The 69,775-nt window shown below is 42.7% G+C and overlaps 10 protein-coding genes across 11 annotated transcripts in view; 4 read left to right on the forward strand and 6 right to left on the reverse strand.

The window, feature by feature from the left end:
• LOC8082828 overlaps window positions 1-895 on the forward strand; it is a 2,654-nt gene extending 1,759 nt beyond the window's left edge. The window contains exons 5-6 of the mRNA XM_002454959.2: window positions 48-207; window positions 557-895. Of these exons, the coding sequence (XP_002455004.1) occupies window positions 48-207; window positions 557-566 (170 nt within the window). The 3' untranslated portion in view covers window positions 567-895. The remainder of the gene's footprint in view (window positions 1-47; window positions 208-556) is intronic.
• LOC110433581 (putative pentatricopeptide repeat-containing protein At1g17630) lies at window positions 1,053-3,259 on the forward strand. The gene has a single exon (XM_021455998.1). It carries the CDS (start codon window positions 1,267-1,269, stop codon window positions 3,184-3,186), a length of 1,920 nt encoding a protein of 639 aa, XP_021311673.1. The 5' UTR covers window positions 1,053-1,266; the 3' UTR covers window positions 3,187-3,259.
• LOC8082829 (phosphopantothenoylcysteine decarboxylase) lies at window positions 3,139-4,319 on the reverse strand. Its single transcript, XM_002457134.2, has 2 exons — window positions 3,605-4,319; window positions 3,139-3,523 (listed from the first exon to the last, which is right to left on the reverse strand). The coding sequence occupies exons 1-2, from the start codon at window positions 3,932-3,934 to the stop codon at window positions 3,251-3,253; spliced, it is 603 nt and encodes a 200-aa protein (XP_002457179.1). The 5' UTR covers window positions 3,935-4,319; the 3' UTR covers window positions 3,139-3,250.
• Window positions 5,262-10,399, reverse strand: LOC8084337. Its single transcript, XM_021456000.1, has 5 exons — window positions 9,666-10,399; window positions 6,308-6,360; window positions 6,116-6,209; window positions 5,897-5,995; window positions 5,262-5,813 (listed from the first exon to the last, which is right to left on the reverse strand). Exons 1-5 carry the CDS (start codon window positions 10,122-10,124, stop codon window positions 5,685-5,687), a joined length of 834 nt encoding a protein of 277 aa, XP_021311675.1. The 5' UTR covers window positions 10,125-10,399; the 3' UTR covers window positions 5,262-5,684.
• LOC110433582 (mini-ribonuclease 3-like) lies at window positions 10,647-13,654 on the reverse strand. Of its 2 annotated transcripts, none has more exons than XM_021456002.1 (7): window positions 13,377-13,654; window positions 12,501-12,628; window positions 12,308-12,397; window positions 11,945-11,997; window positions 11,561-11,663; window positions 11,351-11,466; window positions 10,647-11,268 (listed from the first exon to the last, which is right to left on the reverse strand). In XM_021456002.1, the coding sequence occupies exons 1-7, from the start codon at window positions 13,600-13,602 to the stop codon at window positions 11,220-11,222; spliced, it is 765 nt and encodes a 254-aa protein (XP_021311677.1). In that variant the 5' UTR covers window positions 13,603-13,654; the 3' UTR covers window positions 10,647-11,219. The 2 variants fall into 2 exon arrangements, with proteins under 2 accessions (XP_021311677.1, XP_021311676.1); XM_021456001.1 differs by having other exon boundaries at window positions 12,501-12,637; window positions 13,377-13,651.
• On the forward strand, window positions 13,769-18,443 carry LOC8084338 (DEAD-box ATP-dependent RNA helicase 20). Its single transcript, XM_021455999.1, has 10 exons — window positions 13,769-14,076; window positions 14,180-14,421; window positions 15,670-15,849; window positions 15,954-16,115; window positions 16,366-16,520; window positions 17,017-17,109; window positions 17,196-17,281; window positions 17,376-17,602; window positions 17,689-17,922; window positions 18,033-18,443. The coding sequence occupies exons 1-10, from the start codon at window positions 14,021-14,023 to the stop codon at window positions 18,074-18,076; spliced, it is 1,479 nt and encodes a 492-aa protein (XP_021311674.1). The 5' UTR covers window positions 13,769-14,020; the 3' UTR covers window positions 18,077-18,443.
• LOC8082830 (cytochrome P450 90D2) lies at window positions 21,758-30,052 on the reverse strand. The gene is made up of 8 exons (XM_002457136.2): window positions 29,523-30,052; window positions 29,064-29,403; window positions 27,820-27,969; window positions 27,447-27,710; window positions 26,390-26,479; window positions 26,060-26,245; window positions 25,363-25,484; window positions 21,758-22,498 (listed from the first exon to the last, which is right to left on the reverse strand). The coding sequence occupies exons 1-8, from the start codon at window positions 29,810-29,812 to the stop codon at window positions 22,411-22,413; spliced, it is 1,530 nt and encodes a 509-aa protein (XP_002457181.1). The 5' UTR covers window positions 29,813-30,052; the 3' UTR covers window positions 21,758-22,410.
• Window positions 41,477-43,267, reverse strand: LOC8084339 (ectonucleotide pyrophosphatase/phosphodiesterase family member 1). Its single transcript, XM_002457137.2, has one exon. It carries the CDS (start codon window positions 43,179-43,181, stop codon window positions 41,769-41,771), a length of 1,413 nt encoding a protein of 470 aa, XP_002457182.1. The 5' UTR covers window positions 43,182-43,267; the 3' UTR covers window positions 41,477-41,768.
• Window positions 44,060-47,422, forward strand: LOC8084340 (PRA1 family protein F3). Its single transcript, XM_002454961.2, has 2 exons — window positions 44,060-44,843; window positions 47,001-47,422. The coding sequence occupies exon 1, from the start codon at window positions 44,265-44,267 to the stop codon at window positions 44,841-44,843; it is 579 nt and encodes a 192-aa protein (XP_002455006.1). The 5' UTR covers window positions 44,060-44,264; the 3' UTR covers window positions 47,001-47,422.
• LOC8082831 (RAP domain-containing protein, chloroplastic) lies at window positions 47,899-51,361 on the reverse strand. Its single transcript, XM_002457138.2, has 3 exons — window positions 49,383-51,361; window positions 49,187-49,269; window positions 47,899-48,357 (listed from the first exon to the last, which is right to left on the reverse strand). Exons 1-3 carry the CDS (start codon window positions 51,148-51,150, stop codon window positions 48,286-48,288), a joined length of 1,923 nt encoding a protein of 640 aa, XP_002457183.1. The 5' UTR covers window positions 51,151-51,361; the 3' UTR covers window positions 47,899-48,285.

Below are 69,775 nucleotides of genomic sequence, written 5' to 3' on the forward strand. Positions count from 1 at the left end.
TGTTAGCCCTTAGCTAAAAATTTTATTTGATTCACATTTATGTGCAGGCTTTTACCTTCTGGCAAGATTTGAAGGCCTTGCTGACAGGAAAGTTTACAGTGTGAACCGGTACTTCATTAGCGGCCATTCCCTGGAGCACCTTTGCTTTGCCCTGGTGACGTTTATACTAACTGTGATGCTGACCTTCAGAAATATTAAGATTGCCAGGTAACCACTTAATTAAATGTTATGGTACTTGAACTCTTTGAATAAATGTTATGAACACATGATTGTCTAGGTAGGGTGGATGTCACCCAGGCAACCATGGTTCGGTTGTCATCTTCTATCTATTAGAAATGCTAGGATGGACGTCTCCCCCCTAGACGAGTTTTTCTTATGAACACATGATTATTCTGCTTGGTTTACTTGAGATAGCATATTTGAGCATTGTGCGAGCAGTTTCATGTGCTTTTACACTTCCACGTTTAAAAATTGCTCTTAAAACTTCCATACCAGTTCCCTGAAGTGCAAGCAATATCACTTTTCTTTTAATGATTATTCTGCATCTTCTCCACAGGGACTCCTGACCTGTTGCTGATTGTAACATGGGTGCAGAAATTCTGTGAAAAAATTGCAAGTTTGGAAGACAGTCCCGGAGGACAAAGAGATCCGGCTAGATTCCTAGTAGATAATCTACCTTAACATTGTTCCTGTTGCCGGGGTTGATTCACCCTTCCCCGTGTTGTTTCAGACTTGGTGGCATAGGTGAGGTCATATAGAGGGCGCAATTTATTGGTCGGTCCAATTCATACTGTGAAAAATTATCTGTGTCCGTAGTTTTGTAGACATGGAAAAACTGGACGGCGAGATTGCATTGTATACAGACATCCAACTGTGAAATGACTTGTTCCGTTCTTGTGCAATGCGTGCTCTAGTTATAATTAGCTGGGTCTGAGACTCAAATCGCTGCTCTTGCTGTGTTCTTTCTTGTCTACGGTATATCTGTAGTTTTATGATAATCGATTAATTATTGAAAAAATACATTGACATTTTGATTATGTTGACACTTGTGTGGATGACACCTGGGTGCATCTGTCTATGAATGTGGGTCTAGTGTCAAATCTGCAAACAACCCATGTTTCGAGTGAGTCCCATGTTTGCATGTGAAATTTTACAAAAATGTTTTCAAGTATGATGTGCATATAAGATTTCAGTTTAGCAAATTGCTGATGGGGTTAGGCCATTGAAGGAGAATTTAGCTGACCTCATGGTAGCTGATTGATCTCTATGCCTCTCCTTCGCGCGTCATCCACTGCTCTCCGCCGCAGCCACCGCCTGATTTCCGCCTTCGCCGTCGACCAGCCAATCCGTTACCATCCGCCGATTGACAACGCCGTGCCATGGAACAAGCTCCTCCGCGACCACATCGCCGGCTCCCGCCCGGGTCTCGCCCTCGCGCTCTACCGCCTCATGCGCGCGCTCTCCCCCGTGCTGCCCAACTCCTACACGCTGCCGCTCGCCCTCCGCGCTGCGCCTTCCTGGCGCCTCGCCTCCGCCGTGCACGCCCACGCGCTCCACCTCGGCCTCCAAGCCCACCCGGACGTCGCCGGCCAGGTGCTCGCCGCCTACGCCAGGCTCGGCCGCGCGGCCGAGGCCCGCCGCGTGTTCGACGCATTGCCGGTGAGGAGGAGCACCCTCTCCTGGAACACGCTCATCTCCGCGTGCTCCGTCGGATGCGACCCCGACGCGGCGTGGGCCGCGTTCGCGCGCATGGTGGTGGCCGGGACGCGCCCGGACGCCGTGACGTGGACCACGCTGCTCTCGGCGCACGCGAGGTGCGGGAGGCACCCGGAGGCTCTTCGGCTGTTCGGGGACATGCACCGCAGTGGGTGCGAGGGCAATGCCGAGGCCGTCGCTGTGGCGCTCTCGGCGTGCCCGTACGCCGGCGGCCCTGCACTGGCGAAAGGGAGGTCGATACATGCCTACGCCTTTGTGAAGGGCGTCGTCCATGCCTACCTGTTCGTCACCAACTCACTGGTGTGCATGTACGGCAAGCTTGGAGAGATGGAGGCGGCTGAGAAGGTTTTCTTGGATGCTGGGCCGAAGAAGAACGCTGTGACATGGAACGCTCTCATCACTAGTTATGCAGCTGCTGGGTTGTGCGGTGAGGCGCTCGGTGTGCTTGCCCAGATGGAACAATGTGGTGGCATGGTCGCACCCAATGTCGTGAGCTGGAGCGCTGTCATTGGCGGGTTTGCGTCATCAGGGGACATGGAGCAGGCACTGCAGCTGTTCCGGCAAATGCAGAAACAATGGCTTTTGCCGAACGTGGTGACATTAGCGACAGTTCTTTCAGCTTGCACAGAATTGCTGGCGTTGCGGTTGGGTCAAGAGATCCATGGTCACACGATCAAAGCAGCTCTAGACTGGCACTCGCTGGTCCAGAACGGTCTGGTCAACATGTACGGAAAGTGTGGGAGGGTGGCTGCTGCGCGCAAGGTGTTCGATCGGATGAAGAGCAGGGACTTGATTTCATGGAACTCGATGATTGGGAGCTATGGCACACATGGTTTGTGTGACGAAGCCCTTGCAATGTTCGAAGACCTGACCAGGGCTACGGTTGAGCCTGACGGCGTTACATTCGTCGCCGTGCTGTCTGCGTGTAGCCACACAGGGCGCGTCGCAGAGGGTCGCTGCTTGTTCAACCAGATGGTGCGGGAGCACAAGATCTCCCCAACCATGGAGCACTACACCTGCATGGTCGACCTCCTGGGGCGTGCTGGCCTTCTGAAGGACGTGTTTGATCTTATCGAGACTATGCCAATGAGGCCCGACCTGTGTGTGTGGGGAGCGCTGCTCAACTCTTGCAGGATTCACGGGGATGCCGCGGTGGCTGAAGCTGCCATAGCCAAAGTTCTGCAGGTTGATACGGAGACCACCGGCAATCACACGCTGATCACAAACCTGTACGCCGCGTGCGGGATGTGGGACGATTCCAAGAGGGTGAGGGTGATGACTAGGGAGGCAGGGTTGAGGAAGAATCCGGGCCAGAGCTGGATTGAAGTGAGGAACAAGGTGTTCGCCTTCACTGCTGGGAGCGCGCCGCCGTCTGAAGCTGAGGAGGTTTTCAGGGTGCTTGACGATCTATATGGGGAAATGGAAGACGAGAAGCGTGCCATGTACGATGCCATTGCAAACATTGTTTAGGTCAAGCAAGTCAGATCAGACATCTCATACAGAAAGCGAACAGAACTGAAGAGCTTGGCTAGTGCTAAAGATGTTGTGGACCGAAGAAGAGCACCAGGGTCTTGCAGATCTCCGACGGCTCCGCCATCGCGCCATTGCCGTAGTCCCCACAGGCCAGACGCTTGGTGACCGGCTGGACGATGGACATGCCGAGGTCGCGCAGGACGGCGAGGTGGCGCGCCGTGAAGGGGTTGTCCCACATGAAGGTGTTCATGGCCGGCGCGACGTAGACGGGCTTGCTGTAGTCCCAGGCACGCACCACGCAGGTGAGGAGGTTGTCGCACAGCCCGCCGGCGACCTGGTAGCAGGCAGACTCGTTGTCATCGGGGGCGGGCGGCGAGCGTCGCGCTGACAAGCGGCAGCTGGCGTGCGTGCGTACCTTGGCGAGGGTGTTGGCCGAGAGCGGCGCGATGACGAGGGCGTCGGCCCACCGGCGCAGCTCGATGTGCAGGACCTCGTCGCCGACCCGCCTCCAGCGGGACCACTCGTCGTCGTCGGTGTAGAGCGGGACGCCGTCGGGGAAGGAGGCCTCGTCGATGAAGTGCAGCGCGGACGCGGTCGCCACCGCGCGGACGTCCGCCCACTCGGCGACGCTGCGGCAGAGGGCCTCGAACTTGATGGCGGCCACGCTGCCGGAGGCGGCCAGGAGGACGCGAGGGCGCCGTCGAGGCCCGGCCCCCGAGGACGCCGGCGCCTGGTGGGCGGCCATCGCAGTAGCAAGGTGGAAGGGGAGAAGACGCGCAAGGCAAGACTGAATACGAGATCGAGAATGGCTCCTAGAAGAGTATACTCGAAGGAAGCAGGCAAATCCAATTCAATTCAAGCTGGATAGGCGGGAGCCGGAACGAGAAATTTCAATATTTAGGATCCAATTCATCTGCCTTGCAACATTTGAATTGATATCCGATTCGTCTGCCTTTCAAAATATGACATTGGGGACGTAAATTATTTCAATATATAAGAGATTTTAGACACTTTCTCTTGTTTATCCTTTTCCTATAATCTTTTGACCTATCCTTCCTCCAACCTAAAAGGTCCAAACTACCCTTATAGGAAACTGAAACATGATTCCATTGTGAGCTCACCGTTCCGCCCCCTTCAGTCGCAACGTAGGGCCAGTACGGACGAGTGCCTAAGAGCAACTCCAAGATTCCATTGTGAGCTCACCATTCCGCCCCCTTCAGTCGCGACGTAGGGCCAGTACAGACGAGTGGCTAAGAGCAACTCTAAGAGTATGGCTAAAATTAGTAGCCAAATTCTAATGTTTAGCAATTTTGTAAAATAGACAACTTCTTAAAAAAGAAGAGGTCCACAAAAGCCTTGCTATCAGATAGATAGCTAGTGTTAGTGGTTGGCTATATATAGCCAACAAAAATCAAGAGATACCAAACTTTTTATTTTATAAAACCAAATAGCACATCTGTTGGAGCCTATCTTTTTACTATACAAGTTCTAAAAAGTCTCCACAATAAGAATAACAAAGCTGTTGGAGTTGCTCTAATGATCTTGCTAAATTTTAGCTAGCTAAATTTTAGTTATTTTAGTAGCTAATGTTACAAACACATTGATTAAACCAAACATGCCCTATGTATCCGCGCCCCTCTTCAGCTCTTCGGCACGCTGCCACTGGCGAGCCCACTCTGCCGCCCTTCCCCCTCTGCTTCTCGACGACCCCCTCATCCTGTGCCCCTCAAGCTGCAACAGGCAGGCACAGCTATCTGACAGCTAGGGGTTTCAGCTGGACCCAAGAAGAGGCAGAGGGTTTCGGCCGCCTTGTTCGTTTGAGTTTATCAGCCGAACCTGCTAGCCATTTAGCAGTGTTTTTCTCTAACAATAAATCAACCAACAGTATATTCTGCCATGACTTATCAGCCGTTATATTGAAACAATTCGTATCCTAGTGTCATATTTTGAAAGGCACACAAATTAGATGTCAAATGTTTCGAGGCAGACGAGCTGGATCCCAAATATTGAAATTTCTTGATGATGCACCCGATCACCGCAATTTACGCCTTGTTATACAGGACAAATTCAGATTAGATCCTGAATGCTGAAGCCACGTATCCAGAATTCCAAACACGCACACGTCTCTTGTTCAGTCGAATGGTCAGTTCACCGCACGTCACAGCCAAGCTGAGCACAAGGCCACAGCAGCAGTGAGCCGTCAACTGCAGAACTCGCCGGGCACCAGAAGCCCTAGTGAGGAATAGTGTGATACCAGGGAGGCAGGGACGACTATCACGACACAGCTCTTTTATTAATCTGCCCAGAATCATGCCAGGAGACTCCTGAGTGACAGGGGCCCAACATCTTGTCAGACGAGCGCAGCGTTACACCAAACGGTATGCAGGCATACCGCATACAGCAGCTGCTCTCAAGGAGCAGGCTAGGATTTCATGTTTAGACTACCGATGTTGAGATCTGCCATCGTCAGTGAGCCCAGGTAGGGACATTGTGTCCTACTTGGATGAGAATGATCTCATCTTCCCGTTGCGCTGCCAGAAGGCGGTGTCCTCCTTCTCCTTAGCCAGCAGCTCCTCGAATGATATCTCTTGGGCCTCCATCTCCATAGTACCGAGCTCCATGATCTGCCAAGGCAAACAGTTCAGAGTCTGTCACAACCAGGACGCCGAGGTGGTTATGACTTACAAGGAGAAGACAATCAATATACCATTTTGTATGCTGCTGACTTCTGAAGACGCTCTTGAATGTAGTTGTAGATGGCGGCATCTTTCTTTAGGTTATCACGCTCGGTTTCCAATCTGCGTACCTATGAAAATACGCACGGGACACAGGAGTAATAAACTGAAGTTAGCACAGACAGTATGCAGCCGTACACATAAAGTTTGCTTAGTTGCCTTGGCAATTTTATCCCCTTTAAATGACTAACCTGTTCAAAGAGCCGTTCATATGAAGACCTATAGTTTCGATGGTTGGATAGCATTGCCTTCTTTATTTTGAAGCTTCTTTCTACATTCTCATACCTGGTAAGATCATAGGAATAAGACATTGCTGCAGGTTTGCAAAACATCTGGAGTGATGGATGTCAGAAGGTAAAGTTTCATGCAAATAGCAATGTTACCTCTGCAGCAGCTCGTTTCTAGCATCTATGAGACTGTTAACAAACTCATTAACCTGAAAAAAAAGGCAGAGAGCATATAACTTTGTAAGTACATTGGTGACTTGTAGAGCCCAATGAGGGGGAAAAAACATATCATTGATCGCAAAACTACTTGTGACCCTAAAAATAAAATGTGCAAACCTATGGTTATAGACTTATAGTGGACATTTTTGTTTATTAAGTTACTTTTTTCATCGATCTGAGATTCTGAATTTAGTCATGCAATTTTGTAATAGCAGCTTTCTTCTATTCTTTTTAAGGACATGTATTGCAGCATTACAGTCCATACTCCATACCATTTTGTAAAGCAATCCTGATTCCTGGGTAAAATGCACGAGATCCACAAAACTAGTTCTGACCTAAAATCGTAGGCTGACACCCATAGTTATGTGACAGGTGACAGAACACTTGGATGAATTAGCATATACAGAAATCTAAAAGAATGCCAGGAGAAGCATCACTCTTTGCAATAAAGTCATTGGCTTTTACGACATATTCCCTCTGTTCCAAATCTTAGAACCCGTTTTTTTTTGGACAGGGATAATTGCTCTAGGAATTCTGGGAATTTAGTTGAGATAATTTTTTTTGAAGGATTTGAAAACCAACACTTCACTCCCGTGAACAATGAACTAGGTAATTGATGAGAAGGCATTTCTATTTTAGATAATGACCTTAAATGTACCCAAGATAGGGCCTCACCTGCACTTTCTCATTGATTTTTTTTTAAAAAAACTCTCTCAATGAAATCATCTTTTTAAAGGGCTTATATATGATGAAAGAAGCAAAACCACAGTAGCACTTAGTTTGTCAAGGTTGAGATGTTTACATCCAGTTCAGACCCTAGAGTATGAACAAACAAAACTAGTGTCGAGGACGTGACCATTTAATCAGGTCTACAAGGTTGTAATTGCAGCCATGATCATACAACATACACAGGGGCATCATGCACCACAAGAATTGAAATTTCAAAAGATTTTTTCAACAATACACTAGACTTTATACTTCCAATTAGTTAAAAGTAAGTAATGTTTTTGGAATACGAATACATGTAATCAATGTGGTTTAGTCTTGGCCTACAGTATCTTTATAGGAGTATACATTGGCCATATGAAAATAAATACATTTTGCCTTAAAAAAACTTCAATGATATTAAAACATATATTAAGCATATAATAGGATGATAAACACATGTTTTAGCCATTTAGCTTTCTCAGCAAATAGTTGATGTAAAAGTAGGCATATCATGATCTAACAACAATGGGCATTACTCATAACAAAACAACATGCACAAATATCCTCCATAGAACAAGCTGTCAGTTGACAAAGTCAGAGAACACATTGTCAAGAAAAGGAATGCACTTATCAAAAGAAAAGAAAAGAAAAGAAAAGGAATGCAGTGTTTTGTTCCAATAATACTGAACTGTAGTGATCTTGAATGCAGTATTTTGGAACTCAACTCACCAATGACTCAGAAAAATTCAATTCAAATGCTAACCACAACATATATGATCAATATAAGCACTGAAGCTACCCACTTCAGTCATAGTGCACCAGTGTCTTCTAAAGTAACATTTTACAGTCTTAGTTCTGAATAGATCTTGAACTAACAAGTGAACCATATGCTGCTACATTTGGTAACTTCAATCCTAGATGAACTATCAAGAGTACTAGGGCTGCTAGTAGATATACTGTATTGCTACACCTTGTATCTTAACCCAAAAAAGGAAATAAATAAATAAGCATTGCAGAACTATATCACAGCTTAGGGGCTAAGAGTTGCCTTATTTATTCTGCAAGCTGAGGGTTCAATCTACTTCAACTTAATGAGGAATATTAGAGTTAACTCCAACTCTTCAAGAAGAAAAGAAGAAGCAGATATTTAAATCCTGCTCATTTGATAAGAGATGCAACTTTGAACACCATAAAACAACTGGGACAACCATCTATTAGCAATTGCTCAAGTTCGTGAACCAAAATTTCATCATACAAGCTCTACAGTCACCAAAATTTTCAGCCATGTAACAGTGTTTTCCTCTCACAACAATCAGCAGCAGCCGAAAATCAGCAGTACTTTTCAGCCATGTAACAGTGTTTTCCTCTCACAACAAATCAGCAGCAGCAGCAGCAGCCAAAAATCAGCCAAGCGAACAGGCAACAATCAGAACCCAAAAGACTCCACAAATCTATGGATTTGATAGCAGAAACTGCAGAAAGAATCTACTAACCAGATCTTTTGTAATCATAGCATAGGAAAACTGAGCAAAAATATAACTGATCCGTCGTCTCAGCGCACAGCTCAACATCAAGAGGGGGAGAGGCGGAATCGCTGGTTCGCCCGATTTATGATTCGGGCGGCGGCACTGATGCATCAGTGCCATGGCGAAACCAAGGAGGAAGCGAGCGTAAGACCTTTCCATGGCTGCAGGTTGTAGTGGAAGGTCAGGGGCGAAATCCTCGATGTCGAGAATTAGTCGGCCAGGCTAAAACTATCAAATAATCAATTGTAAGGTATCCGCCGAGGGGAAAGGCGAGTGAGGAGGTGCGAGGCATGCTCCCCGTTTGGGGATTTTTTTTATTATTTATTTATGAATGTCCAAAAACAATAAATACTGCTGATGCTGTCAATAGCATTGCCAAAATTACGCCCAGAGCTGACGAAGAAACACAACTAAAGGTGTGACACTGTGTACTAATCTCTTCTAGCTAATTTAATAATCAACATTATAAAAGCATGACAAGGTTGATTAGCGGTTAAGTCCTTGAGTTCGCATAGAAATTTGTAATTCCCAATATAGTGTGTGCACCTACATGTACATGTGGAAGAATTCATTCTCCTTTAGTTTGGGTTACTGTTAATCAAGGTGACAGTATGATGTCAAGTTGTATACGTGAGCACCAATGCAACTAGGATACATGGCATTTCATGCCCATATTTTTAAAACGAAATGGCAGTTTGTCAGTGATGAGTTCACAGCAAATTTCAGGCGTCATGACAATAGATAAATTCTATAAACATCCTAGTAGCCCTCATCAGGCGTGCAGCATTGAAGCCGAATTGGCATGGGAAATGGACATTCGAAGCACTAATTCTATCCCAAGATTGCAATCGGAGCAAAAAAAAAAACAGCTCTAGAAATCAACAGCAGGTAGACCAATACCGCCACATTGCAGGCAAGCAACACTTGTCAGTTGTCACCCAAGCAGAGAGGCTACGGCCTAAGTTTACCTCGCAGACACACTGATAAGCGAAGCAAAAGCATGTGAAGCCCTGGTCCTGGCTGAAGCAAGTGGAAGGGTAATGTAATGCGCTGCGGCGCACCTGTTCGATGGTGAGGCACTGCGCCTCGCTGGCCCGCGCGAGGTCGTCGTACCGCGCGTTGATCCGCCGCTGCAGCGCGCCTGCCACGGAGGCGAGCGGGAACTGCGGCCGGCGGGGGAGCAGCGCCTCCTTCCCCGCCGCCTTCGCGGCGGCGTCCCGGTCCCCGTCCGCGCCGTGGCCACCACCATCCGCCGCCGCCGCCGCCGCCGCCCCCTCCTCCTCCTCCTCCTGCTGCCGCTTCCTCCGTGCCCTCCTCCTCCGCCGCTGGTTCTGCGGCCTCTCCTCGCCGCCGCCTTCCTCCCCCGCGACGGCCGGCTCGAGCGGCGGCGGCGGCGGCGACGGGACTTGCTGCCGAGGCCTGCGTCGGCCAAGGACGTGAAGGCAGAGCGCTGCCACGGCGAGGACGAAGTTGAGGAGCATGAGCCCCGCGAGCGCTATCGTCTGCGGCGGTGCGGCCATTGGCGGCGGGCGCGCGTCATCCCCAGTCGGGGCGTGCTCTACGATTACCACTTGCTCGCTTTTTTTTCCTCTCCTTCACTTTCCTTTTTTTTCTTTTTTCGTGGGAGTGCGCGCGCCGTGCGCTTGCGTGGGCGGAGGAAGGCGGAGGCGGACTTGGGATTCTCGGTCACTCGGCGCCGCGTTTTTTAAAAAAGCGTCGGGCCTCGGGCGGCACAACTGCACAAGGTGGTGGTGGAGTTGTTCCCAGCGGCGGATTGGCCCGCGCACCTGAAGTTCTTCCGCCTCGTTCGTTCGGATAAGGACGACGAGGAGAGCTTTTTGAGCAATGCTCTGGAATGCTTCCAACTTCTATTACTTGTGGTTGTGGGATTCTACCTTGCAAAAACCCTTTTATCGATCAGAAAGTTCAGAACTGAGAGCACTGTGGCCCTGCTCCTGCATACAGTATACATACAGATGGAGGAACCAAAACAGGAACACCAGACAGCGGCTAACAGAGGAACACATTTCAGTCGGACGACATTCAAAATAATAGGCACTGCATAAAAACTGCCGAGGCTATTCATTCCCACAGCATCTTAGCGCTCAGAGCTTAGCTTGTCAACAGAAATCACAGGATGGGAACAGAAAAAGAAAACAAGGCGTGTGTACAAGCAGAATCATCACAGTCTTTTTGCCAAAAAAAAAAATCGCATGAAGTGGTTAATTACCTACACGAATTCAGGTTGATTACAACACCCCCAAAATCGGACCTTGGTTTTATGTGCCATTCACCATTCGCCAACGACTAAGATCTCCCGCACTCGAGCTTCTTTGCAAACATCAAGCTATCATAACTTGCAAGCCCCAGGTCAGCCCAGACATTCAGAGTCTTCATTTTCGCAAAGTCTCCAGAGTTTGTGCATATCTATGTTGCTCCATTCACAGAAACATGATGATGAATATATGGTGGTGGTGTTCGCTAACCATTTGCTCCTAGTCTCCTATTGCATCTGCATGTGCTGTGACTCATGTGTCCTCTCGGTCACTGGGGTCAAGACTAAAGAGAAACCTTTGTGCGAGCGTGATACCAATATTGTTACACCTTGGAGCTGTTCACTTTGTTGCAGGTTGTGGAGGTGTGGCAGAAGCTGGGGTTGTTTTCCTGCCAAAGATAGTTCATTAATTTGAGCCTGCTCCTCCTAAAAGACTTTGAAAATAGTTCTTATCAACAAAGGATGCTTTACTGGAAACTTGAGCGCAGCTCATCTGCAATATGTTGTGAAGAGGCACCACTTGTGAAGCCCAATTGAAACATAAGTTGCTCTAACCGTTTGAAATTTGTGAGGTAAAGATATCCAATCTAACAGAAAACAAGATCAACAATGTGGCAATTAGTCTCAACAAAAATTGCAACATAGGATAGAATAATACACAGTTTTAGAGTATTTGCACACCAGTGTTTCAAGTGAAGATGCCCGATTGTAGACTGCAATTCCTGCACGCTTTCTGGTGCGAGTTTTGCTGCTAACAATATTCCTCCCCCAACGAAGTATGTCCCTACAAATGTGATTAATCATGTAACTCAAAGTACATCTTGAAGGCTCATTATTGAATAGGCTCAAGGCCCTGGACAATGTAGAAAAAGAAGAGAGATACATCGTTTTCCCAAAAACAAATATGGTAACTCCCAACCCATGCTAGTCTTGGCAAATGACAAAATGCTAACATTCGGATAATTGCAGGCATGCATGTTAAGACTACAGAAGAGCATTTCTCTATAGAAACTATATTGCTGATAGCATTGCATAAATTGTATAAGATTAGCATCTATGCTTCACCTTTCTTCTTCAGTTAGAAAATCCTCTCCAAGAAGCTTGTTTAACAAAAGGTCCTGGAGCGAGGAAAAAGCACAGTTATAACAACAAGATTTCTAAACAACATATCATTACACAGAACTAGCTATATTTAGAAAGCTGAACTGGAAAACAACATATGGAATGAATAGCTTTTGGAATTCTGGAAATCTAACCATATAACCACAAGATTGTAAGTGAAACAACATACAGGAGAGAAGATACACCAATAACACACGATACAAACACTTAGCATTAGCAGATCATAGAATTTATTCTGACATCATGTCATATAATTACTAATATATGTGGAGTTTTAGCCAATAAAAAGGATAGGCAAACCCATACCTGTGACTCACACTTCACAACATCCATCACACGTTTGTTGTACTCATTGATGCTCAGAGGTGGAAAGAAGAAGTGCCTCCGAGCATAAAGCTGTACACAGAAAGAGAAAGAATCAGATCTTCCTACAGAAAGCAAGCTTCAACTTGACAACTTGTACACTCCTATATCAGTGTTCACACGGCCTGATTCTCACTTCATATATGCAGTCTCCCAAGTAAGCCAGTGATGCCGCACTGTAGAGCGATCGAGGTTTCTTCACCTCTGGTGGAGGTGGCAACCACCATTTCTCAAAGCCCATATATGTGCTCTTCTTTACCACTCCTGTATCAACTATATTAATCAAAGATCAAATTTGAAGTTTATGCTGAGGAATAATTGCAAAAGGCACACACTATCAACAGTTGAACACATTGGATTAGTTAGTTACCATCATTGCTTTTTTTTCTTAAGGTGGAGTGACAAATAAGATATAAAAGATCTTTCAGTTCTGCAGAGGCGCAAACTTGGGGAAGTTGTTGGAAATGCTATAGCAGATTGATGCTAGAGACATGAGGTTTATTGGGGGACTCAACTAAACAGGGAAGTATCTACATGTCACTCTATAATCTGATTGGTTCAAGTGTATGGTAAATACTCACTTGCAGGATACATGGAGTGCTAACTGTTTTAACAAACTGGCCTGCACTGAGTTGGGTGATGAAAACTCCAACCCTTTACTTTCAACTACAGACTGCCCAATTGCTAGGAGTTTGTGGATACAGGCCTATGCTGAGCCATGCCTCCTTTGTTGTTTCAGGCCTGTATAACCATTTTCTGCTATCACGGTGTCTATCTAAAAAACACAGTCAATTGTACTCTCACTCATCAATGACACAATCTCCCTGACACGATTCATTCAAACTCACGGTACCTCAGCAGCCCTATGCGATAGCATTTACGATTGTGCTCATCGATTAAAAGTGTCGTGCCCTCTCATTACTAGTGACTGCAGCAGCAGGCAACTGAGAGTGCAGAAGCTTCAGGCGGCCAGGCAAAGCACCGAACGCATGGTGAGGACAGGAGACGGTACCTTGGCCCTCGCTGGAGCGCGCGAAGAGGTCGGCGTGTGTCGGAGGAGGCGGGCGGGCAGGGGTAGTGGTGGCGGGCGGCGGCGGCTTGGCCTTGGCCTTGGAGGGCTTGGGCGTGGCCACGGTGGCGGCGCCCGGGTTCATGTCCCAGGCGGCGCAGACGCGGAGGGGTGCGCGGGCGCGGGGGTGGGGCGTCGCCATGGTCATGGTCGCCGCCGCGGTGGCCATTCGCTGCTCGCGCCGGCGTCGAGGATACTGGACTGGATAACACAGCCGTCAAAGATCTTTTCGCCACGCCACTTTTCTCCGTGGCACTCGAGGGCCCCACCTGCCAGTAACGAAACGTATCCTGAGGAATACGTTTAACAACTGTGTTGGCGTATTTTCTGGTAAGACGTCTTCAGGACCTCGTCTCGACTCGAGCGCTTCCACGCGACTCTCCTCTCCGCTCGCCGCCATCGAGAGTTCACTTGCTTCAATTCGAATCACAAATTCCACCTCCTGCAGTGTTGCTTTGCTTGCTCCTGGAATCTTCGGAACCGAGACCACCGCGCCACGCACCGAACCAAACCCTACCGGTCGCGGCTTCCCATACCATCCCGCGGCTAAACCCTAGCCGTACTCCTCGCCGCCGGCGACCGCCGCCATGAGCCGCTACGACGGCCGCGCTGCGGACGCGGGCTCTTACCGCGACCGCCGCAGGTAATTGACCGCTCCCACGCACGGGCTCTAAACCCTAAGCCCTGGCCGTGGCCCGTGGCCGACGCGAGCTGACTGACTGTGCTTCCGCCTGTGTTCCATCCAGCGAGGGGGCGTTCGGAGGCGGGTCGAGGGCGTTCGCGGCGCCGAGCAAAGCGGACGCGTCCGCGGCGGCCTCGGAGCTCGATGGGCTGCCGCGCTTCGAGAAGAACTTCTACGTGGAGTCGCCCTCGGTGGCCGGCATGACGGAGGAAGAGGTGGAGGCGTATCGTCGCCGCCGGGAGATCACCGTTGAGGGCCGTGACGTGCCCAAGCCGGTGCTTGAGTTCCGTGATGTTGGCTTCCCAGGTATGATTGTGAGGCTGCTGTTACCGTTTGCAACTACACAGGTAAAAAGTTAGGTGAATCAGGAGGTGCTGGAGTTCGTCTAATGTTTGATTAGACTTCTTAGTTGTGACATTAAACTCAGAGCGCGCAAGCTTATCCTACTACATGAGTTAGATTAGTGTTGATGACTTGATGTAGCTAGTTCAAGTTCCTTGCATACTACAAACATGTATGATACAAGTATGTTCAAGTATGTCCAAGCCACACCATTGCACATAAACAGAATTTTGATTAGATTTCTTAGTTGTGACACTAAACTCAGAGCGCACAATCTTATCCTACTACATGAGTTAGAACAGTGTAGATGTAGCTACTTTGAGTTCCTTGCAGCACTCATACACTGTATGACCACAAATAAAGCATTATGTTCAAGTATGCCCAAGCCACGCCATGGCGTGTGCACATAAACAGAGTTATATGGTTGCATTTCAAGTGGTGTTACCATCAGAACTTTTGTTTGGACTAAGCCATTGATCACTTTCGCGATTCCATTCACTTGCAAGGAAAGCCAGATAGGTCACTGAATTTTAAATGCATGGCCTTTGCCAACGACTTGTGGATATGCCTCTAGGCCTTTTGATTTCCTGACACCTGAGAGAAGGCGCTTTCCATTCTAATCTTATGCCTTGGAGGCAAATGCTTTGATTCTTGACTTGGTGTATTCAAGTATGTCTTGGCCTACAAGTGTGTCCCTGTGGTTATTTTCGTTATGACTTATGAATGGTGCTATGCAAGCCATTATAGAGTTTGATGATTTTACTTGTAAGTGAAAGCAGAATGGGATCTGTTTTGGAGAAAAGTATATTAACAAGAAAACAATAATAACTGTGTTAGGGCATATTCTTATGGAAATACTGAGAGCTGAAGGATTCTTTGTTTCATTAGATCCTGGAGTTGAGAGCACACATTTCTCAAAGCAGTGAGTTAAGTTGAGGAAGTACCCGAATTGAATTCTGTAGAAATGGGGAACCTAGCTGGTCTTTAGAGCCTCCCAGGGCTAATTATCTTGTATGAATTGTCCTATCTATATTAGTCTCTGTACTTAAGATATTCTATTCTATGTGTGAATTGTCGATGATAGGATCCTTTAAATTTGGCATGCTCCTTTTTCATGTAGCAGGCATTGCACTTTTCTTCTTTGTGGATCTTCAAATGTGCATATTTATAGCTTTGAATGCTGGCCTTAGTGGCGTCATTTTCATTTTTCAGAATATGTGTTGCAAGAAATTACAAAAGCTGGTTTTGTGGAACCTACACCTATCCAGTCGCAAGGTTGGCCAATGGCACTGAGGGGCCGTGACCTTATTGGCATTGCAGAGACAGGATCAGGGAAAACTCTTGCTTACCTTTTACCTGCCATTGTTCATGTGAATGCTCAGCCTATTCTTGGTGAGAATATGTTGCACTTATGCTTTTCCTTCATGATCATCTTTTGGGAACTTCCTGCCCAAATTCCAAAATTCTGAAAACTTATAACTTTTTTATTGTTGAAGCCCCTGGCGATGGTCCAATCGTCTTGGTGTTAGCTCCTACACGTGAACTTGCTGTTCAGATACAGCAAGAAGCAACCAAGTTTGGTGCATCATCAAAGATAAAAAGTACTTGCATATACGGTGGTGTGCCAAAAGGTCCACAAGTTCGTGATCTTCAAAAAGGTTTCTTCTTCATCCCTCTGCATAAAGGAAAACTGTTGGTCCATACTCCATAACAATATATATGACTATATAAGTCATAATTGTTCTGTAGTCTACTTTCCTGCGGTTTCTTCTGTGTGTAATACTAATATCACAAAAATTCATTAGACGCATGGGCGAGGTATAACTGAGTTTTGGGGGATGGGAAATTGAAGGAAAATGACAGCATTGCACTGATCATATTAATTTTGTGTTACTTCTTTTATGCCAGGTGTTGAAATTGTTATAGCCACACCAGGACGACTAATTGATATGATAGAATCACATCATACAAACTTGCGAAGGGTCACATATCTTGTTTTAGATGAAGCAGATCGGATGCTAGATATGGGATTTGAACCTCAGATTAAGAAAATTGTTTCTCAGGTACACTTTTGCTGCTACATGAAATGTTACTGCCTCTGTCCTGAAAAGGATGCAATTCTAGAATAGTGCTGTGTGAAAGTTTGTTAAGTTTGGCCAAATTTAATTTTTAAAAATACTAGTATTATCGTACTATATAGATATCATTAAATTCTTCATAAACCATATTTTTGTATTTTACATATTTGAAGTCATATGTATGTTGATACTATTGTCGATAAAGTTAGTCAAACTGAGGACAGTTTGATTTTGACCAGACCTAGAATTGCATTCTTTTTAGGATGGAGGTAGTGCATTTTGTGTTGATTCCCACCCCTGTTGAATATACATGTAATTCAATGCCCCGATCTATGTTTGTTGTATGTTTCAGTATCTTGCATTTTTGTCAGTCTAGATGAATTTAGTGGTTTATGTTGAGATGTCTGTTACTTTCATTGATCTATGAAAAATAAATTTTGGTTATTGGTTTACGTGATCCAAACCTTATCTGTTAGTTCAGATTCGTCCAGATCGTCAAACACTTTACTGGAGCGCTACATGGCCAAAGGAAGTTGAGCAGTTAGCAAGGAATTTCCTTTTTGACCCATACAAGGTACTTACTATAGCCCACCCAACATCTTGCAGTGCATCTTTCCATTTCTACTGCATGTGAACACTGCTGAATTTAATATGGTGCAGGTCACTATTGGTTCTGAAGAATTGAAGGCTAATCATGCCATTGTTCAGCATGTAGAGATACTATCTGAGAGTCAGAAGTATAACAAGTATGATTTCCACATTCCCCCCCCCCCCCCCCCCCCCCCCCCATTTCATACACATATTCAAACAATGTCTTAGTGATACTTGTATGTGTACAAGGCTGGTTAATCTACTGGAGGATATAATGGATGGTAGCCGAATTTTAATATTTATGGACACCAAGAAGGGATGCGATCAGATTACTAGACAGCTTCGAATGGATGGTTGGCCTGCTTTGTCTATCCATGGTGACAAGAGCCAAGCAGAACGGGATTGGGTGCTTTCTGAATTTAAGTCAGGGAAAAGTCCTATTATGACAGCCACTGATGTTGCTGCCCGAGGCTTAGGTATGCAGAACTTTTAGATGTGGACATGTGGTACACCTTATATTTCCTGAAGAAACTGATACATATTTCTTGCCCTTGGGGAACAGATGTCAAGGATGTGAAGTATGTCATTAACTATGATTTTCCGGGGTCGCTTGAGGATTATGTTCATCGTATTGGACGAACTGGCAGAGCAGGTGCAAAAGGAACAGCTTACTCCTTTTTCACTGCAGCTAATGCCAGATTTGCCAAGGAACTTATTAGTATTCTGGAAGAAGCTGGACAAAAGGTCAGCTCTGAGTTAGCTGCTATGGGTCGTGGTGCACCTCCCCCTTCTTCAGGTAAGTTTGCTATTGGATGTCTGTTTTTAGTTTCCCCAAATGAAGGTCTATTATTCCTGAAGTGGCATTGTTTTCTGAATGAATTGGAATATTTTTCAATTTTTTTGCAGGTTACCGTGATAGATATAGGGGGTATGGGGGTGGCCGATCATAGAGTTGACATTCACATGCTTAGTTGATGCTAAGATTAATGCTTTACCTTTGTTTGTGGATGGATATGTTGTTTTGGCGCACTGAACATTTTGACTAGTATTCGGTAAAGATGGATTCATATACTCTTGGATATTGACATGTCTCGATACTAGAAATTTGGCATGATATGATGCCTGCAATATCATTAGTTTATTTTTAGGCCTAGTTTTCAGGTTGACGGCATCGCTCACAATTAGCTCATATCAGAGGTAAGAATTTGTAGTAAACATCAATTCATCCATGATTTAGTGACCAGTTTTACTCTTCCTTTCGGTTGCTAGAACAATGGTGATGACTGATGAGTTTGACATACTTTGCAAAATGGAACATCTTTGGTAGACAACCTCCACCCCCTCCTTTCTCTTTTTTTCCCCGCTTTCTACATCTTGTTTGTCAGCTCTCAGATGGAACTGTTTTTCTTCTGGTTCAGTAGGTTTTCCCCTTTTCTGGTAGTCGAGCTGGCAGATAATGCACACCTTGTTAGGGTAGTACAGTAACTTCTAGGTTGTCTAGTATAGCAAGGTGGGTGTGTTATGGCCACATCTTCTATGAAGATATTGTGAAGTGTGTGTGTGTGTGTTTTTTCTCTCTCCATGAAATATGTTGTGTTGATGACCACGCTTGCTGCTGGACAGCTACACAGGTTGTGCCATTTGCTGTCTGCCCAGCATAGGATTCTTTTGACACGCATCTACTATTATAATATTACTGACCCGAGTTCTTCACAAGATATAAGAAATGTCCTTGTTAGCTCTCAGCTGGGACTGGGAACCTCAGAAGGACAGAAACCCTGTCTCATATCTACCTCTTTTGCTTTGTTATTTACTTCAATGCAGCATAATTCAATGTTCATCCCTGAAATTGCAGTCTGAAATTAATAGCTCTGTTATAGCATGTTGTAAGCAAGGATCTGGCAAAAGATGGGTCTGTGGTCATATCTGCTGCCCCGTATCTAATACATCTGTCAATTGCAGCTATCTGCTATGGTAGCCGAAAACTGAATTTTGTTTGTATGGAGTCGTTCAGTGGTTGGTTGCAGTGTGGTCCAGTCCATGGGTTCTTGTTTTAGAAATTGCCTGCATGATTGCGTAAAACCTTATGATCAACATCTGTTGTTTACATAGTATCGCTATAGCTGGAAACCCTTTATTAAACTTGTTTCCATAACTGTTTAGTTATGTCAAAAGAGTTGGTTTTACTAGATGGGATAGAGATCAGTTTGTTTCTGAAGATACTGTTGTGAAATAACTACATGCAAGGGCTGTTGCATGTTGTGTATTGTTGATTGTTTGTCTGCTGCCTCCCATATATTCTACTGTTTTTGCGATCTGTTGGTACTGTATGTGCCCACGTCGCGCATTACTCATGCCATGTTTGATGTTTGAGATCTCTCCATCTCCCTGGAGCCATGCTTTGGGCCGCTGCCGGAAATGAGAGCCTAGCGTTTTCCAAGGAAGGATTTTTCTTTCTTTTTCTTTCAATTGCGTGCAGCTTTGGTGCAGGGCAAAGCAAGGCGGGCACGCCCACCCCACATGTGGCTGGACCATGAGGCCACCCAAGCGTGCGGGCAGCCACGCATGCTCTGCCTTGTGTCTGTGTTCCCAAAAGCTGGTGTCGCTCGCACTGGGGATTGTAGGAGGAAAACTGCAGAGGTCCGCCGGGCCAGGCAGACAACACTGCCACGTATTCGCGTTAGGTTTATTATTGTAGCATAGCTGCAGCAGCAAACTGTTGGATCTTGGACCAGCATCATTGCCGTTTTGCCCTTTGCCTAAAGGGCGTAAGCAGTAGCACCAATCATCGTGGTGAGAGGAAGAACGATGCAAGAAGGTTCCAATAGCATGAGAACACGCATATATGCACATGGGGCATTGCACACTCAACTAAAGTTTAACTGAGCTCTGTGGCGTTCACTCGAGGATGGGTGAAAGTCAACTGACATGTTTGTTCTCCGAAATTAAAAAAAAAAAGAGAATCAATTAGCATATATTATATGGTTATGACATGACAGCGGGTGATCCTGGAATGGTGGATTAATTAGCCGCTGTTGGTAAGTGGTAATGGCTGGCAAACCTGAGTTACTGGGGTCCCTGCCTGCCTAGCTCATCTGTTCTTCAATGGAAGGGCTGAAAGCGTCCCAAAAGGGATCAACTGCATTTACCCTTTTCCTCCAGCGGAGTGGACGGACAGCATTTTTTCTTCTTCTTGTTTTTGCAGCTTCAGCATGGTGCATGGAGGAGCTGAGGAGCAGATCACAGAAAGGCAAAAGCGGGTTGGATTGCCTCCTCACTCTCCAACCATCCATTCCATCCATCAATCCATATCCATTTCTATCGCATCATCTCTCCTCTCCATGTACTCCATGTACTGTGCATATAATATATGTTCCAAAATAAATGTACGTCTCAGATAAATCACTCTTTTAAATTTAGCTAAGTATATAAAATAGTATTAAAATTTTATATCTCTAAATTAGTTTACAACTTATTATAAAAATACATTTGACGATCAATCTAGTGATATTTCATTACATATTATAAATATTAATATTTTATATATTTAATTAAATTTGAAAGTATGACTGTTCAAAAAAAATACATGTGTTTTAGAACGGAGACAATACTCATATATATATATATATTACTTCTTCTGGTTCGGTTTATAAGACATTTTCTGATGTGGCATAGCCGTCCAAATTATGCGTTGACCATTCATTTATATTATATAATATTGTTTATGATTATAAACTAGGTGGGGCAGGACATCAACCTTCGAATGGTGTTGGTCCTACAGACCGTGAATGGGTTCGCCTCTTGCCTCCGGGCACTCGGAACGACATGAGTTCATCAGGGTGGAGCACGGTCCGCCTTGGCTGCGAGCTCCATGTCGAACATAAAGAAGCAAGTAGGGGGTGTTGTCGTAGCGTGCCCCGGAGAGCAAGCAACTATCCAGCACTTTCGTCTATAGAGTGAAACAAGAAATTGCATGGAAGGCCTTTCCTGCTCATATCAGCCTTGTTTGGAACAATAGATGCAATCCATTTCAATGTATGCCACTGAGTTCACCATTGCAGATGAGATGTCAGGCAATTGAGCGTTCCCTAGAGTTTGGCTCAAAGGCTAAGGACTCCCCACCGCCTTCATAAGGGCACTAAAGCGGAGCACGAAAAAAAAGGGCACCCATGTTTTACCAGTACCGGATCTCAAGCCCCCGTTTTGCCAACCGCCGACATGAACGAAATTGAATTTCATTGCGTGGAATTTTGATTCCATAATAAGGGAGGAAAAGGAGGTGGAGGGTGGAGAGTCGTACAATGCATTGGTGTGATGAAGGTGCTAGCTTGGCTGAGATAGATAATATGTATGACGAATCTAATAGTACCAAGTTTGTATTATAGAAGTTAAAAATATTGGTTAAATTATTGATTAAAGTTCATAAATTTTGACTGTTAACATACATGAAATTCCTTAAATAAAATGGAGTACACTATGCTTTTATGCGTCATGGTCTGTCTGGACCTCTCTCTCTAGGCCCTATATAGGGTATACTTCCTGCCCCAAGCCACGCAGCAGCATGCAGTACCATAGACCCAGAGAGAAAACCCCAGATAACTTTGCAGTAGTCAAATTAGTCGTCCTAGCAGTAGACACTGGGACCCGGCCAATCCTTTGAGCACAATCCCACCACCACTTAACAATCTTTAATTCATTTTCATTTTACATGGGATTGTGGAGCATCATCCCAAATCCCAATCCCTTGTGACATACTAGTATATAATAATAGTACTCATCTATAATAACATCAAAGGCCTATCCATGACCACATGCATGATGGGTCATGCATGCATGCCTATTGCATTGCCTAGTAGTATAAGTGAATACTACCACACTAATACTCCTCTTACGCATATTACTACTACTGATTACTCGTCGTATAGTAGTGTGATACTCTTCCCGGTCGATTCAATCTGCCTACCTCCAATCCTCTGCTTCCTCTCTTCTGTACACGTTCCTCCACATCCAATCCAATATTTATATATGCATATAGCAATGTGGAGCAGCAGCACATTTCGGCAGGACGACCCATCGAACACGATCAGTTTTTGTAGACGCGCCTTTTTCTGCCATGCATGGTTCTTCGAGAGTCCTCCTGGCTGCTCCATTGTTGCTATATGTATATAATCATAGTGTATATATATTTATATATATAATGCTTGTGTAGAAAGTTGCTGAGCCGCTGCATATGATGTGTGACTGCAGAAATATATATATGCATGCATGCACAGGCCTGGTGTAGCTAGTCTTTGCTGGTGAGCCTGATGGGCATGCCTCGCTTCAGCCGCACGGTTGGGAAGTTGACGATGTGGTCCTCCTCCGCCACCCACCTGCAATTAACCAACGAGCAGCACCGATCAGATCAGCACGTAGCAGAGCATATCAATTCGATCGCCCCCGCCGTTTGCCATCCATCCTGACCCCATGCAATGCAGCAAACCACAACACCATGCCACCATTATGCATGCATGCGTGCGAAATCGCCATGAAAACGACCTCATCGGGCAGGCAAGGCACTGCAGGCTGAGCTGTTTGGCTCTATTTAATTATTTTATAGATCGTACTTTTTTATCAGTTAATCTCTTATAAGTATTTTCAACAGACCGCGAATGTTATCCACTGACCACTAACAGTCAAGTAGGAGTACTACATCAACAGCGAATTTTAAAGTTGAGCAGGATGCAAGAGCGCTATGGCTGGCAGGCTGGCTACGTGTTTATATATGCCGGTCGACAGCCGGGCGGCCATACCCTGTTGCCTGTGCCTGGCACTGGCACGTCGTTGGTCGAGGCACCTTGACTGATCGGTCAAAGCTAGCTAGCGTCAATATAATCTGGCGACACGCCTACTACTATATAATTATTATTTTATTGCCCCGTTCCCAGCTGCCTGCTAGCTGCATGCCTGGACGACCCTGCAGGATCATGCCTTTGCATGCTCGTGCACCGGACCCGGCACAAAGCATGTCACCCATCTGATTCTGATCTGATGGAAAATATCTTTCCACGAAGCAATGCAAAGCCAACACGGTACACAGGCGCTAGAGTAGAGTACTCGTACTACTCTCCTGCCATTGCCATACACTGATGAGGCGTGCGTGTGCATGCAGTGCAGGGGCGACGACACACGTGCGGGTGCCTGGTGCCTGCCTGCCTGCGTGCTGCCGGCGCTGTAGCTGCACACGGGTGCCCCTCCGCACGTGCTGGTGCCTGGTGGTGGCCGGAGGTCTTGTGCGGTCGTGCCTGCCGCCGCCAGCACCGGCACAGCCACAGCCACAGCCACAGCCCGCAGGCCATCCAATCCCATCAGGCCATCACCCCCATACTTCCCTGGCCGGCCATGCATGCAGAACTGAACCGCCGCTTGCCATGGCACACACACACGTGCGGCCTCTCGCACGCGCGCACAGGCAGTCCTAGTACTGTACTCCTAGTAGTAGGACTGTAGTGGTAGGAACGCCGCTAGCTAGGGCTCTGTTTAGGCCTTGTTTAGTTCACCTCAAAAAGCAAAAAGTTTTCGAGATTCTCCGTCACATCGAATCTTGCGGCACATGCATGGAGCATTAAATATAGACGAAATCAAAAACTAATTACATAGTTTAGCTGGAAATCGCGAGACGAATCTTTTGATCCAAGTTAGTCCATAATTAAATAATATTTGTCACAAACAAACGAAAATGCTACAGTACCGAAATTCGAAATCTTTTCGGAACTAAACAAGGCCTTACTTCCACACCGTAACCTAGGCCTTGTTTAGTTCGTTGCCGAAATTTTTTCGGAACACTGTAGCATTTTCGTTTGTTTGTGGATAGGCTCAAAAGATTCGTCTCGTAAATTTCGACCAAACTGTGCAATTATTTTTTAATTTCGTTTATATTTAATACTCTATGCATACGTCTAAAGATTCGATGTGACGGGGAATCTTGAAAAGTTTTTGGATTTTGGGTGGAAGTAAACAAGGCCCTAATTTTTTTTTTCAAAATTCTTCGTCATATCAAATATTTAGACTCATATGTGAAGTATTAAATATAGATGAAAATAAAAACTAATTCCACAGTTTGGTCAGAATTTACGAGACAAATCTTTTGAGCCTAGTTAGTCCATAGTTGTACAATAATTATCACAAACAAATGAAAGTACTACAGTGTTACGAAATATTTCCCTTCAGAAACTAAACACGGCCCTAGACCTACTAGGGTTTTGTTATGTGTGTGCACGTACGATGACTTTGGTGGTACTTTGGGCGCGCGGCCATGGGCCATGGCACACGTGTGGCCCCACACGAACACCCCTCCTGGCCCGCCCTACGCCTAGGCGACCCAGCCCTCAAGTATAGGGGTCCCCCGTGCGTGCAGTGGCCTTGTATTGCAGCACACTGCTGATGGACCTCCCTACTAGCTGCAAGGCCTCTCCCCATCATGCATCTGACTGCACTGTGTACCAGTGGCTGCAAAGGATCGAAGATCCAAACCTCGATTCGCAAATTATTGGACTCCCATGACTTTTTCGATTCGCGGTTATAGTTATTATTAGGTGCTAATAATGCAAACTCGGTTAATGGTCAGTCGAGATCAACCGACTCATCCATCGTGCGTGAGAAGGCCTGGCCGTGATATTATTATTGAGGAAAAAAGATTGAAACAGAGTTTCTTGGTTCAGTTGTTTTAGGGAAAATGGGCAAAAAGAAACTTATATAACTAAGTGTCAGTTTGGCTAGGTATTTCCTAGCTCTGGCTCCGTGCTAATGTTACAGTAGCCGAAAAGGAGAAATTTGTCTAGGTTCTTCGTCTTCTAATTATTTGGCTCCATGCTAGAATAGCCGAAAAGGAGGAGGAAAAAAACAGCTTCTACGTAGTTATCTTCGCCACATACTATCACAACTCACTCAATAAGATAAAACAACACTGAGCACAACTAGCATACGTCCATACAACTAAGGCCTTGTTTAGTTCCAAAATTTTTTGGACAGACAAACTGCGTAATTAGTTTTTATTTTCATCTATATTTAATGCTCTATGCATGTGCCGCAAGATTCGATGTGATGGAGAATCTTGGAAGTTTTAGGTTTTTAGGGTGAACTAAACAAGGCGTAAACATACACACACAAAAAACATGGAGCAAGGAATTGAAGGATCATACCCAAAAAAAAATGCTGATAGCCTATGGTTACATGGGCCGGTGAGATTGATCCATACCTGAAGCTGGTCACCAAGTGATGGAGAAAGATGGAAGCTTCCAGCCTGGCCAGATCCAGGCCTGGGCACAGCCTCTGCCCACCACCAAAAGGGGTGAAGCTGCTGGTGCTCGTGTCCTTCTCCTGTTCATCATTAAGTTGTTGACCAAATTAACGCATTATTAGGTTTCCAAGAATCAAATCACGATCATTGTAAGCTTTCACAAGTAGCTAGCCCCACAACATTCACTTGTCTTCATCAATCATCGGTTTAGAATTCATCTATATATGGCCTGGTAACATCCAGACACTTTAAGCAACCATGAGCGAAAAAAGAGAAGTCGATACTGGTTTCCTCGACCAATGCATAATTAGGGACTTAGACCAATGCATAAGAACTGAGCTATTTTCTGATAATGTTAAATATGCAGTACAGTCATTTTCAGAAACTAATTAAGCAAAGATGGGCATGATAAGAACAGCAATATGCAGAGATTTGACAGTGAATGGTCTCTGTTATTTTCCTGACATGCTTATTACTAGGTGTTAGTACAGGGCAATTCCATGATGAGCTTACTCATATAATAAATGAGTAAATTAACCCACATGCATGTTAGGAGACCCACAAGCCCCACTCATCAAATTCCAATTATGCTGGTGTTGCCTAAAGGAGTAGCAATTGGATGAACATCTCTACCGAATGTGGGGCTGAATCTCACCTTCCACCTCCATGGATTGAACCTGTAGGGCTCATCGTAGCGCTTGTCGTCAAGGTGGACCGACCGGAAGTACACGAACACGCACCAACCTTTGGGGATGAGGTGCCCTTTCACCTCAACGTCCCGCACCGCCTTGCGCATGATTCCGTTGATGATATTGCCCATCCGCAGTGTCTCTGTTATCACCTATATATGTATAACCAAAATGTTTTTTTATCCATGTAAGATCTGATTGGAAAACTGAACGATAATGCACACGTCTCCTAATGAAGTCCATGGTCACTGATGACAGAAAATTTGGATCCATGAGGACAATTTGGGTCTACTTACATGTTGTGTGAATGACAGTGACATGTAGTCTGTCCACTGCAAGGTCTCTCCCATGTCGGTTTTTCGCCTTTTGAGCTGCATGTTCTCCTCCTGACCAAGTGACCAGCAATTTGTTTGATGAATTGTTGCAGCAAATGGCCACTGAAGCTAATTCTATTTATTTATTTTATTACTGATGAGAAAGAAACCAAAACAGAGAGGCACCCCTGTTCTCTAACAGTAAAGACGCAAGCAGATGTTTCATTCACGTGGCATCAGATCTGAACAAGGTGGACAGAAGAGTAATACTTATCACTGTAGAGCTGTAAATGGAAAGTAGTAAATCAAAGGATGATCGATGCTGGAGTTGTAGTATCTTTCTAGGTAGAGGAACCTTTTGCCCTCTAGTTTCGGTATGAAAATATACATGCTAGACAATAGACCTATTTTGTTTGTCTAACTGATGGCACATGCATCTGTTCATGTTTAGGCGCACATCACCATCAAATGCACTAGACTAACAAATTAGCCTTGTCTTTGTTTCGAGAATGCGTCAATTGACGCGTGATTCATTAAGAGGAGGAACAAATTAGCCTTGTCATCACACAAACCAAACCAAAAGCAAGGTAGCAAAGAATTAGGTTAGGTGGCATGACAACGTCTAATTTGAAGTGACTAAAATGCGCAATAGCATGACTATCTATCGACCAGAAGAAGATGGCACAGCACATCACGGCGCGCTGGTGCAGAGCCTCATGTGGAGCCAGACGATGACTACCAGTGATGTCTATATTCACTATGCAATGCATCGGAACTTAACAATGCCGATTGGGCTGGGTTTTTTTTTCCTTATATTAATATAAGCCAAGTTGTTGCGCTAGTGCTGACTTGTCGACATTAAAAGGAGGGAGTATTTGACAAATTTGTGCTATGTATGTACGTATCTCTCTGTCGACAGTCGACACGGATGCTAGTGCCTGGTTGCTATCCATTTGAAAAACTCGTTGGAAAAAAAAAACATCCTAAAAGGAAATACAGAATGCTACAACAGTGACTAGTAATTGCCATAGTCACATACCTCGAGCTGTTGCAGAGCAAGCGGGCACTCGCTGAGATACTTGACGGCGAGCGTGATGAGCACGGGCACAGAGTCCTCGGCGGGGATCATCAGGTCGATCATGTTGTCGGAGATGAGGTCGTCGGTGAGCTCGTCGCTGCCGCCGCTTATGAGCACGTCGATGGCGTCGCGCGGGGGGCCGGGCTCGCCCTTGCCGCCGTCGTCAAGCCGCCGCCTCTTCTCCTGTATGATCCCCTGTATCAGCCTGGCCATCCTCTTCTTGGCCTGGCAAAGTGGCAACAGATTCAAGCTCATTCACGAGCGAGCATGGACATGGTAGAGCTGACTGTGTAGAAACCCAAGCAGACAGAGGTGCAGTGTAGTGTAGTTGTACCTGGAGGGACCTGTAGAGCCTAGTCCCCGGCAGCTTGATGGGGAGGGACATGAGGCCGACAATGAATTCCTGGAACTGGTGCTTGAGCTGCTGCATCTCCGGGCCTGCCTCCAGCCCGATCAGACCCTTCACCAGGATCTCGAACACGATCTGCTGCCCACACAACAATTCATCCATTACTCACTGCGTACTGCATGCACAGTGATCAGTGATTGATACTAGATACATACAGTACATGCACAAACACCATTTTCCCTCGACTGTTATCTCTCTCTGTGATTGAGACAGACTGTGAGCCAAAGCCATCACGAGCAGTCTGAGGCCTGAGCTCCTACTACTACTTCCTACCATGCTGGGCGACCACTTTGACAGTACAAGTGCAAGCAAGACCATGTACTGTACTGTTGGCTGAAGCTGCCATCTGCCAAGCATTTCTTCTTTTTTTGGGGGGGGCGCTGGGCAGGCTCCACCACCACCACCACCACCGGGGCAGGGGGGTAGGGGCAGAGTAGGGCATGTAATGAAGGCGCGCGCGTGGGGAATTGAATGGGGGAGACGAGAGGAGGAGGAGAACAACAGGTAGGCAGCAGCAGCAGTGTGCAGTAGTGCAGGCTGTGCCACCCCCAACTCCCCCCCCCCCCCCCCCAATCATCTTTCGCCATTGAAAGATACCACCACCACGCCCACAAACACGTACTGTACTGTACTGTACTGTACTGTATACAGTACAGTCACACGGACGCATGGACGGACGGATGGGTGGATACCAAGAGTATAGTATGTGGAGCGTCGCATGGCAACATGGCAGGAGTGGAGTGGAGTGGAGTCTGGAGAGCGACGGGGCCGCCGCCCCCACCCCCCCTACTACCACCCCCTTGCCCTTGGATAGCGGCTTCCATGTGGTGACACGGCAGCGCACGTGTGCACGCCGGCCGCGCCCTTGGTCCGCGCGCCACCACCATGCCATGCCCAACCCAAATGCCGATGCCTTCCTTGGTTTGCCACTGCCACCGCCACCCATTCCTCTCCACGATCGATGCTGCTAATTCAATTGCTAGCCAAGGTTAAGGACGGGGGGCCGATCGAAGGACAGAGCAGGGAGGGGCAGGGGCCGCCGCCGCCGGCAATGGAGGACGGCCTGAACGAACCATGCGGTGCGCCGGTCGGTGCGGGCTGCAGAGGAGAACGAACGAACGAACAAGCAAGCAAGCAAGGCATGGGGGGGCGGCGGCGTACGCACGTACCGTCTTGGCGTGGTCCTGGATGCGGAGCGGCGGCGCGGCGGGGCCTCTGGCCCGCCAGGCGTCGAGCGCGGGCGCGAGTCGCCGCTGCATGTCGGCGGTGACCTGCGCCTTGAGCTGCGGCGACTTGAAGAAGGCGCCGACGAGGCCGTGCACGCGCCGCTGCAGGCTGCCGTTGATGAGCAGGATGGAGGACTTGCCCATGAGCTCCGTCAGCGAGCGCGGGTACCAGGGCACGAAGGCGCGCGCGTCGCTCTGCAGCACGAACCGGCTCACCTCCGCGTCCGACGTCACCACCGTCGCCGAGCCGAACAGGTGCGACCGGAACACCGCGCTCCCGTGCCTGCCCCATCATCAATTTCCATTTCATTCATGCGGTGTGCCATGCCATGTCGCGCGACTCACCAACGTGTGCGTGCGACGTGCAGCCAAAGCCCGCAGGTGCAAGTGCAAGCCACTTACAGCAGGCGGCGCTTGTCGACGAAGGCCTCCGGGCGGGAGGAGTAGGCGCAGGACACGAACTCCAGCGTCTCGCCGACGACCGGCCACCCGAAGCTGCCAGGCGGGAGCCGTGCCGGGACCGCCTGCTCCTTCCCTCCGGCGGCCCGCTCCCTGCTGATGAGCCTGCGGGACAGCAGCGCCCACAGGCAGACGACGACCGCCGCCGCCGCCGCGAGCAGCAGGGGCGGCAGCACGGCGGCGCGCGCTGGCTCCGGCGGCCACGGAAGAAGCTGCAGGGTGGTGATCGACATGGCAGGCAGAGCCCGGTGCTGGTTCGCTCTGTCTCCGTGCGCGTTTGCACCCACCGAGGCGAGGCGCGCGAGCAGAGTGAAGAGCTGCGCCTGCGCGAGGACGAGGACGAGGGAGGGAGGAGAGGCACCGCACGGCAGACGCCACTTATATGTAGCGTGGCGTGGCGTCAATGGAGTCGATTCGGCAAGTGCAAAGTACACTACAGACTACAGGGGGGAAAGAGAGGGAGACAGTAGAGAGTGAAGAGCAGAAGAGACGAGAGCGCCAAAAGTTATTCCGTACCCATATTCATTTACGATAATTTTATATACTAATTTACGATAATATCAATACATATATACAATAGTTGGGTTATTATAACACATAGAGATATTTACCATAACGTTATATTAAACCACTTAGTATGAAGTTACTATAATCTCATAAATTAACATAACAAGTATCGTAACTTAAAATAGCTACAAAATAAATTATTTTGTAGCCATCTACAGAATAATAATGTATATCACACCGTACACCGGTATATACTATACTCCAACTACTATAAGAATTCAATTTCAAAGTGGGCGTAGCAGGACGGATACAGGATACTACTTACTAATAATATTATTATTTTTTCATTGATGGATAGGAATTTAAAAATGGTTTCTACTGATTTAAAAATGTCTTTGTGTATAGTCCCGACGTCTATTGATGGTGTGTCGTGGCAGGGGCAGGCCGGGCACCGTTGTTTTGCGAAGCCAGCCAGAGCCAGGTGAGAGTCCCGAGCAGAGGTGAGGTGAGAGTGATGACCGGTGCTCAGACGGCTCAGCTCACCCCCTCGTGCACAAGAGCCCAGTGGGGGGCCTACACCCATAAAAAAAAAGGCCATCACAAGGACGCCTATTTTTATTTGATGATTGACCAATACCAGAAAAACTCCTAGAAACAGTACTGCCGCAGTATCCTTACGACACCAAAGGTACATACGGAGTAGTATACATACTAGTAGTACTATTTGAAAACCGAAAGTTCATTAGCTTCGAAAAATAGTTCACCTCAAAAACCAAAAAGTTTTCAAGATTCTCCATCACATCGAATCTTTTACCATATACATGAAGCATTAAATTTAAACAAAAATAAAAACTAATTGCACAGTTTATCTGTAAATCGTGAGACGAATCTTTTAATCCTAGTTAGTCTATAATTGAACAATATTTGTCCCAAACAAACAAAAAGTGCTACAGTAACGAAATTCAAAATCTTTTTTGTATCTAAGGCCTCGTTTAGATGCGAAAATCCTAGTTGGTTTTGAGAAAGAGCCGCCTCGGATAGTGGTGGTGGCGGTCAAACCGGGGTAGCCGGTAGCGAGCCCATCCATAATCCGGTGCTGTGAGATTTTTGGCACGGGGAGATGAGACCAAGACCAATAAACAACTCCTTGAATAGAGTGAGCTTGAATAATTTGAAAGACAAATTTTTTAAAATTTATAATTATATAATAATTATCAGATACAAATGAAAGTACTACAATAGTCAAATATAAAAAAATTTGGGAAACTAGGCCTTGTTTACTTCCACTCAAAATCCAAAAACTTTTCAAAATTCCCCGTCACATCGAATCTTTAGACGTATGCATGGAGTATTAAATATAAACAAAATTTAAAACTAATTACACAGTTTGGTCAAAATTTACGAAACGAATCTTTTGAGCCTAGTTAGTCTATAATTGAACAATAATTACCACAAACAAACGAAAGTGGTACAGTGTCTCGAAAAATTTTCAGGCAAGGAACTAAACAAGGCCTAAACAAGGCGTGAGCTAAGGGCCTGTACATGAGAAAAAAAAAAAGATTCCTACTAGTGTGGCACCTCTCCTAGCTACTCCAAGACCGCTAGGAGTACGTACGAGTACAGAGCTAGTAGGCCTCCCACAGTGTGAGTCAGTGACAGCGTACGTACGTTGTACGTCCCACGACCACGACAAATCTGCGCGCACGTTCGGTTTTGAAAAGACTTGTGGTTGCAAGGGCCGATCCTATCCGCCCCTTTTCTTCTCGGTTTCATTTTTTTTTTCTTTTTCTGGGAATAAAGATAATCACTAGAGGATGAGCATTTAGGATTGAGGACACTACAGCAGGGTATAAAAGGAAATCGTCACATCACTTGATCCACTGTTCTCCCGGCCAAAAATAAGTGTTTATCTTACTTTTTTGAGAGATGAAGAGATCAAACTTTATTTAAATTTGATTAGATTTATAAAAGATATTATGAATATTTGTACTCCTAATATATTTACTATAAAAAATCATGGAAAAAATAGCCCGCTATTTTTGCCGCTATAGCCCGAAATAGCTTGAAAAAATTGTGCCGCTATTTGCGTTCATGCATAATTTTACCGCTAAAGTATGCTAATTACGGTTTATAAACGCTAAACACCTTAGCCTTAGCTCGCTATTTAAAACATGGTAAAAAATATATTTTTACTATGAATCTACTTATATTTTTACTATGAATCTAATTATATTTGTTAGTGTAGCATTTGTTCGGGCTGAACTAATGCGGACTCGTGTGGTACTTTTTCTCTTTTAAAACATGTGGTGCCCAATTCCTTCGAGTTGATCTTGTATGCCATGTCCTTTTCTTCGTGTTGGCTGCCGACTCGTCGATAGCATCAATATAACAAATGGTGGATAAGGCAAGCCGTGAGGGCACTCACAATGCAAGACTCTATCACAGAGTCTAAGACAATTAATTACATATTATTTATGGCTTTTTGCTGATGTGGCAGCATATTTATTGAAGAAAAAGGTAGAAAAAATAAGACTCCAAGTCTTATTTAGACTCTAAGTCCACATTATTCGAGGTAATAAATAACTTTAGACTCTATGATAGAGTCTGCATTGTGAGTGCCCTGAGAACCCCAGTTATAACCATGGCATCATCATTATTAAAGATGTACTCCCCTGTAATACAGTGCATTCTAGAAATTTTGGGACAGATTAAGAGAGAACATAAAAGACATATATACTCTCACTTTATTTCCTAATCAGACGCTATCATCAGCATGATTAGTGATAATTGATTGATAAATAGAAAGTATTTAATGAAAAACTAGTTTCTGTATTCTAGAATGCCTTATATTTGAAGACTAAATTTGAATTCTAGAATATGCTATATTATAGGACATAGGGAGTAAGTGGACTAGTCGGCGTATATAAGCTTCATTTTATAGGTTGCCATGAGCCATCCATGAAACTAGGTGAATTTCTCGCATGTTGCTACGAGATTTTCTTAAAAATAAATCATTATAGATATAACTTTACTATATAATATTCACTATATTTTGTATACATATACATGAATTTGACTTGCGTGTTATTTTGTTGTATTAGATCTAGTATAAACAATCGCTAAGCTAATAGAAGAAAAATAATAGAATATTTCATTCATTATAGAGACATAGGTGATCAAACAAATAGCATATGTAGATGACTTGTATGTTAATAGATTAAATATTTAAAGTATTTCACATGATATAGATGACATGAATATTTTTTGTAATTAATATGCGATGACAGACTTAGTGGAGAATGATGTGGACACTTTGCATGAAGAGATAGAACATTTAGTGGGTTATTTAGTGGGAAATGATGTGGACACCTTGCATAAAGAGAAAATTCATCTAGTGAGATTTAGCTTTATAAGAGTATATGATATGATATGATATGATATGATATGATTAAATCTATTATGTGGGTTCGCAGACTGGTCCATTAACATCCATAATCATCATCATAGGGTCTATATGTCATCACGTATACACTGACTCCCTCCATCCAAAAAAAAAGATCCTATAACATTCAGAATTTGTCTCAAACAAAAAAAAATGGATCCTGTAGCATTCAGAATTTGTCTAAAAAAACAGAAAGATCCTATCATTTTCAGAATTTATCTCTAAAAAAGAAAGATCCTATAGCATTCAGAATTTATTCCAAAAAACCACTAAACATTGTCAGATATTGCGCATTAGTGTTTATCATTATCCACTAGTACTTTTGAGAGTAATTTTGCTTTGCAGTTGATTGCACATATATAGTCGTGGTCTAATTTGATTGAGCCGGCTTTGCAGTTGATTGCACATATATAGTCGTGGTCTAATTTGATTGAGCCGGCTTTGCAGTTGATTGCATATATATAGTCGTAGTCAAACCGCATTACAGACATGCGTATACGCATATACGCATGCGTATATATATAGCCTTGTTCTCATTGCATTAGGCCTTATTTAGTTCACTCTAAGAACCAAAAACTTTTCAAGATTCTCCATCACATCAAATCTTGCGGCACTGCATGGAGTATTAAATATAGATAAAAACAAAAACTAATTGTACAGTTTTCATGTAAATCGCGACACGAATCTTTTAAGCCTATTTACTCTATGATTGGACAATGTTTGTTAAATAAAAATAAAAATGCTAGAGTGTTAAAATTCAAAAACTTTTTAGATGCCTAAACAAACCGTAAAGAAATGGAGGCGATAGGCAAATCATTACGCCCCCTTTCGGCTGGATAATCATTTTTTCATATCATTATTAAAATATAAAATGGTTACTCCTAGGCAACTTGCCTCCTCTATGATGATACCGCGCCCATCATTACACGTCCAGGAACAAGGATTTACAATTTGGTTTTACATTGACCACTTTAGGTAGGAGTATATGTAGGATATGGGTCAGCAACATTTTTGTCGATTCTTATTTTTTTTTAAAAAAAAAACATTTTTGTCGATTCTGCGGCGAGCGGGCATTCGATTTAGATACGGTCGCGAGGTTTTTTAGTGTTATCGTGTGGCCCTAACACTTTCCGGGCACGAACAAAAATTCAAGGACAGATGCAGCCAACAACCTACCGCCAGCTACATGCTGTGTGTAGTGTGGTAGTAGAGATAACATAGGTCTCTGCAAGACGAAGACGACAACGATCCTGTGGTCTGTGGTCGACTCTACCGCTTGGACGCACCTCGCTCCGATCCAGAACGACGAAGAGGAAGAAAACGACCATGCATGCCAAGCGACGCTGCATGCCCGCAGCATCACCGTTCACCGGCGAGACGGAAGCCAGCTCGATCGGCCACGGTTCACGGACCCCCCCCACTCTGCAGCCTGCAGGCTCCCGGCAGCAGAGAGCAAGCGCAACGGCAGCGGCGGCACGGCGCTGGCCAATCACCGATCCCCCGGCCGGCCGGGGAGGCCACGTACAGCTACAGCTACAGGGCCTTGTTGGCGTTTGCCGCGCGGGTCCTCGGCCAGTCCGCGTCGCACACACACGCCCTCTGCGGCCGCGCCTCTCCCCGGCCGGGCGCCGCCGTGTCTGTTTCCCGTTTGCCTGTGCCCGGGGGCTAGTACACCGCCCGTACGTACCGGCCGCTACTGCTCACTGGCAAGCGATCGTTCATCGTTCTCCCCTTCCTCTGCTGCTGCAGCGGCTGCTTCGGCTGCCTGCGCCATCGTCTGAAGCGGAGTCGTGTCGAGAGGCCAGTGGAAGAGGGTACTACTGCTGCTACTACTCTCCTTGTCATCGTGTCCCTTTTGACAGGCCTGGGAGTGTGGCCAAAGAGGAGCCGAAAGCAAACAGAGAAACAACAGTCCTTCTAGCGTCCAGAGGTCACACTCGCTACGTGCAGGGGCTTCACCGCAACCTAGGACTCGGGAATTGGACGCAAACCTCTCTCTCTCCTGCACGTACTACGTAAATCCAGATAGGAATGAATTTCGTAGAAAAAAGTTTCACAAGAAACAATTCAATTTTTATAGAAAAAGAACATCTCCCGCTCGAAAGAGACGACCTCTGGACAAAAGGATCCCTCGTTAACCAAATTCCAGGTTTGTGCGGCACTAATCTTTGCAGTCACCGGCAGATCCGGAGCCCTAGCCCACAGTATACGACTCCTCGCCGCCAGCGGTGGAAAAAAAATAGCAATACATGTGTCAATGGAGGGCCACGAATTCTTGGGCAGTGCGGGTAGCAGTATATATCAAGCAATGATCGTGACCACCAGACGGAACCCCACCGTACCAGAATATGATGCACGTCGCACTCCGATCACTTGTTTAAATGGTGCTTTCATTCTCTTCTTCTATAGTAGTTTGAATTCTATTCTATCTGACCCCACGCCTAAATCACTAGCATTAGCATTAGCATCCATAGTTATAGCTTTCTAGCTCCAACTCCTGTGATTTGATAAACACAGACGCCCCCACGGCTGGGGGCCAGCCGGCCAGGCATTGAAGCTTTTGGTTTCTGTTTTCAGGCGGCTCACCAATCGATCCTACACCTAACCTCACGGTACCTGTACCTCAGTGGGAAACCAGGATCGCCGTCGTCCTTGATGGTAGCTTAACTTAGCTTAAATGAGGCATGACAAGTTAGTTGATCTGCAAGCTAGGGCAATAGGGGAATCATGCACCTACGGGTTAAAGAGAAAACCACTTGGTTTTTGGATGGATTTTTCCAGGTTCAGGTCAAATCCATAGGCAAAAAACGAAGGGCGTGCAGAGAGAGAAGCTGCTAGTTGCCGCACTTGGTATTATTGTGCTTTGAAAAGGGCAGTGGGATGTGTTCCGAAATCTTCGTCTCCACTAAATTAGACTTTTTTCCAATCGATTTGACTCTGTAAAGTAGCAAGCTGCGATCTTAAGAAATGAAAACTAGAGAAGATATGCAATGACACCTTACTTGAATTTGAAGCCGACAATGAGAAAGTGCGGTATGGGAGGTGCCATTGCTCTGCATTACAAAAGAACAGCTAGTTTTAGGAACCTCCAAAATTGCTCATAGGTAGTAAGCCTTGAATATATGTATCGTGCACGTCACTATGAAAATTTTCAGGAAAATTATGTTCATGACATAGTAACACATATAGCATGCAAAGGTGGAGATGGCCCAGTTTTGGATTGAGATTACGTTGGCGCCAATCATTGGGATTTGCCAGGAATATCTCGGCCAAGGACCCAAGGTGATGGAAAATGCCAGCTTGATAATGCCCCGACAGTCACTGAAACATTCTTCTAACCCTAGCCCTAACAAACAGAAGAAGCTAGCTAGCTACTGTACGGGAATCAAGACACCTTGAGGCTCCAGATACCGATTTGACGACGACCGGCTACCCAATCCTTGGCACGGTTAGTGGAAGAAAACAGGAAAGTCACATGCAAGAAAACAAAACAGCCCGTCGTGTATGCACAGAGGGGCATCGCATTGGGATCGTAAAGGAAGGAACAAAAGGAATCAATGATGGGCGAGTGCAACAAGGACGGAGCCTGCAAAAAATATTTCTGGGCAGCAGAGCAGTGGCCAAAGGCCAAGGGGGATCTCAATAGTCACCTTGCACAGCCACGGAGCCACGTCCTGTTGCATGCAGTTGACCAGGACACTGGTGAGTTGCAGTTTATAAGGCTTTCCGAGAGGTCCAAGAGACATGTACAGGTGCAAGATGGGCTGGGAGATTGATTGAGCAAGACCAGGAGCAAAGGATCTCTGTAGTAAGTCTGTAGCATGGGGCAACAGGAGCAAAGTACGGACTCACTTTCGGCCCTTGAAATTAGTGCCCACAGATTATCCTGCAGTCTTGCAATATTATGGACTTGCAAAATAGTGTGGTGTTTTCTACTCCCCTCCGTTCTAAATTACAAAACATTTTGGATTTTCTACGTACATTGTTTTTACTATATATCTTTAGAGATAGACATTATGTATATCTAGATGCATAACAAAAGCTGAGAAGCCAAAATGTTTGGAATGGAGGGAGTAGTTACCGTTAAAAGGTAAATGCGAAGGCGAAGATACCAGACAGGGCTTTGATGTGAATGCTGGGTATGAAAGTATTGTAGAATGACAATGGTAAAAGAAAGGAATGATAGGTGAGGTAAATTTTACACAATGACAAAGCAATTACTGACCATGAGATCTATAGAGCAACAGTATTGTTGGCATGGGCAGGCTTGCTTTGTCTTGAGAGTTATTTACTGAAGATTAAACCTGCTGGTAGTTCCTGCAGCTGATGCCAGTACACCTGGTTCTCACAGCATCTCATCTGTCCTATGTGAATAAATGAAAATTATGTAGTAAATTGCAATGAGAGGAAAATTTACTGGGTAGTTCAGTAGAAATAAGAGCCTGGTGCACGGTTACATCTTTTTACAAAAAAAAAAGGCAGAACAAGGAGATATATAGAGAACTTAATTGTCAATGCAAACCTGTTCTGACTAAATGTAAGTCAGTACTGTACTTAATATAGTAGTCTTCGGAAGGAAGACACTACTACCTAATATAGACTAATGCAAACAATGAAACTGTGACAATGGTAGAGAAAGGACCAGCATTCCTTGTCTGATCCAGTTGATACAGTAGCATTCCTAGGGCCAACTAAAGCATAAGCAAATTAACAACTAGTATGGATCAAAGCAATTAAGATTACAAACTACCAGACACCAAATCTGTAGATTGTCTGCAGCACAGAATCAATCAAAGAAAATAACAAAACTAACAAATTGGGAGGCATTTGGGCCCTCATCATTTATAGCACACAGTGTTTCACTATTACCATGTTACCGGTCCCTGCAAGCTTGGAACAAGGCCACGTTTTCAAGTGTTCACCATCTCAATATGTCCATGATTAGGACACTAGCTTACGGTTAGCACCTTTTGCTTGCATTATGCTGCCAACTATATAGAAATAGCAATGGATTGCAAGATCATTGTGCCCCTACTGTGTTGCATTTATCACTAGGTCACATGCCACCTCAAGTTAAACGCGCAATACATTCAAGCAATAGGACGCGTAAAAAAGATGACAGTAGTAAGTATGCAACAGACAAATAGTTTTGCCAAAATATTTGTTTAAAAGTGTAGTTTTTATGAGGCTTTCACAGTTGTAATGTAATGTGGTGAAATAACAGAACAAAATTAGATTCAACTACGCACTAGACAAACGTGGTCGCTATCAAAGCATCAAGCCATTTGTCCTGGCTGTTTCTGAAAGTTACAATACAGACAGTATCACAGCAATGAGTCATATATGAACTGAAACAGTAAAACAAGATAAAAGGTGTAACAAAAAGACAGGTGGTACAAGTACAGGTGTTAGCATTTAAAAGCATCAACTGACCTTCTACTCTTGAGCCCTGCATATTTGGAGGAATCCAAGTTATCTTGTCAACAACTCAACATTACTCTGGAGTCTGGACTCCCATGATATAGAAGTTATAGGAAATCATCAATGCTGTTGTTTTCCTGGATCCACACTGCTTTTCGTGTTCACTAAGAAATCTGAAAATAGTCAAAAACACATGAATTGAATTTCAACATAGAGATCGCCAGCAATTTCCAATTTTAACACGTCCTATTCGGCTATTCCTGAATCAACCGTTCCTTTGACTTCAAATATTCATGCTTTATATATGACAAAACTAATCACTATTTCAAGGAAATATCTGCAGCATCAATAGAATAGTATACAGGTTAGGTAATATGTACTAAATATGAAGATGTTTTTCTATATATAGAGATGCTTATTTGCCCTATAAGGCTTTAACTGGTAAGGTAATTCAATACAAACCTAGCACATGTTGCTGAGAAGTGACCATAAAAGCCTTCCCACTGCACCCGCTTCTCCAGCATCTACTGTTTTCATTTGCTTGTGACAAAGAAAATACTTGTCAGACAGCAAGTATGGTCCATCATGGATAATGAAATCAGGCAGAATAAGAAGTTAACAAAATTGTAAGGTCGTCATGGGTCTTTCATGGGGTCACAGGCTCACAGCAGCTAGAAATGCTGAAGTTACTACAATATTATTTTGATCTACAGCACCTGTGCTTTCAGCAAAACAAGTATTTGAACACTTTCCTAACAGAATGAGCATATTCAAGTTAACTCAGCCAGAAAGGCCTTTAATTATGTGCACACTGGCATACCATCTGCACACCGAACTTCAAAAATAATAAAATATGTGCAGGAGAACGAAAGAACAATGCCGGAGCAACGTTCTACAGAATGCATCAAATTTCTAAGGTTGAAAGACTGATCGATGCAATTCTTGCCAAGAGGTACAAGACAAGCAGCAATTACATCCCTGGAGACTCCTCATGGACCTAACCATGTCTACATAATCAAACACATGCAGGCCCACTAGGATGCAAGCAAATCAAATGACTATTTACAATCTATAACCAATTTTCGGGTTGCTTAAGTGCTATAATTTCTCCATATTATCAAGCAAGAAACAAAACAGGCCATTACCACATTGTAACAATGGATCATCAAGGCTTCACTTTTCCAACAGGGAACAATAGGGCTGTCATTATTAAATCGTGACAAAAGTACAAAAGTACTCAAATCTAGATCACTACAAGCATTTCAAGCATCAGATAGATTGTCAAGACAACCAGTTAAACCAGCCAACAATCAAGTGTAGGGTAACAACTAAAAATGTTAGATGCCAATTTGATCGAGACGATAGATTGATTATATTTCAGTCTAGACCAGAAAAGTGCCAAGGTTAAAACCAGTTATTTTTTGTTCAAACTCTCTCATGGAGTAAAAAATTAACATCAGAACATTTTGCAACTCTTATTGAAATGTCACTGCTTTACTGTATTCTGAATATTCCGTACATTTGCAATCTCTCAAGGCTGGATAGATAACTTTAACACCCATGGCATCAATAAAGACCAGATAAGCTTACTTTAATAAAAGGTATAAGAAGCGTAATAAGCTTAGGTTCAGCAAAACCAATAATATTAGATAAAATTTAAAACCTGCAGGATACAAAAGAAAGGATAACCATAGAATGTAGAGGCAAACACTAACAAAAGCAGTAGGTGCATGAGAAAATGTTGCTTCATTTCAAGTTGAAAGTAAAAAAAGTGTATTGCCGACAAATAGTACTTTCGTTAATTCAACTGTATACAGAAAGAAACTGTTAGGGGACAGGCACAGAGAATCAATTATTGTGTCACAAGGACCCATGAAAGCTCCAAGTCAGAACGATATACATTCGACTCTCTTATGTAGTCTTCAGCACAAATTTAAATAATCTTTGCAGAACTTGTCATGGTCATATTTTACTTCTAAACATGGAACGGTTCAATCATACACTTAGCATTTGTGAGTTACCGGGTGTTACCCATAAGAGTAAAAAGGATCCACAAGAGTAAAAGGAAATCCCCATTGTTCATCTAAAAAGTGAAAGAACACTATTCAGGCCTGATAGCTTTCAACATCGAAGCTAAACAAATAGCAGTAACAGCTTTTGTTTGCTGACACAGTACCAAATGGATGGAAGTGCAGAAAAACAAAAACAGAGTAACACTCAAAAAGTCCAAACAGTAAGGGTGTAGGAAATAACTTATAAATTGCAAGGTGGAAAAAAATTTCACTGCTTGCCTATATGATATATTGATATGGTACCACACAATTTGCTGTTACAGTTGCATATGTTGGGATTAGTAATTGAGTGCATCTGTATTTATGAAATAACACGTTCATTCCTCGCAAAAAAAAAAGAAAAAACAAATATCATGTTCATTGCCAGGTGATAAATGATATAAGACCAAAACAAATTATACCACAATGTAATACAATGGTTAAAATGAGTACCATGACATGTGAAGCAATGCGTATGTTATCAACAGAACGAGCATCAGCATCAATTAAGGAGAATATATGGAGCTCAAATGAACTCATGAAAAATCCAGAACAATTGGGCAGCCAGGAGTTTGATGTGGATCATGTTCCCAAATGCTGTCTCTAGAGAGAAGAACCTCTCTACTAGCAGCATTTTGTTTAGATACAGCGAATAACCGATGGTTGACAGAAATCTAATTTAAGAGGTACAACAACAACCAACAGAGAACACCAACAGGCATCCGCATGGCCTTACTCCTACAAAACTACAGCTCATACTATCCATGATCATTTGCTTGGCAAAAGAATTGTGCCAGGGAAAGAAGCTGAACCATTGTTTGGAGCGGGCTTCAAATTGAGAATGGAAGTGATGACATTGTATATCTCCACATTCTCAAATGAGGGCACAGTTCTACCACCCTGAAAACGTGGTCCATGTGCGGCAAATATGGTCCTCATTGAGAAGAAGGCATTGTCATACCCATGTGCCCCTCCACACTCATTTTTCTTGGAGTGTTTCATCTCAATCTTATACCCTTCCTCCACCAGCCCGATGATTGGTGGGATCCTGTAACTCTCTGAGTAATGTAGGCGAGTAGGCAACTCCTCTTTTAAGTACATCTTCAAATATTTCCCATTCTCCACCTTCCCAGATCCAAGTCCCTCATTCATCTTGGCCACGACCTCAGCTGGAGACACACCATCTGGTGGCCTGATTGCTAGCAATGGCGTCACTGACAGAACCCAATCTGACTTCAACTCGATCCATGGAGCCAACTCTTCGAGAAACACAAGCTTTGTGTCACAGGTCCCAACCATACCATGATCACCTAGCAATATAATGTTCACATCCTCAAACACTCCCCTCGCCTCCAAACCAGCAATGAGCCTCCCGAGCATCTCATCGATATGTACGACCGCATCAGTGATTGCCGGATCGTCAGGACCCACCTGGTGCCCCTGGTGATCAGGATCCTCAAAGTACAGCGTCAGGAACTGTGGCATTTGGTCAGACGGGAGATCGAAATAGCCAAGGATGGTGTCGACCCTCTCCTCAAACGGCACCGAGCCATTGTATAGTTGGCAGTACTTCTCGGGGCAGTTCCAGGAACCCTTCTTAACCTCCGAGCCCGGCCAGAAGAATGTGGCGGCCAGGAGCCCCTGGTTGGCAGCGGTTTCCCAGAGCGGCTCCCCGAGCCAAAACTTGGGATCGTGGTTTCGCATGTTGAAGTAGTCCCCCGAGATGGGGTCGGGGAAGTAGTTGTTGATGATGCCGTGGGAGGAGGGGTACAGACCGGTGACGATGGAGTAGTGGTTGGGGAAGGTGAGCGTGGGGAAGACGGGGATCAAGCCCTCGGCGGCGGAGGTGCCATTGGCGAAGAGGCGGCGGATGTGCGGGAGCGGGGCCTTGTACTGGTACCCGAAGCGGAAGCCGTCGGAGGATATGAGCAGCACCACGGGCTTCGGTAGCTTGGAGAGCGGCCGCGCCGCGGCGGAGACCGCGGTCACGACGGTGAGGGCAGGGGTCGGGCGGAGCAGGACGAAGGCCGCGGCGGCGACGAGGACCACGGTGAGGAGAAGCAGGAGGCGGGGGGCGGATGAGTGCTGGGGTGCGGCCACGGATGAGGAGAGTAGAGCGGCGGTGGGCCGCGGCGAGTCGCCGGGGGTCCGGACCTCGACGGAGCGGGGCGGAGACGCCATCGGCGGGCGATGCTTCGGCTGCTGGACTTGGGAAGATTGGGAGTGGACTGGACTGGATCTGGGAGAAGAGCGTGCGGCTGGGCGGCTGCGCACCCAACGTGTTTGATTTAAATGGGCCCCCAGCGTCTCCTCCGGCTGGAGAGAGCCCAGGAATTTACGACCCGTGGACCAGTTTGTTATTTTGGTGCCCACGCGACGTGGACAATGCCGTGCATATCTGTTCTGGACATTTATTTATAAATTTTTTTATTATCAATTAAATCAAATCAAATAAAGCTTGCCTACTCCAGAAAATCTCAACGCAATTGAAATATGTTGGAACAAAAAAAAGTTACAAAATGAACACTACTAGTTATTTTTCTACACTTGGGGTGGTATTGTTTTCTTCTTAAAAAACACACGTACATATTCATATACACATGCATAACATAAAATACTCCCTCCATCCAAAAAAATGCTATGAAACGTTCTGGCTAAAGTTTTATAAATTTAACTAAAATTATAAAAATACTATCAATATTTGTATCTTTAAATAAGATAAATCTCAACTAACTTACAATTTAAAACGGATAAAGTATTTTGATATGGTATAAAGAACATGTGGATTTGTATGGAAAACAATATTTTTTTTCTAGGACTAGGAGAAAAACATTCATAACTTTTTTTTTACTAAAAAACAACAATCAGGCTCCTGTGGGTCGTTGCCCTCCTGGACCGCTCGATGCACCTACCCGAGACCCATTGTGCACTTGCACCGGTTGCCATCCCTCTCTGTCGAACCGGGCATGGATTGGGTTCCCGTCCACGTCTAGCAGGCTCTGGAAACTCACGTTCCATTTTTTTTTTAAAAAAAAGAACTCACGTTCCCGTGTCGCGCAACTGGCACCGGACTGGACCCCGTCCCGTACGGCATCGCACCCCCAACCCCGCAGCCGCAGCCGCAGGCCGCATCTCCCTCGCGTGCTCTGCCCTCTGTGCCTGCCCATTCGTTGATCCCATCGGCTTCCGCCGGCTTCCCCTTCCCCGATCCCCTTCCTCCTCCGATCCAATTCCGCACCCCGCACCTCGCCGCCGCCGCCGGCCATGTCCAAGTACGGCACCATCCCCACCTCCTCCTCCGCGGGCGGCGGGGTGTCACTCGGCGGCGCCTCCCCGCTCGACTTCATCTCGCGCGCCAAGGCCCGGGGCGCCTCGGCGCTGGCGACGCGCCGGCCCTGGCGCGAGCTCGCGGACGTCCACGCCGTCGGCCTGCCCCCGAGCCTCGGCGACGCGTACCTCCGCGTGCGCGCCAACCTCGCGCACTTCGCCATGAACTACGCCATCGTCGTGCTCGTCGTCGTCTTCCTCTCCCTCCTCTGGCACCCCGTCTCCCTCATCGTCTTCCTCGTCTGCATGCTCGCCTGGCTCGTCCTCTACTTCCTCCGCGACGAGCCCCTCGTCCTCTTCGGCCGCGTCGTCGCCGACGGCTACGTCCTCGCCGCGCTCGCCGTCATCACGCTCGGCCTCCTCCTCCTCACCGACGCCACCGCCAACATCCTCTCCTCGCTGAGCATAGGCCTCGTCCTCGTCCTCCTGCACGCCGCGCTGCACAAGGCCGACGACAACGCCGCAGACGAGGTCGACCGCTGGTACGCGCCGGTGTCACAGCAGCCGTCGCACTAGGTGTGAGATCCTCACCTCTCCTTGATTGTCACCGTTACTGCTACTCTGATGTATGATGATTTGTTAATGTGTTCCTGTCAATTGTCATGCCGTTGCACGAGCACAAATGTTTACACATACTGCTTTGCTATGAATGATTCGGTCTTAGCGTTGCTTCTCTGCTCTTTCCACGAATTTTAGTTGTCTTGTATCCATCAGATAGATTAGAGCAGCCGTTTGTGCAATTGGAGCTCCAATTCATACATGCCTGTGACTTATGTGCAGTTGTGCTGATTTTAAGAGCAATAGTTTATAATTGTGCTGATTTTAATCAGTTCCTTGAAGGATAGAATTCCATGGTCAAACAGATCGCCTCTCCATCAAGGCTTTCCTATGCTATATCGTCAGTCGCTATCGTTCCTACACTCATCGTAGTCTACGAATTCCCCAAAGTGATGATTGATAGGCAGCTCCGTTTCGAACATAGATTGAGACATCTTGTATTTCTATGTATCGGGTTTGTCAATACTTTGTAGAGAAAAAGTGAAGAAACCTCCAAGAGACTGCGCAACATATCAGAATGAGAAAAATTTTAGTACAATGAGGTTCAATTGAGAATATGCGGAGACAGACTGTGATTCCAAGCACTTGTCACCTTCTTCTTAACCTTACCCAACCAAATGCATTCAAAAACAGTTCTAGCAATCATGTCATCCATTTCACATCTATCTATAATATATTTCTCCTGGTCCCTATTGTTTTGCCAATTTTATATCTCTTTATTATCAGCTTGCCCTAAAGGTCATTTAAAGTGCCAGCCAAAAGGGCATGGACGTGAGGCAGCTGTTTTGGGATTGTTGAATTGATAAACCTGGACAAATAGGGTGTACTAATTTTATTGAGAGTTAGTAGTTTGGGAAGGAGTTGGGGGCAGCTCCTTCCCTACTTCTCCTGGCATTAGGAAGGTACAGCTAACCTGTCACTGAATTGAACCAGCTTAGGCCCCGTTCGTTTTCACGGGAACTATTCCCCGTCACAGATTTCATTCATAAATTTGTACTAGATAGGAACTGTTCCGCTCCATTCCCGGTCTGTTCCTACGGAAACGAACATAGCCTTAGCTGTTAGGTGGGCTGAATCCTGACATGTTGCATAGGGGATCAAATCTTCAAAATTAGAATATAAGCTCATTCCGTCTAGTTTCCATGAGTGCTGACTTGCTTGGAGAAGCATTTCTGTTGTTCTAATTTCGTTTTTCTAGTTCCTAGCTGTCATTTATTTCTGGGCCTATTAACCAGATTTTTTTGTCGTGATGATAGATGTGCATTTTGTATTCCAAATTCATTTATTCAGTTCCTAGCAGCCATAACTTATGAAACTTAATAATTAGATTTTTGACGTACTTTTCCCTTATTGTGATGGGCCATTGCATTCTTACATCATGAAAAATTATACTGTTCAAATACATTCTAGACTTGCTTTAAATCTTTAACATCCATCATGGTCATGGTGTCATTTATGCTTATTCTCTTTTTGCTGCAGTCTGCAGATATATTTCTGTGTTATGATGATTTCCTAAGCAAATACATTTCTTCAACCCTTGCCTAAATTTATGTTGAGGGTGAAAGTAGTCTGTTACCACTGATGTTTAGTTACATACTTTTCTAAATGTGCCATAATGTCTTCTTTGTTGAAGACTGACACTAATAACCCAGGAATGAAATGTCAGTAATCTCGTTCCTGAATCCAGAGAATTGTCTTATCGAATTTCATTGACCTGCTCTCATATTACTATTAAATAATGGATCACATAAACTTTGTTTGATCGATCACCTACCAAGCTGACTTAATAGATGATAAATAAAACAAATCCATGTTGCGCATAGCATTCCCACTTGAATCTTCCAAAGAGGAACAGAGTGACCTGGTAATGGGCTCAGATTCTGCACTTGCTCTTCTCATGTTATAGCTTATATCCAGTAGTAAACTGAGACAAATAAAGCAAAGATAATTATGACACAACAAAAAATAGCATAAGTGGTTGGGAGCTTCAAAATTTGAATACATTCTGTTCAATCTTTTACGATATTTCTCTTTCTGTTTTCTCACTAAGTTTAGCACTCAACAAACCAAATTTGAGTTTTGAAGACTGAGAGAAGTCCTATCTGTGTCTTGCAGGTTCTGAATGTGGCCATTCTGCGCCTTGTTGTGATCCTGTTCCTGTCCTGACTCCCTGTTTCCAAGTATTCCTCCAGCTGTGCAAGTTGGGCCATCCCCATCTCATCTGCGATGAAGAACCTGCCCCCTGTTGATTGTGATTCACCTGCTGCCGGTTCCATTGGAAGTTTTGGATCCAGCCACGATGCAGGGCTGTTAAACCTGTTCTCCACGCCCACTTCTGTGACCCGTTTAAAGCGTCTCATTCACGTGTATCAAATCCGAACTGAAGTCTAGTGTACATTTTGAGTTGGAGAAATGTGATGCCAGGGACCTGTGTTCAGATTTTATCGACGCCATGTATGTAGGCAAGCAATGTTGATATTTCAAAACATGGTTTTATTGTACGTGGTGTCTTTCAAACATGGTTTTGAGCATGGGAACCTGGGAATAATAATAATTTATTTATTTTATAATTTGTATAAAAAGTTAAATAAGATGAATGATCAAACAAGATACAAAAAAAAAATAAAAAACGTCACTTATTTTGAAACGGGGAGGAGTAACTATGTGGGATTAGGAGGATTGGGCCGTATCCCAGTTGGTTCGGCTGGGCAGTTTTACCAAGTGCTCCCCGCCCCCCACCCCCCAAGTGGGAGATCTCGCGCGAAGGCGGCGATGCCTCCCGGCTCCCATGCTCCCAGCGGCGGTCGCTGACCTCCGGCCCCGTCGACCAACACACCCCTCACACGTCGAAATTTTACACATCAGAAATTTATACCCTCTTTGAAATTTTGCTTTGAATAAGATGTCAGCTTTTTGTAATTTGATGTAATGGAAGTATTTATCTCCAGAACATGCATGCTTGTCTCATCGTTATGTCAGACTAATCAAACTCAGCAAAGCACGACACAGTCTGTTGCAGTGTGCAGAAACCTCTGTAATGAGTTTATTGCCCGTTGCATTGTTTATAGTATGATATACATATATGCTGACAAGCAATGATATTTCAAGAATTCCTGGCTTTAGCAATACTTTATTTCAATCTTCTCTGGTACAAAATAGCTCACCGAAAACTAACATAGCACACATTAGTTTGAAGTTTAAACTGTATTTCTCATTACCAATGCTCAGCTAACTCCTAACTTTCCAGGGTTCAGTAGAGTACTTCTGTTTTGAGACAGGTTCACAAAATGTACAAGGAAAGTGGACTGGACTTTTGGGAAGGCCAGTGTGGTTGTAAAATGAGTACTCTTGTAAAAGCAGATGCCTTCTTGCTTATTCTCCACTGCCCAAAGTGTTGCGCTTATTCAGCTTCTATGTCTAATATTCTCCTCAAATATTCCAATTGTTCAAACTCACCTTGTAGGTCCTCCCACTGTAATGGAAACAAAATAATCATGGTAAGTCTCAGAACAAAAAGAAAACCTTTCAGCTATCTGACGGTTAATCTACTGAAATTCAAGCCAGAGCCCAGTGTACGTCCAAATCTTGATGAGGGGTGGTGACATATTACGCTACTCCTTGGTAACAAAGTTTGTTGAGAGTTCGTGCATCAATGGAAATTGTAACACAATGCACATCAGGTGTGAAGTTTAGAATGGAATTAAGTGCGTGTTGAAATAAACGCATAGTGCTTTCAAGCAAATTACTTGTGGTGCTTTGATTCGAAAAAAAAACTTTGTTACTAATTTCTAATGTGCGTAAGTTCAGACTTTTTATTATGAAACTCTGGTTTGAAAAATCCTCAGGGTACATGTTATGGTGGCTGTTATGGCTGTTGGGATTGGGAGAGAGTTGAGGGGAGCGACGGCGACCGCCGCACTACAGTACCCGTGGAGCTACAGTACTGTAGTGCGAGGGTGAGAGGCCGGGTGGGGACCTTGCCCGTGGCCGAGCCAAAGAGAAGTTTTTTCCTTCTTAATTCTTGCTTGATTAGATTGATACATCTCTTCTACTTATATAGAGAGGTTTACTTGACTTACAAGCAAGGCTTACTTGACTCCTAAGTAAGCGACCCTTATCTTTATCTCTAACTAACCCTAACACTAATGAGCTATGCCGCCAACCCAGGCCCAAGAGGCCCCAAACATACTCTAACAGTACAGTAGAATACTCCAAAAATAATTGCAAACCATAACCAGTTTATAGCAAATTCATAATGGCTACTGATTAGTGTCACATATGACCATGAGCATATGACTAACCTCTTGAAGAGACAAGGAAACCAACTTCCACCCAGAAGCAGTAATGTAGCGTCGTTTAAATGCTGTGTGGCCTAATGGTGTACCTGCAAAATCAGCACACTTCATTAGTTTCTTCTTTGATATTTCAGAAGGATGTTGATGAAAATGTCAGCCTGTAGCTCCATCAGGATGGCACACAAAAGCAACAGAAGCATACCTAAATTCCTAGAGAAGTGTGTTGGCCCATCTATCTCAAATGCAAGCTTCTCATCAACTAACACGGCATCAACAGTGTAACCATCGATTGCATATTCTCTAACCCACTCATGCCCTGTACTATAGAGAAGACGGCCAACCTCCTTTTGAAATGAAGAGGTTGTCTTCTGATTGAACCTTTTGCTCTTTCCAGCTTTTGTTACTTTCTCCTCAAGATCACTTCTTAAGCACAGTCCAAGATCTCGGTATTCAAGCTTCAAAGACTGGTTTGCCAGGTAAACTTGTGAAGCAAACATCATGTCTTCTCTATACTGATCGGAAACTCTTTGCTCTTCGAATTGACTCAGAGTTTTCCACATATGTGAAAAGAATGGACGGTCCATTTGCCCAATGACAGCATAGGACCAAGCAATATTCCCAACCTGATCTCGGCTGAAGTTCAGTGTACGGGCACTGCTAGTGCTACCATCTTCTCCACCAGAAAGTTCTTCTTCTGCTGAACTCTGATGCGCGCTTGATTTTAAATCAGATACATGGCACTGAAAACTGGTATCGTTCTGAAAAGCAGTATCCAGTGCATCAAGCAGGGGATGGGGGCACTCATTTAGAGAAGCACAACCCCACAAGAATTGAGCAAGCTCTTGCTCCTTGAATGTCTGCAGTATTTGTGCAGCTCTCAGGGCCAGTGCTGAAAAAAGCCCCGGTGCTGATTGGCGCATGGAAGCGAATGCTCCTGCAACATTGGCAACGTTCTGTGCATTGAAGTCTTGAACCTTGGACATGGCCACATCAGCTATCCGATCCATCTCCGGCAGGTATAGCAGGTCACCACCAATCTTGGACAAAGCCCAGGCGATGTTGGAGACACCCTGCGGCGAGCACTCTGGCAGGGCCACCATGGCCAGACCCACGAGCATGGACATGTCCCTCTGGCGTGCAAAGGCAAGCCGGTGCGTCTGCATCATGGACACCGCCTCCATGTTCCTCGCTATGCGGTGGAGCGCAGTGGCGATGTTGAGCGGCGTGAGCGGCGAGGGGCTGAGACCCTTGGCGACAGCGGTGATCACCTCTGCGGTGAGGTCCAGCACCTCGTTGGCAGTTTGCGCCTGGACGATGGAGCGGTTCAAGGACACCTCTTTGCTCCGGTTGGAAGGTGCGGCCGAGAACCTGGACAAGGTCTGGACGAAGGTCTCCCTGTTTCTCTGGCGCTTTTCGTCGAACATGCCGTCGGCGAACTGTGCGACCCGGAGCTCCAGGTCGTCCATGTTCTGCAAATCATCAACGACATCATCGTCGTCATCTTCGTCTCCCTCTGCGTCATCCACCTGCTTATTGCGGCGCTTGAGCTCGGCGGCCGCCTTCTTGAGTTCTTTCTTCTTGGCAGTCTTCTTCTTTTTCTTCTTCTTGGGCGGTGACACCATCCGCTGCAGCGAGGGCGCGAGGCCCCGCTCCTCGATGGAGCGCAGGGCAGAGCGGCGCGCGCGGACGCACCAGTCGGTGGCCTCGGCTGGGAGGAGGTCCTCCTCATCCTCGTCCTCAGGCGTGTCGGGGGTCACCGCGCTCGCCCCAAGAAAGTCGAGTTGCCACTGCGGCGTGGCGTCGGCGCGGTCCTCGGAGACGGCGCGGGACGGGAAAAGCGGGAGCTTTCCGGGGACCCTGCCGAAGCAGCTGAGGTTGGGCTTGGTCGCGGAGTTGAGCAGTACGGAGAAGCTGCAGATGCCGGTGCTGCCTCGGGGAAGGGCGAGCCCGAGGGGTATTGCAGCTTCCATTCCTGCTCGGCGTCGGCTGCGATCGGGAAATGCGCCGCTTCCGGACGTGCTCGCCTCGCGCACAGCCGCGCTACACAGGATAAGCTCCTCGCCGTCACAGCCTCACACTTGGTCTCCGCTGCCACCGCGCTGGGCGCGCCGATGTGGCCGCCGGAGCCTCGTCGGAGCGCACGAGATTGGGAAGATTTGAAAGGCTTCAGCGGAGTTCGCGCGACCCGTGATGTGATAATATTGGATAAGGCTGGAAAGCAACGTACGGCCGCGATGCACGCTGTCGAACCAAGTAACGGGCAGGATTGTGCTGCTTAAGGCAATCTAGCGAGCTCTGATCCTCAAACTCAATTTTGAAAGATCAACTAGATTCTTATTATCTACTCCCTCCATATCTCAAATTATAAGTCATTCTAAAAAACTTAAAAGATCAAAATATTAAGTTTAATCAAAATTACGTAAAAAATTACAAAAACTTATAACATTAAATAGATATACTATGAAGAACATAATAATATTTAGTTAGTATCATAAATATTATTATATTATTATATAATTTTGATCAAACTTGAGATATTTTGACTCTTCAAAATTCTTAAAATAACTTATAATTTAAGATAAAATGGATATCTCTTAAAAATGAGACATACAATATCGCCTCTCATGTGACTCCGCTCCTATTATGCCGCCTCCTAGACGGCTCCTCCCTTCTCAACGCGCCCCTCCCTACCCTCAACCATTGTCCTAGCACTGGCCTCGCCCTTCCTCTGCAATGCTACTGCTTCGTCCTTTATCCTTTTTTACTTCATATATGAACTTGAGAGAATGCAAGAGTGCATGTGTGTGTTATGTTGGCTGCTTTTGATTACGTTGATAATGTAGATGATTTCACTCATGATGATTATGTTGCTTCAGTATGATTATGTTGACAATTCTGCTGCAGATGATGTTTATTGATGATGAAGATGATTTCCTTGAGCAATGGTAGAAAGAAGAGAAATCGAACTTCGACGATTTGATTGTAATGACCATGGCCATTTCTTGTCTGATATTTTGAATAAAGAGATAGCATCAATGTTTGAAGTGGTTCAGTATCTAGTCGTTAAGTGGTGGCACTAGACATTCATGGTGGGAACTTGCACATTGTGGTAGACTATGTCCTTGTTTAATTTCCAAAAATTTTCAAGATTCTTCATTCCATCGAATCTTGCAGCACATGTATGGTGCATTAAATATACATGAAAACAAAAACTAATTGCACAGTTTATCTGTAAATCACGAGACGAATCTTTTAAGTCTAGTTACTCCATGATTAGACAATGTTTGTTAAATAAAAACGAAAGTGCTACAATGTCGAAATCCAAAAAATTTTGCGAACCGAACAAGGCCTATTTTGCAAACCCCCAATATGCATATACGGATACATGTAATTTGTGCATGCACATGAATGTGCGTGGGTGTCACACGGCCCTGCACGAACCGAACGAGTTTCTGTAATTAATGGGCTTGCTCATTACCTTGCTGGGCCGAGCCGATCTTCGCACCATGGCCTCTTCACTCGTTGGGCTTGTAATTGTTCTCGTTCTCGGCTACTGAACCTGCAGCCACGTTTATAATGGAAAAAAGTCCACATTATCTCCTTCAACTTTTACGAAAGTCTGTTTTTCTTCTCTAAACTTTAGGAAAAAGTCTACATAAACCCCAAACTATCTAGGGCGGACTACTTTACCCCCCGAACTATGAAACCGGATATTCTACCCCTTGAACTTTCAAAACCGGTCAAATAACCCCTTCGAGTGGTTTTGAATGGTGGTTTTGTCTTTTTTTTTTATTTTTGCTAAATTTTTGAAAAATCATAATCAATCATAAAAAAATCATAAAATGAAAATTTTAATTTTGTTGGACTTCTGATGAGTTGATCTACATAGTAAATATATAAGAAGGTATAATTTAGTACAAATTTTTTGTTGTAGCTTTAAATCTATGTTTTTCTGTAATTAATTTGAATAATTCATATATACAGTTCCTGTGGTCCAATTGTGGTAAAAGTTTTATGGTGGGCTCATTATTGTATGCTTGAACTGTGGTAAAAATTTGATACTCATTGGATCGAGTATAACTTAGTTATAAATAAAACATAGATTTAACAAGAATAAAGCTAAATAAATTGATAACTAAGTTATACGTGATCCACTGGGTATGAAACTTTTACCATAATTCAAGCATACAATAATGAGCCCACCATAAAAATTTCACCATAATTGGATAATAGGAACTGCATATATCCATTATTCGATTTAATTACAGAAAAATATAGATTTAAAGCTACAACAAAAACTTTATACTAAAGTATACCATATTATATATTCACTGTGTAGATCTACTCATCAGAAGTCCAACAAAATTGAAATTTTCATTTTATAATTTTTTTATGATTTTTTATGATTTTTCAAAGATTTAGCGGAAATAAATAAAAAAGAAAAAGACAAAATCACCATCCAAAACCACTCTATGGGGTTATTTGACCGGTTTTGAAAGTTCAGGGAGTAGAATATCCGGTTTTATAGTTCGGGGGGTGAACTAGTCCACCCTAGATAGTTTGGGGGGCTATGTAGACTTTTTCCCTAAACTTTAAAACTAGATAAAACACCTTCCTCAACTTTCAAAACCATTCATCTTACCTCCCTAACCCCATTATAAACAGTTTTGAAGGTGTTTTTATTTTTTTATTTTTATTTATTTTGACTGAATCTTTAAAAAATCATAGTAAATCACAGAAAAATCATAAAATAAAAATCTAATTTTGTTGGACTTCACATGAGTATACGTTAGTAAAAAGTTTTTGCTGCAGCTTTAGTTCTATGCTTTTCTGTAATTTATTGGAATAATTCATAGCTACAGTTTTTATGGTCCAATTATGATAAAATTCTTTAGTGGGCTAATTACTATATGACTGAACTTGTACTGAAATTTCATACTCATTCGATCATGTATAGCTTAGTTGTAGATGTATTTATATTTAACAAACATAAAACTAAATAAAATCTATGAATCATTTTACCACAAAAATGAGTATTCATTTTTTATTATAGTTTAAGCATACAATAATTAGCACACCGTAAAAATTTTACAATTGGACCTAGAAACTGCAACTATGAATTATTCTATTTAATTAAAAAAACATAGATCTAAAGCTAGAACAAAAACTTTATACTAAAACATATCATATTATATGTTCGCTATTTAGATATTCTCATGTAGAGATCCAAAAAGTTTGATTTTATATTTTATTATTTTTCTATGATTTACTTTGATTTTTTTTAAAAAAGTAACCGAAATAAATAAAAAAGAAAATTATAAAAATGCCTTAAAAACGCTTATAATTGGGCCAAAAAGGTAAGATGAGCGATTTTAAAAGTTAAGGGAGGTATTTTACGGGGTTTTGGAGTTTTGGGAGGAAAAAAATTTCATAAAAGTTGAGGGGTTAATGTGGACTTTTCTTATCATGTAGATACAAATGAATCACCTAAACGGTCAGTGAACCCCCTAATAAAAAATATAATCATGTACGTGATCCTAAAAAAAATAGTGTACGTAAGCAACTAAGCATACATGCGCTTCGAATCAAATTTCTCGTGTACGTGAATATCTTATGTATCTGGCCTTTATTCGTAGCCTTTTGGATTCCAAATGCATGCGTATAAAAACTGTTGAGGACCATATACAGAATATAGTGTCGAACAATTCTATTCTCATAATTTCTCGCATCTATGAAAGAGCGATGATAACTAAATAAATCAAGTCAGTATATGAATATCACTTTATATGCAGGTATTAGTGTAAACTCTATGTGCACATAAATATCAAAGTCGTGCGTAAACTGCTGTACCTTCATATTTCAGCTAATCATTTTTTAATAATTAGGGAGAATTGGTCGTGGGACATGCAGAATGGTGGCCATTTGCCGGCGGACACTAGGAAAAATTAGATTGCTCAAAGACACTCCGTTTCTTGTCAAATTTGCTGGCGGACACTACGTCTAATCAAACATTATTACAAAATAGATATAAAATCATATAAGTGCTAGAAAATTATACTATAAATTTTTTTACACTCTACATGATGAGAAGTATAGTGTAAAAATATTGTTTAGTATTTTTAGTATCTTATTAATATATTAACTAATTAACCATGGTTATCTTTGTCTATTTATGAAGAGGGGCAAAATGGTCATTTCAGTGCAAAATAATATTTTTACATTATAGTTCTTATCATGTAGAGTGTAAAAAAATTTATAGTATAATTTTCTCGCACGTATATGATTTTATATCTATTTTGTAATAATGTTTGATTAGACGTAGTGTCCACCAGCAAATTTGACAAGAAACGGAGTGTCTTTGAGCAATCTAATTTTTTCTAGTGTCTGCTGGCAAATAGCCACCATTCTGCATGTCCCACAGCCAATTCTCCCTAATTATTAAAGTAAGACTAGATGTCAAATTGCTCTCTTGCTAGCTACTTGCACATTATATTTTAAACATATATAGGCCAACATGTACAATATTTTTATGAGAATGCTGGATGAATGGACTCTAACAAGGAGCGCACCAAATGGATGTGAAGAAAATCTTCTCGGAAGGACAACAATAATTCCCAAACTGCCTAATGCCATTGTATGCCGGTAGCCTATTATACTATTCATTGTTGTACCAACCGGCACAGTGACGAAGCTAGAATGAATTGAAGGAGTGTTTGTTTGTCTTGTTGTACCCGATAGTCTATTGGTACTTAAGAGTTTAGGTTGTCTAGCGATTAGATTGGCTTTGTTCGATTCATATGCCGTTATTAATTAATTGTGACCCTATATACGTGTGTGTATGCCTGTGATCTTGAGAAATGATGTAGCAACGCAACTCGTTATTTTTAAATAGATCGATTGTTTTTATTTTATTTTATTAAATTATTCCCATGTGGCTGATCTGGTGTCAAATTGCCTTCATTGATATCATCTCGTTGTTGTTAATTTGTTATACTAAAATGACGACGTTGCTTGACACACCTTGCATGAGTTAAGAAAAAGTATACTTCTAGAAGCTCACTTAGTAGTAGGTGTGTACTTCTAGAAGCTCACTTAGGCTTTTGCTACTTAACATTATTTCTGCAAGCAGTTAATGATCTTCCCTGATAAATCGTTATCTCATATGTAAGACTCTGACTTCCTTTTTGTTATTCAACACCAAAGAATTAGGCCACCCAGGAAGATATATATCCGGATTTTTTTTGAATGGATCTGACATTGGTTTCATCATTGGTTGTGTAATCAATATTCAGTGATGAGTCGAAAAATCAAGAAAGGTGACGAGTTTTGACATATACCTATAACACAAAAATCATGGATACATGCCAAAGCTTCATATGAACTGAACAGATTAAGAGTCCTAACAAATTGAAATTCTATTAAAAATGACGAGGAAAGCTTTAGGGGATGTTTGATATAATTTTGTTGCTAAAGTACGCTAATTATGGTTTGAAGTTGTCATGCACACCTTGTTTAGACGTAAAGTGTCACATAAGAATGTTACATGGAATATTTGAATACTAATAAAAAACAAACTATAGAATCTGTTCTCCAAAAAGAAACTTGGAACTAAAAACTTGCAACTTTAGAAAATTAAAACTTATGACCTGCCACTCAACACTACTACATCTCTACCACTACACAACACACTCATATATATATATATAGGATAATTTTTTTACTCCCAGTAGTAGTTACTTCCATGTGTATATCTCTAGATTTAGAGCGTATATGGCCCGATGAAGTGTATGTATACGAAGTATATGATCATACTAAACCATCTGAGGTAGTATATATGTTAAGTATGCATGCATACATAGAGTATGTGGTTATACTTATTATATATACTGCATTAGTGAAATTTTTATTAATATTTTAAAAAATATGAATTCCTTTGAAAATTTTTCGCAAGGTAAGATCTAGAGTATCTTAATATAAGTATATGAACATACTCAAACCGATAAACAAGTATGAATACATACATAATGTTATATATATAATGATATCTTTTATATTAATATTTTGTAATCTTATATTGGGATACTAAACATCAAATTTAAAAAATTTCAACTATAAGGTTGTAAGTTCTAGTGAGGACTATAACTTTTGTATAGACCTCTCTAAGATTGTTTGATAATTTTAAATTTTAAATTTCAAAATATGTGCACTTACAATAGTATTTTGGGACCCTCAACAATTTTAATTAAAAAACTTTTCAACTACAAAGTTGTAGATCTAGTCAAGGGCTACAATTTTGATATCAAATTTATCTTCATTCGAGTTCATATGAAACTGTTATGAATTATTTTTGTTGTAATCATTAACTGAGATGGACATCTTAAGACGCCCACCTTGATTAATTAGTTAATGGAGACAGTTGCTTTAAGTGTCCACCTCAGTTAATAACAATTAACAGAGGTTGTTGGTTTACGTCAACCGCCTCAATTAATCCATTAACGAAGGCGGTTGGTTTAGGGCAACCACCGATGATGATTTGAGGTGGTTACATTATGTTGTTAACTGAGGCGGTTGCTGGGTCGATAGCCTGACTACGATTAACCCGAGGCGAGCCACCGGCCAACCGTCTCCGAAGAGGTTTTCAAAACCCATCCTAAAAGTTTTTAGTAGTGATTGCGACTACTTTTGAATTTTTTAAGTCTAATTAGTATATAATTTGACAATAAAGTACTACAGTAACTCATATGCTAATGACGAATTAATTAGATTTAATAAATTTATTTCGTGAATTTTTGACGAATTCTCTAATTTGTTTTTTATTAGTATTCTAACACCCTATGCAATTAAAACTGCAGTATATATGTTCTTGTGCAAAGCGATACGATAGAGATCTCGTCACGTGCCCCAAAAATCTTAGACACCCACCAAGCAAGGCCAGAATCTATGTGTCCTTCTCAAATACTCCTTGAAGTATTCAAACTATAATTAAGCCAACCATTTAATGTTTTTTGCCCGACTTATTCTTTGCTTTTGAGACTATATATATATATATATATATATATAATTATAGTTAAATACATCATCATGTTGCAAACACTCTGGCACAATATGTATACCCAAAAACTGTTCTTCAATTTCATCTACATTGTACCCACACTTCGTATGTTCCAAATCTCAATCTCGAACATACATGAAAATTCATATGGATGACCGCAAAGACAAACACTCAAGAAAAGGGCTCCAATAAAGAACGATCAATATTCCTGTAGGCAAAGTTGAGCATAAACTCTTCTTCTTTCTTATGTTTTCCTTCTTCTTTCTGCCTCCAAAGAATAAGGAAAACCGATCTCAAACTTCCCAACTCAATACAAGTAATCAGTTTGAGGGGCAGACTTCCTCACTAGTTCTTCATCATGACTAGATCTAACCACAACAAAATAGAGAAGACTAGAGAAAATTATTCCACAGGGGCAACATCATTTCCGCCTTGATCTTGCTGATCGAAAACCTAATTCTCTATATCGTTATGATGAGGAAGTTGATAATGTCATCGTGGAGAAACCAAATCCACCCTACCTCTTTACCGTTGCAGAAAAAGGAGGATGAGACAAATCCCTAATAGCATAGAGAGACCCTAATCCTAACAGGACTCGATCTACTAGAAAACTATTAGAGAGATGGATCCTTGACAAGTTGTCAGAGGGGGAAGGGAGGGAGACCAGCAATGGTGGAGGCAGGAGCCTACGACAGTGGCGGTTGCCTCGGTTGTGCCCTAGGGGAGGTAGAGAGCCCATGTAGCATGACATATTCTTTGTTCTAGCCAGTTATGTGTATAAGCTGGTGAAAAATATTTTGTATTTGGCTAAAGCCTAATTTGGAAGTAAGAGGGAGCCAAACCTAGAGATGAAAAGTCCCCTATGAAGAACTATAATTGGCCAATTAAAATGGCATGTCCATAAATTGCTTGCCTCAAAAAAAGTCGGTCATTCCGAGGGGGTCATTGGAGTTACTAGATTAGCCCTAAGAGGAATCAGCTGCACCAATGCCGTACAACCAGAGCCAGGCCTAAGTAGAAACACCAGGTTGGTGTTTCTTCTGAAGCCAGGCTCTGGCCGGCTCCCCGCGAGTGTGTCGTGACATCTAGTCACCGACCGCACTCGGTCCTCTCATGGCTCCTCCACTCGCCGCATCCGTTCACCTCTTTGTCCCTCGCCCCTTCACCTCCACATTCACGCCTTCTTCCTTCGGCCCGATGCTACTTCCTCAACGACGGCCGAGGCCCTTCCTTCCCCTTCCTCCGTGCGTGGCCAGGGTCCTCAAGCGAGAACCATGGCTAGAGGTCACCATCATGAAGGAGGAGGAGCTCGCCATCCCCTCGCTAGCGACTGCTCTTCCTATCGTTGTGACGCCAACCGCTCTTCCCTATCGCGCGCGGCGTCAAGTTCCCACAGCTGGTCCAATCTCCTACCACGTGCGCGCGTCAATCTCCTACTGATATCGAGGTGGAGGATGAGAGGGAAGGGGGAGGAGGAAGAGGGAGCGTCATGTTCCCACTGTCGGCCATCTCTGTACCTGTCGTGGTCGGTCAGGTCTACGAGGACGAGGATCGCCTCTTCTCACGGCGCCTGCTCCGACTCTTCTTCCACTCAACAGCATGGAGGAGGACGAGCCCACTTCCACTCCATGCTCCACTTCCTCTCATGCGGACCTTCCATGGCAGCTCGGTGGAGGTCACATGCTGATGTCTTCTTCTTTTTCTCTTCTGGATCTCACGTGGAGCGGCGGAAGTTGATGCGATGCGGCTAGAGCTCCCTATTCGACGATGCAGGCATGGCGATGGTTGCTGCCCTGCAGCTGTTCGACGAATTGCTCCAATGAGTGTAAGCTTACCCATGTTTAGATATGGTGATTCTATCCAAGCTAGTCAGGGAATCAAACATGATTTACACAAGCCAGGCTCCATTAGTGCAAGAAAAACCAAACACAAGCACCTTGCATTAGTGGAGCCAAGTTTGGGCTGGCCTGGTTTGCTTTTGCTAGCCAAACTTGGTGGGGAAGAGAACCTAACACACCCTATAGGCCTTGTTTAGTTACACCCGAAATCTAAAAACTTTTCAAGAATTTCCGTCACATCGAATCTTACGACACATACATAAAACATTAAATATAGATAAAAAATTAACTAATTGTATAATTTACCTGTAATTTGCGAGACGAATTTTTTGAGCCTATTTAGTTTATAGTTGGATAATAATTTCTAAATATAAACGAAAGTGCTACAGTACCAAAAACTTTTCACCCGGAGAGCTAAACATAAAAACTTTCAAAATAGAAAATTGACAGAAGTTTTAAAGTTTATTGATTTTTTACTAATTGGTTGATTTTGCTATATAATCCCTCATGACTATCTGAAAAAAAAATCCAACAAACGAGGTTTGTATTTGCTGATGAAGAAAAAAGAAGCGTAAATGCACTGATTTTGCTAGACTTGTTGTGCAGTGGTTAAATTAACGATTAGAATATGTGCAGTATATATATTTGGATGTTAACTTTGTCCAACATCACACTGATTCGTCAATATTCAATACACATATTCATTTAATTTGTATAAATGAGCTTGGTTACGGTGCTCGGGTGAAACCACAGGTTCCTCCCATTACAGGTTAATCAACCGTAGTTTAGTACTTCCTACTGTATAGATTCTCAGCTCCCTAACCCAGTTTCCCGAACTGCTTCGTGAGATCTTTGTCGCCGCCTCCCAGCATGCAGGGCAGGGCAGGGCAGGGGTAATTCAAGGCAGCTCGATCAGCAGCACGAGAGTCATCATACATGAAGCAAGAACAAGCACGTTTTCCTTTTTCTTTTTCTTTTTCCCGAGAAGCATGCAGGGGTCGTCGTCGTCGGACAGGGCGGGACAGCGACGAGGAGACAGCGGCAATCTCACTGCAGGGAGATCGCAATCGCTGGACGGACGGATTGATTCTGCACGGCTCCCCGCCCCGGTGGTCGGTTTTAGAATGCGGCCGGCCATGCGGATACAGAGCAGCAGCAGCCACGAACACAACACGCATGCCACTGCGTCGTCACGCTCAGGAACAAGCTAGCTAGCATGGCAGGCGGCAGACGCAACGTACGCAAGCAACACGGCGGCCGGGTTCGCCCTTTGGTCGCCGGAGCAGCTAGAACAACAGACGGACGCCTCCTCCTCCGGCGCTCCAGATCCGCCCGGAGGTCGCACGCTGTTCTTGCAAACGGAGGAACTCCTCTGCGGCGTATCTTCACGTAGTACGAGTTCACGAAGCCGTTCCTTTTTCTTGATTCAAGCAGCTCCTCAACGTCAAAATACTACTCTTCAAATTTAATCAGAAACCAGTTCTGGTCAATACATTTTATTAATTCCTAGGTTCCTAGCCCACAACTTAATTTCCTTCTCTATATAGTTCTTTCTATTTCTAAACCAGTTCTTTCTATTTTAACGGAGGGCTCACATTATTTCCAAACGATGTAAAATTTCATTTTGTGTATTAGTATATAAAATCAACACATACACAACACAATATGTACTCTTATGATCGTCAGAAAGGAAATACTCTGTCCGGATATAGAAAAATAATACAGACTCTTTGACTAACGAGAGACAGATACGTCTAGCGACCGTCTCCCTAAATGGTCAGAGGGCCTCCAATAAAATAATATCGGCCCCCTAAAAATATCATCGAAGAAAAACAAACATATATTTGTCTCCCTAAATCGATTTTCAGAGATAGATATCTTAATATGCGCATGTCTAAAAATTGTTATTAACAGAGACAACCGTTCTAAGCGCTCATTTCTAAACATTCTATTTCAAATATGGGTGTCTTAATATATATGCTTGTCTCTATAATGGTTGCATCAAAAAATATTTTATAACTTCTCCATATGACCTCGGATGAAGACAACCTTTGTATCTACAACTTTGTTGTTATTTTTTCTATTTTAAACTATTTAGAGTACCAAAATATTTGTTTAAGTTCATGAATTTTGAAATTTTTATAATTTTCAAACAACCTTGGATATTGATGTGATCTATTTTAAAGTTGTAGATCTCAATACAATTAACACAAGTTTGTAGATGAAAAAGATTTTACTTGTTTAGAGTTCTAAGTATACTTTTATTTATCTATTACCTATTTATAAAAGGAGAAAATTTCAGTTTGCCAATTCTTTTTCTGCCTCCCTATCCGATGTCCGCTTCCGGTACTTGTAGAGGAGAAAAAAAAAGAATAGAAACTTTTCTAGGTTCCCAATACAAAATCTCCTACACACTAGAGTATATTAAAAATAAAGAAAGTACAGGGGGTCTAAGTGCAAATTTATCAGCCAATCTAACCAGCCGCATCAGCCCGTACATAGACTTCTAGAAGAGGAAGAAAAAAGAATAGAAATTTTTCTAGGGTTCCTAATGCAAAATCTCCTATAAAAATTAATAAATATATAGTAATTCATAGAAAAATCTAAAAATTACAAAACAAATTTTTTTCAGCTCCACATATTTAGATCCATATAGTAAACAAAAATATCACAAATTTTAGTATACTTTTTTTTCTGGTAGATGCTTGCCTATGTTTTTTAGTATAAAACTAAAATTGTAGTTATCTTGCTCTAATTATTATGAAAATTTTATAATAGTCTATTTAATGTGATACTTGATTTGTGGTAAAAGTTTTAACACAATTCCTTTATATCTCACTGATTTACTAATTTAACTAAATTAATGCTTGAGGATGCTTCCACTACCTTTGCATGGTGTGCTGTTATGTCATATGAACACTTTATAAGTCCATGTTTTTATAATCTACATACATTTAACCCATGTGTTTATAATCTACATACATTTAACTGATATATCATATTTCATAGAAATCCTAATCTAAATAAAAAAATAAAGCTACCAACAAACTTCTCATGTTTTAATATAATATTAAGATATATTAAGAGGTAATATTAAAGTAAGAGAAGGTTTGACTAATTTCTATTTTTATTATTAAATAAATATGTCTCCAAGCTACATATTATTTTAAATATTAACTATCTAATATTATAGATGTCATGGTTATCAATAAAATAAATTATGGACTTTAAATTTTATAAAAACATAACTATAAATAGAATGTAATATTATGTCATAACTTTCTATGGTCATTTGATGCTTTTCTCTGGTTGCAACGCACAATAAAAATCAATCTCAAAATTTACATAGACTTCAGCTTACTAATAAAAGGTATATTGTTAGCTTCTTGTCTTTTCACGAACAATGCACAAATTGACAGAAACTTATACAATCTATATAAAATCAAAATCAAATCTACAAATTATAATTCAAAAGTTTATTAGGATCCTTTCAACCAGAGAGTATAAGGTGCCATTGCGCGTGAAATAAAAATCCTAAAAAGTCTAAGAGCATGTATATAAACTATATATATGGACAGTCTCCTTCAAAGTCAGTTTTAAAAGCTTAAAAATTATCAAATTTAATACAAAGGATAAAACATAAATAAATATAACAAAGTGCTCATTTTCTACAATTATCAATTTGCTCCCGTAGCAACGCACGGGCATATTTTGCTAGTTTACTTATAAAGCGAGAAGGGCGAGAACGAGAGGATGTACAGCGGGATGAAAGAAAAGTGACAAGATACAATTTTTTTACTCTTTAATATTAGTTACTATAGATTTAGGCTAGTAACTAGTAGTTTTGTGGGGCAAAATAAGTAAGAATTTCTATTAGTAACAACGAACTTCAAGGTCCTATTTAGAGGAGCTCCTCCCAGCTCGGACACCGTATGCAGCAGTGCCAAAGGAGGAGCCACAAATATGTAGGCCCTTGTCGCTCGGCTGAAAAGTCATATCTAAAAATACTATTTGTTTTAATTTATTGTGAGAGAAAAACATTGCTAAATAGCTGATAGTATTCGACAGACAAGCTTCGATGACTTATCCTATTTTTAATTATTTTTAGATTTATTAGCCGGAGCCATTTCTTCTACCGCTACAATAGTCTACATTGGCAACAGTGCAATTTGGAGCCAGGAGCACCTCCAAATAAACGGGGTCAATACTAATTAAGTCCTTATACGTACGACGATGAGGCGATCGAGGTCATCGGCTGACTTGAAATATAAATATAATAGGAGGATTCTCTGCGTGTTGCCACGGGTATGAATGTGGAATATAAATATGGTCTAATTGTAGTCTACTGAGTCATCTATATATAGTTTTAGTACTCAGTTTCGGAAGAGAAAGAGAGGAGATCACGTGAGAGAATTAATTGCTAGCAGTATGCATGCATGATCATGTGTAGATAGCTGCATTCACTACGGAAACCATTTGTGAGTGGGTACTTAATTACATACACCAGCAGAAGAAATAGATGATGACGTGGTGCAAGAAGGTGCAAGAGAATTAGCTTAGTGGGGTTTGTGTTTATAGGATACTAGGTGAATTCCCCGCGCGTTGCTGCGGGATTTTCTTAAAAATAAATCATTATATATAGCATTACTATATGGTATTCAGTGTATTATATATATATATATATATATATATATATATATATATATATATATATATATATATATATATATGAATTTGACTTGCATGTATTTTATTGTATTAGATATAGTAAAAAAATTGCTAAGCTAATAAAAGAAAAACTAATATTTGGTAACATTATAGAGGAATTGGTGATGAAACAAATAATATATGTACATGACTTATATGTTAATAGATTAAAGATTTAAAGTATTTTACATGATATAGATGATATGGTCTTTTTTTTAATTAATATGGGATGACATGGACTTAGTGGGAAATGATGTGGACACCTTGCATGAAGAGATAAAATATTTAGTGAGTCACTTAGTGGAAAATGATGTGGACACCTTGTATGAAGAGAGAATTTATCTAGTGGGATTTAACTTTATAAGAGTACATGATATAGATATCAGTTGCATCGATGGAATACCACGGCTCTTGACTTGCGACGAGGCGGTGGACCGGCGGTAATGCGAGCTGGATGACGGCCCTCCTAAGCTAAAGCAACCTGTTCAATCTTCAATGGACAATGGCGACTCGCAAGTCGCAACTACTGTGATATGATCTTCTGACACTCAGCTCCTGTCCCTGTCGTCGTGTACTTGCATTGGTGACTACTGACTATTGTATGTAGCAGCCACAGCAGCAACGTCTTCCTGCTTGACGACTATGCATGGCAATAAACGATATCTCTATACTAGGAGCTGGTGGTACGGTGCTGGCGCCATGGCATGCGTGATGCCACCTCTCATCGATCTCCTCTCTCTCTCTCTCGTTAGTACCACGTTCTCAGGAAAGTGTTGTTCCGAAAAGTTAACCTGAGAAGTGTCAAAACAAAACTTAGCCAAATGGCCCGTCTTGTCCGTTTGGCTAATAAGTTATGGCATAACTGTGAGAGAAAAACGCTGTTGAATGACTGCCATATTTGACTGATAAGTACTCTGAAAAGCTTGTCTTTTTCGTCTTTTTTTTCGTGTCTTCTTATTTTATTTTTTGTGTGTCTTCTCTACAGTTTTCTTGATACCAACTGGTTTATCATTAAAGACATTAGTGGTATAAACTGTGATTTCATAAGGTTTCTCTTTTAGAATGTTGTGCACAAGAAGTACTTATGTGTATATATATAGTTTATACACATTTATAAAAATGGGAAGCTGTGCAGTTGAAAATTTATATAAAAAAACTTATCCCATGATACCATGCTTCTACTGGCGCTACAATCTCAGGAGACATTAATCATTACAACTAATAGAAATTAGTTATTCTCGTCCTCTCTTTTTTTGTTCATTTTGTCATATACTATTTTTTGTTCATTTTATAATATAATATATGTACATGGATACTCATAAACTTATCAACTAATATTCATAGTTTATGTCTCTCTACATGACACCTTCATGTATCTTAAATAATAATCATTAAGTTTAAACCTTACCTTATTACGTTATGACTCTTGTTTGCAGTCCACATCTCTTGACGTCAAAAATCTAGATTTTGAATTTTTGAAGCCAGAACTTATAAGTTGCTGCAAATTTCTTATCCACAAGTTAAATTCAAACTCTTGGGCTTAGTTTACCCTTTATGTTATATTACTTTTGCATTTCATTAGTATTAAGGATTTTAGGCTATTGTGCCCTTGATTACTATAAAGTGCGGAATCTAGAAGTACATATAGGCGTAATTTAGGTTATTTAAACATTTTTATTTAGGAACCATTTGTTTAGGTGTAAATTTAAGGGATATTTTAGTTTATTTTTGAAAATAGCAAAAGTGGTTATTATTTAGATTATTTCTCATATTAGCATGGTGGGTAATTTAAAGTGCAAATTTAGGGGGTTACTAAATAGGATGTTTCACAATGGGTAATTCTGATACAGATTTAGAGGTTACTTTTTATTTTGTTCTTATAATGATAGATATGGATAGTTTGAGAAAAAGTAGAATAGATCCAAATGGCTATTCTTATTAATGGTGATTTGAGCGTACAAAATTGATGGCCAGCTCTTTCTAATTTTTGTGAGAGTTTCTAGAATTTTGTCTAACATGTTTTGTGAGGATGCCCAACATGGCCGGGGCAATTAGCAATAGTCCACAAATGTATCATCTATAAATAATATTAAAAAGCAAAGGGATTTCTGTCATCTTCTTTTTTACTTCCTACAAATACCTTCACATCACTCCTTAATTATTCCGTATGTGACCTTCTCAAAATCGTATTCATACGAGTTAGAACGGTTTGTACATCTAGCGATGACACAGTCTAATTCTAATATATGCATATTAGAATAGATGACACACGACCATTATGTAATTTTTCGAGGTCGTTCAAGTGACCATATGATAAAGTCTATATGTCCTGTCTTGCAACATACAAATACATTTTCTAGTAAGGTAAAGTTGTGGAGCCATAAGGAATTGTGCGTAAGGGTTATCAATATGCCGGGTTCTTAGGTGTAATATATATACTGAGCTAGTAAAATTTTACAAAAAAATACATATATAATTTCATGTTGATGTCATGGAGAACAGCCAAATAAATAACAAGATGGACACCCATGTGAGCTCTTTGAAGGGTAATTCTGAACATCAACATGTATTAATTTTCTGGATTCATATTTTTTTCCTTGAATATGTAAAACATTTACGTATCTTTCTATTATAAGGTAGAAAAGACTCATGGTTTTCTAGATTCGTGTTTGCAGTACTGTCTTGTTTAGTTTGCGATTTTTTTGGCTTTGGCTATTATATAGCACTTTCGTTTGTACTCAATCCATCCCAAATTGTAAGTCGTTTGACTTTTTTAATATCAAGTTTGACCACTCGTCTTATTCAAAGTTTTGTACAAAATATCACTTTTTGTTATGTATTGGTTTATTAATAAAAGTTCTTCAAGAATGACTTAAATTTGACTATATTTGCACAAATTTTTTGAATAAGACGAGTGGTCAAACTTGGGGTAAAAAAAGTTAAACGACTTACAATTTGGGATGGATGGAGTATTTGATAATTATTGTCTGATCATGGAATAAGGCTCAAAAGATTCGTCTCGTAAATTACAGATAAATTATGTAATTAGTTTTTGTTTTCGTCTAAATTTAATGCTCCATGCATGTGCTCGAAGATTTGATGTGAAAGAGAATCTTGAAAAATTATAGGAACTATAAACCAGGCCTAACAAGACTCACGACTGGTATGGACATCTGTAGCTAGCTTGGACTCTGAGAGGGAGGGAGAGGGACTGCTCGTTGCTACCGACATAATAGATTACACATACAGTCGACGACTGAAAGCTCCAAGGTTGACATTGACACAGGCCCCCCATTCACACACAAGTTATTGTTGTTATTAGCTAGTTACTCCTACATATAGCCTATAGTCAGTAGTGTGTTGTGCAGGATAAGTACTTTTCCATGGATCTTCAGTCGTAATCAATGTCGTCTGCATCATCAATCGGCCCATCAGCCGTCAACATCTGCCACCATACGTCATGGAAGAAGAATTGCCCTAGGTTGACAGGGCGGAGCAAGGATTTTAACGTATAGAGAAGACCGTGCAAAGCGGCAACAACCATTCATGTCAAAATGTATACACAACAAAATGTACGTACCATCAAAATAAACATTTATATTGCGATACAAAATAAAGCATAAACAACTAATAAATAAAAGGAGAATTTAATTAGCCTCATGCCTCTAATCTTTACCTGATCTAATTCTTTGGCTAGAAAACAATTATGACAATTATAAGTAGTTAAACGGGGCTAAAATTAATTAGCATTAGATTATAAATGTTAAATGACAAACAATCGATCACTTGTCGCTTAGTCTCGGGCAAAACAATCACTTAAACAGAGAAAATTGTTGTTTAAATAGAAGATTAAATGGAAACCTCATACCATTATATAACATTTACATGTTGATTACACTCCCTAATGCTAAATAATATACTAGATTCAGTTAGAGGTCAATTTCGAAGGACTAAACAAGGAAAGCACCGATTTTCAATTAACTAGCTAATTAGAGTGTGTGCTATTGGGACAAGCTAATGTCTGATAAGTAATAATAAAAAACAATAAGATATGGAGAAAAAAATTTGTAAGACCTAATTTTTATTTATAGGAAAAAGTCCATATTACTCCCTCCAAGTTTGGCCTATGTCCAAACAACCCCTTAAACTAAAATTTGGTTCAATTTACTCCCTCCAACTATTTAAGTTGGTCTAACTAACACCATAAAAAGATTTTTTTCTTTTTTGTTTCTCTATGCACAAATTATATTTTAGTTTAAAATTTTGTGAGGTGATAAAGGACATTGTATTTTGTGTTAGAAAAATGCACTATATTTTTTCATCATTATGTTTTACTAGCAAAACATGCACGTGCGTTGTAATGAGATTTAATATGTTTTAGAACTGGATTCTATATTATGGCTAGAAGCAAGTTGTTATAACTTGTACAGGTTATAAAGTTTATATCATATCACATACAACTTGTCTAAAATGCGATGGCAATTTTGGGATGTAAAAAAATGGATCCTCAATACAAAGATGCAAGGGCAACTTAATAATTTAAAAAACAGGTTCCTAATACATCTTGAGTGAGACCAACTTTACATCATTAGACATGAGTTGCTCTAACTTATATGAGCACGAGTCATGGATCCAAGTCACACACGAGATGTGGAGCTAAACATTATTGGTATCTCTATCCGTACTAAAGAGGCAAAATTTTAGCCTAAATTTTCATGCGTTGCAAGAGCGATAGACTTCATATATCATCACTTGATGCAAGTTGTTAGATCTTTTTTCTCTTGTTCGATACAAAGAAATATTTAAATTTTTTATGACAAAAAATTGAAAAGCCAATAGAGTTAATGAACGTAGGAAAGAGATTGATCCAAGTGGGTGACTGAACCAGGTGAAAAATAAAGATCAACAGATGAAGGAATAAAAACAATAGTTGGAATCAGGAAAAATAAACCAAATGGAAACAGACTCACTGGATAATATATGCATCAACCAAATGAT

The sequence above is a fragment of the Sorghum bicolor genome, chromosome 3, assembly GCF_000003195.3.
Source record: "Sorghum bicolor cultivar BTx623 chromosome 3, Sorghum_bicolor_NCBIv3, whole genome shotgun sequence".
Lineage (NCBI taxonomy): Eukaryota > Viridiplantae > Streptophyta > Magnoliopsida > Poales > Poaceae > Sorghum > Sorghum bicolor.

Coding starts and splice junctions, on each gene's coding strand:
- LOC110433581 (XM_021455998.1), top strand. CDS start 1,267: ATGCCTCTCCTTCGCGCGTCATCCACTGCTCTCCGCCGCAGCCACCGC.
- LOC8082829 (XM_002457134.2), bottom strand. CDS start 3,934: ATGGCCGCCCACCAGGCGCCGGCGTCCTCGGGGGCCGGGCCTCGACGG. Junction 3,524..3,604: donor CGGCCAACACCCTCGCCAAG/GTACGCACGCAC, acceptor GCCTGCTACCAG/GTCGCCGGCGGGCTGTGCGA.
- LOC8084337 (XM_021456000.1), bottom strand. CDS start 10,124: ATGGCCGCACCGCCGCAGACGATAGCGCTCGCGGGGCTCATGCTCCTC. Junction 6,361..9,665: donor AGTGCCTCACCATCGAACAG/GTGCGCCGCAGC, acceptor CTTTTTTTTCAG/GTTAATGAGTTTGTTAACAG. Junction 5,996..6,115: donor ATGAACGGCTCTTTGAACAG/GTTAGTCATTTA, acceptor GTATTTTCATAG/GTACGCAGATTGGAAACCGA.
- LOC110433582 (XM_021456001.1), bottom strand. CDS start 13,602: ATGGCCACCGCGGCGGCGACCATGACCATGGCGACGCCCCACCCCCGC. Junction 12,398..12,500: donor TGGGAGACTGCATATATGAA/GTGAGAATCAGG, acceptor TTCTGTGTACAG/CTTTATGCTCGGAGGCACTT. Junction 11,664..11,944: donor TTTCTAACTGAAGAAGAAAG/GTGAAGCATAGA, acceptor TCACATTTGTAG/GGACATACTTCGTTGGGGGA.
- LOC8084338 (XM_021455999.1), top strand. CDS start 14,021: ATGAGCCGCTACGACGGCCGCGCTGCGGACGCGGGCTCTTACCGCGAC. Junction 14,077..14,179: donor TCTTACCGCGACCGCCGCAG/GTAATTGACCGC, acceptor TGTTCCATCCAG/CGAGGGGGCGTTCGGAGGCG. Junction 16,116..16,365: donor AGTTCGTGATCTTCAAAAAG/GTTTCTTCTTCA, acceptor CTTTTATGCCAG/GTGTTGAAATTGTTATAGCC.
- LOC8082830 (XM_002457136.2), bottom strand. CDS start 29,812: ATGTCGATCACCACCCTGCAGCTTCTTCCGTGGCCGCCGGAGCCAGCG. Junction 29,404..29,522: donor GTCGACAAGCGCCGCCTGCT/GTAAGTGGCTTG, acceptor ATGATGGGGCAG/GCACGGGAGCGCGGTGTTCC. Junction 27,970..29,063: donor TCCAGGACCACGCCAAGACG/GTACGTGCGTAC, acceptor TGTGGGCAGCAG/ATCGTGTTCGAGATCCTGGT.
- LOC8084339 (XM_002457137.2), bottom strand. CDS start 43,181: ATGGCGTCTCCGCCCCGCTCCGTCGAGGTCCGGACCCCCGGCGACTCG.
- LOC8084340 (XM_002454961.2), top strand. CDS start 44,265: ATGTCCAAGTACGGCACCATCCCCACCTCCTCCTCCGCGGGCGGCGGG.
- LOC8082831 (XM_002457138.2), bottom strand. CDS start 51,150: ATGGAAGCTGCAATACCCCTCGGGCTCGCCCTTCCCCGAGGCAGCACC. Junction 49,270..49,382: donor ACACTTCTCTAGGAATTTAG/GTATGCTTCTGT, acceptor CTGATTTTGCAG/GTACACCATTAGGCCACACA. Junction 48,358..49,186: donor TTTCCTTGTCTCTTCAAGAG/GTTAGTCATATG, acceptor TTTCCATTACAG/TGGGAGGACCTACAAGGTGA.